Here is a 72089-nt window from a genome sequence, read left to right on the forward strand (position 1 = left end):
GGCATAAAACAAATCAAGAGAGAGAAGAGAAAAGAAATATAATAAGGAAAAAGGCTAATAAATGAGAACTGTGGAACAATTATTATTACATCATACTTTAGCTGATTCTACTCCCCTCGTGATCTTTTTCAAGTCTACAGTTTAAAGGTCTTTAAGGGCTCCTTTTACAAAGCTGCGATAGCGGTTTTAACGCATGCTTAGCGTGCGCTGAATTGCCACACGCGCTAGACGCTAACTCCAGCATTGAACTGGCATTAGTCCTAGCTGCGTAGCGTGGGTTTAGCACGCGCTAAAATGCTGCATGTGTTAAAAACACTATTGCAGCTTAATAAAAGGAGCCCTAAATGTTGAAATTTTAAAAAGTATATATTTTAACCCAAGGTATTTCACCACATATTTGCAAGGATACAGTAGAAGAAATGAGGCCCCCGCACAGCTTGAAACATTTTTCATTTATCCTGAGTTGTCTTTGTAACATCTGGATATATCCAGATCTTTTATCTCATAAATAATGACTGTGATTTTCAAAAAAAGTGTTTCATGACCAAATTTAAATCATTTTCAAAAACAAATGAAACTAGAAGTGTAGATCTCTCTGTAACCTCCATCAATGATTCTTCCAATATGGCTGACAAGTCCTGAATCAAATCTCATTTTTCCTTAATTTGACCATGGTTCTCCTTTTCCTGAGAGAGAGAAGTCGGTACTTCTTTTTTTGAGAAATATGGTAAATAATACTCCTTGTTTAAAGAGGGTATATTCATAGAGGAAAAATCCAAAATTTCCACAAAGTATTTTCTAAGCAAATCAACCGGTGTCATCTCAGTCATTCTAGGAAAATTAAGAAGTCTCAAGTTTAGCCTTCGATTAAAGTTTTCAATTCTTTCGAGTTTTTGATGAATAATATTATTATCATTCATTATAGCTGAGGTTAAATCCTTCAGACCTGCAACGTCTTTATCTACTTGTACAAAATGAGCTGAAGTTTCCTGTTTATTCACTTCCAAAGACTTAGATAAGTTACCTTACTTACTCATGAGTAATGCTGTGTCTTGGGTCGATTTAAAGACCAAATCCATCAGGTTTTGAATTGCCTTCCAGACAGTATTGAGGATTACCATAGTGCTTCCTATGGTTGGAGGTTCAATAGAGCCCTGACAGTGATCTACGAGTGAGATTCCGCCTTCAAGGCTCTCAAACTTGGCGTTTTCAGCTAGGCTCAGGAGCGTCATCTCTCCCCGTTCACCAGCTGGGCATGGTGGAGGAAGATTCACCAGTTGGGACAACGATGCATCCAGTTCCAATGCGGTGGAAGCTCCCTCCTCCAATCTGCCAGCAGGAAGACCAAATGGTGTTTGGGTCAACAGTTTAACTGTGTAGTGATCAAGGGACTGCTGGATTGGGTATGATGTCTGTGAAGGCGTTGACAGATTCACTTTCACTGTCCCTTTACGCTTGGTGTGAAGCATAACGCTGTTGAAAGAAAAACGAAGAAACAGGACAACTCAGCAACTTCTCAACCTCGAATCGCACTCAGCCTCAATCCACTGTCTTGCCAAGCCCCCTGCAGTCTGTATTTCTAAATATACCAAATGCCTTTATTCAGATCATATGTATACCCTAGTGGAAACAGGGGAGATATGATTCAGATGTTCAAATACTTAAAAGGTATTAACGTACAACAAAATATTTTCCAGAGAAAGGAAAATGGCAAAACCAGAGGTGTCTGGAAAACCTACTTTACTTATGTCGCTTGCACTTGACCATATATTTCCTGACCTATCTAGGAATACTCAGACCAAGTGCAAGGAATTCTTGGCTTTAAAGTCAAGAGATCAGGCATGAGGGGGTACTTTTATTCTTAATTTCCTTGTTGTTTTGTAATTCATAATGTAATATCTCTTTGTTTTTTTGATCTTAGCAGTTCATTGATATTTAATTGCTAAGGAAAATGTTTCAGTATCTTTAGCATTTCTATAATGTTCTTTAATTAGTTGTTTCCTGCTCATTTTCTTCTTCTCATTATTGTAATTCCTTTATTTCATTTTGAATTCCCTTTTCTTGGTCCCTGATATTGTGGACAAAAGATTGTGTTAATTTCTTTGACTTAATTTGGCAGATGTACGAGTAATAATAATAATAATAACAACAACTTTATTTCTATATACCGCAATACCACAAGCAGTTCAGAGCGGTTTACAGAGGAAGAGACTGTATACAGACAGCGATGTTACAGAAAAGGACTTTCAAATTACATTAGCATGCCAAGAGTAGTCAAGATTTATCCGGAAGCATTTCAAAGATACAGCAAGGCAGGAAAGAAGAAGTCAGAGAAATTTATCAAAGAGATAGGTTTTAATTGATTTCCTGAAGGTTTGGTAGGAGGGTGCATTTGAAATGATTAGACATTTATTCCATTTGCCTGCTTGGAATGAGATTGATCCATCAAGGAATCTCTTGTAGATACAGCCCTTCAAGGATGGAAAAGCAAACAGATAGGCACTACGTGTGCAAGTGGTGCCTGGAAATTCAAAATGGTGCGACAGGTAGATTGGGGATGAACCTGTTATGGTTTTGAAGCAGAGGCAGGCAAACTTGAAAATGATCCTTGCTTCCATCGGCAGCCAGAGTAGATTTTAGTAATACAGGCTTACATGATCCGATTTTTTGAGACTATAAATGAGATGGACGGCAGCATCCCCCCGTAGAGGGGGAGGACTAGCAGTCATTCTCAAGGAAGAACTCGAACTTAAATTAGTAGACTCCAGGATAACCAACCAACTGGAAACACTAACATGCAAAATTAGCAACAAAGACCTAGAAGAGTACCTCTCCTGCATTCTATTTTATGTACCACCAAAATGCTGGCCAAAGGCCAAAGAAGACCTCTTTGAATTCATCCTACATAACTCAATCACTCCATCCTACAATATTATAGCAGGAGACGTAAACCTACACTTAGAGAATGAGGACAACCCTGACGCAAACGAGCTTAAACACTTCCTATCCTCACTCAACTACATTCTCCCTTCACCCACACAAACCCATGAAAAAGGTCACCAGCTAGATTTGGTAGCTATGTCCTCAAAAGAAATCCCAAACCCCGCTATTTCCATATCGAACGGCATCTGGAACCATGACATCTGGTCCGACCATTTCACCTATTACTTCAATTTAAACTGGAACCAACCAAAAGAAAAACCTCACCCAAAGATAAGAAAAGAACATCTTACAAGGGGCCACATCAACCCAGAAGAATACTGGGCCCACTATGAAGCGCTCGAGGAGACAAACGAAGAGGGTGAATTCTGGGAACAATGGTCAAAAACAAGCACAACCATCCTAGACAAAATAGCCCCTAAACGAAACAGAACAAACCGATCAAACAAATACAATAACTGGTTCGACTCGGAATTACTAATAATGAAACAATCAACACGAAGACTAGAACGGATCTGGAAAAAATCAAACGATAAGACTGACAGGAACAATTGGAGATCAAACGTAAAAGAATATAAACAACTGATAAAAGAAAAAAGGAAAACATTCTACTCATCCATAATACAAATATCCAACACAAGTCCAAAAGGAATTAACACTCACGAATTGTTCAATCTAGTTAAAAATCTATTCGACACCACACGCCACAGACGATCCACGCTCGACAACAAACTCCCAACAGCAGACGATCTAGCACAACACTTTGACTCAAAAATTGTGAACCTAAGGAACAACTGCCCAACAAACAACACAGATGAACAGCAAATAGCCAACCTACATGAAAATGAAACACCAGTTGACATGTTTTGGAACTCCTTTCAGGACCCAGAATGGAATAACTTCACAAAACTCTATCACAAATACACTAAATCAAACTGCATCCTAGACCCCTGTCCTCCCAACATAATGAAAGCAGCCCCATTAGACTTTAAAATAACACTATGGACTCACATATCTAACAATTTCAAAAACGGAAAATTCCCATCAAAAAATGGTCACATCATAATCACCCCAATTCCAAAAAATCATAAACTACCTCTAACATCAGCAACTAACTATAGACCAGTAGCATCCATCCCATTTTTCGTAAAAATAATGGAAGGTTTAGTACAAATCCAACTGATGAACTACTTAGATAAGTTCTCGCTGTTACATGAAACCCAATCAGGCTTCAGACCGCTGTTTAGCACGGAGACGGTGATTGCAGCGATCCTAGATTACATACGCAACCTATTCAGCAAAGGCCACAAAGCCTTAGTCATGCAATTCGACATGAGCTCGGCCTTCGACTTGGTAGACCACGAAAAATTACTACAATGCCTAGACGCAATCGGCATTTGAGGCGAGGTGCTGGACTGGTTTCGAGGATTCCTTACGACCCGCACCTATCAAGTGCGCTCCAATTGTAACCTCTCCAAAATATGGAGAAATCCATCAGGCGTTCCACAGGGGTCCCCACTATCCCCACTACTCTTCAACGTCTACATAGCTTCACTGGGTACGCAGCTGACACAGCGAGGTGTAAAAGTAATTAGTTATGCAGACGACTTCACAATCATTATCCCGTTTAATACATCGCCCTCCGAAATCACCCCAACAGCAACTGAAGCACTAAACATGATGGAACAATGGACCACAGACTTCAAACTGAAGCTCAATTCAGAGAAAACTAAATTCTTTATAGCCTCGCCACAGGCACATAACACGACAAAATCACTACACATTAACAATCTTAACTACCCTATTCAACCAACGATGAAGGTCCTGGGAGTAATGCTGGACCAAGGTCTAACCATGAAAGACCATATAGACTCCCTAATCAAAAAAGGGTTTTTCACCCTCTGGAAACTTAGGTCTATTAAGGCTTACTTCCACACTTCAGCCTTCAGAATTCTAGTACAATCCCTTATACTAAGCCACCTGGATTATTGCAACATCACCCATCTGACAATCCCCCAGAAGCAAATGCAAAGACTACAACTCATACAAAACGCAGCAGTCAGGATGATTTTTGGGTTGAAGAAGTACGACCACGTAACCCTTTCCTACAGACTCCTACACTGGCTGCCGATGAAGGCACGCACGAAGTTCAAGCTAGGATGTCTCTGTTTCAAGGTATTAAACGGTCTAGCCCCTAAATACATCACAGACCTCTTCTCATTCCCAACCAACAGACATGAAAGAAAAACACACCTGAAATTTGTCTCCCCACCGGCTAGAGGGTGTAAATATAAGAGATACCATCAACAACTGTTATCGTACCAAGCAGCCACATGGGGCAAAGACTTAGAAAAACTAATTGCATATACAACCAACTATGGTGAATTTAGGAAACATCTAAAAACATACCTGTTCTTGAAATACTTAGATAACGAACCAGAACATCAGCCCCCTTTATAATACCACAACATACCCAAATCATTAAATTATAAACCCCAACCCAATCACCAACCATGAACACTATATTCAATTTAAGGAACATTTCTAATCATGTGTAAGCAGCACGGCACACAAACTGCTGTTAATATTTATTAATGTTGGAACTACCAGATGTACAATGTTATACCCTTTAATCCGCTGTATGTACAGTCTCTCTTTATTGTAACTACAGTTTATCTATATTGTAACTACAGTTTCTCTATATTGTAAACCACTTCTCTTTATTGTAAACCGCCTAGAAGTCGCAAGATAGTTGGCGGTATATAAAAATAAAGTTATTATTATTATTATTATTATTATTATTATCATTCTGAATGACTCTCAATCGTTTGATGATTTTCTTAAAGGATCCCAAGTATATAATATTACAGTAATCTAAGATGCTTAAAATCAGAGATTGAACCAGCAGTCGAAAAGAGAGGAAGTCAAAATAGTGTTTGATGGTACGAAGTTTCCATAGGGTGAAAAAACATTTTTTAACCTGAGCATTAGTATGGTCTTCAAAAGTCAAGCATCAGTCCAGGATGACTCCAAGGATTTTGATATAGAATTAATTGGGTAATCTAACCCGTTTAATCTCAAAGAGGTATTCATTATCTTGTAATTAGGACTTGCCAAGAAAATCTTGGTTTTTTCTGAGTTCAGTTTTAATTTAAATTGTGTAGTCCATTGTTCTACCTTAGTGAGGCAGATGAGGTGAGTTGTTCTGTCTTTTGCATCAGTGAGGTTATGGGAATGATAATTGTAATGTCATCTGTGTATATATACGATTTCAATTTTAAGTCAGATAACATATGTCCCAATGATGCCATGTAGACATTGAATAGTGAAGGGGAGAGAGGGGAGCCCTGTGGAACTCCACAGGGATTACACCAAGATTGAGAGAAGGTCCCTTCACTGTGTACCTGGTAAGTGCAATTTTTTATGAAGCCTGTAAACCAGTTTAGCACCTGTCCAGAGATGCCAATTGAATCGAGGCATCTAAGCAGAATGCCATGGTCAACAAGGTCAAAGGCACTGCTCAAGTCGAACTGAAGTACCAGTGCGCTTTTTCTCAGGGAAAACAAGTGGAAGAGGTAATCAGTCAGCGAAGCTAAGGCTGTTTCCGTACTGTAATTTGTGCGAAAAGCAGACTGAGAGTTGTGTAGAATGCTGGTCTTCTCTAAATATTTCATAAGATCTATGTTAACCAGTCCTTCCATTAGTTTAAGAAAAAGTGGTATGTTGGCAAAAGGTCTGTAGTTGGCAGCTGAAGAGATTGACTACTTGGAGTTTTTAATAATAGGAGTCACAAAGATATGGCCAAGTTCCACCGGAAAATAGCCAGTACACATACATAAAGAAACCTGAAAAGTTCAGCTTTTAAGGGGAGGGGAGCTGATTTAATGATAGTCAGTGGACAATAGGCAATTGGATTTTGCATATTTAGAGTAAAGATTGAGAAACTGGTTCCAATCTGGGTTTTCGAAATGATTCCAGATCATATCAGCAGTTGAACCTTCATTTTCTAAGGCAAACTGATTGATTGATAGGTCTATGCTTGTATCTACAAGAGACATTCTCAAATTATGAATTTTTGTGGCAAAGTAGTCAGCTAAGTTTGCAGCAGAGGGTGGGAGATCTGTGTTAGAATGCACTGTTTATTGCTATTTCCTTTACATTCTGTATTGAATGTTATAATTTAAAAGTACATAAATAAAATGGCATAATGGCTTACATGGGTAAAAAGTAGAAGCACCAAACATCCTACATTAATACTATCTGTGTGATGGTATTCTTAGGAACAGAGTTTTATAAAGTACATATTGTGACCAACAAGGTATGTTCCCTGCCTTGAATCCTCTTAAACCAACCAGAAAAGTTAAAGAAAAATCCAGGAAAGAAAGTTTCAGGATTTCTCAGGATCATAGTTGGGAAAATAATGACACCGACCACTGGGGGAGCCCAAGAGGCCCTTGGAACACTGCCAGGGCTGACAAAGCAGGGTGTCGCCCTAAGGTATTTAAACCTCTTGCAGAGAACAGGCAAGGAAGCAAGCTAGGGAGGAATTTTAAGCCGTTTCTCCCTAAGGAGTCCCCTCAGCCAAGCAGGAGCAGCAAACCCATTCCGATGGAAGTGTTAGAGGCTGGTCAGGCTAAGGAGCCAAATTTTCCAAGAGAACAGCCCATGGAATATGAAGAAGGTTTGGCAGAGGTTGTGCCTGAGATTGCTGAAGCTATGCATGTGGACTTGGCTTCCACCCTCAAACAGTGAGTGGAGTTTTGTTGATGCTGGACTATGTGGGGAACATTTTTGTTTGTAAGCTAGGGAGTGATTTTTGGGGTGAGGTTTTGCTTATATCTTGGGAGGGAATTTTGAAAGTCAAGTTAAGGACTTTAATTTGCAAAACCTGTCACTTCCCCTTTTTCCTGGCAGTGAGTGAAACTGGCCAGAGGCTTGAAGGAACTTTGGCACACTTGTGCTGTTAAATAAGTGCCTTGAACTGCTTTGGTTTTTTTTTATTTTTGAAAACTGCCTGCTGGGGAAACAGTCAGCGTTTGTGCTGAAGAAGCTGTACTCTCTGACCCAGTTGAGAGTAAAAGACTTTGCTGAGGTCAAACCACGGGGCTTTGTTATAAACTGTTATTGGTGTGTGTATTTTTCTACTGTTGGTGTTGCTACCAGTGGGAACATTCTGACAAGTTTAACAACTATTCTAAGTAATTATCTCACCTGTTTCCAGAAGGAAATAAAGGATATTGTTTTTCCATTGAGAAATAATTGTTTGTTTTTCTTTTCCTTTTTGATTCCTGTGTGGGAATCCGGTCCTACAGGGTGACTCCATTTCGGGTCACACGTCAATGTGCTATTTTGGGGTTACCACTAGAAGAGCTATTGAGCCTTGACTTGAGCTACAGTGGGCCACAATATGCACATGCGTAAAGAACATGCATACTGTAGATTTACATCTGTTTCACAGCAGTTATGAATTAGTTGAGGCAGTGGTAGGTAAACAGTTATCCAACAATATTGATACATTTCAATTTGTCATCTCAAATTGTTTTCAGAGCACTACTTGTAGTACTGAAACTCTTTTATTGATTTTTACATCGAAGATCAGAGCCATGTATTGTTGCAATTTGACCTGTCAGCTGCATTTGACATGGTCAATCATAGTCTACTACCTGATAAACTTGTAGTACTAGATTGGCAAGGAAATATTTGCAATCAAAGCTATACAGTTACATAGAAACATGATAGCAAATAAAGGCCAAATGGCCCATCTAGTCTGCCCATCCGCAGTAGCCATTATCTCTTCCTCTCTCTAAGAGATCCCACGTGACTATCCCAGGCTTCCTTGAATTCAGACACAGTCTCTGTCTCCACCACCTTCTCTGGGAGACTGTTCCATGTATGCCTTTCTGTAAAAAAGTATTTCCTTAGATTACTCTGGAGCCTATCACTTCTTAACTTCATCCTATGCCTCTCATTGCAGTTTCCTTTCAAATGAAAGACACTCGACTCATGTGCATTTACAGTACATCTCTATCATATCTCCCCTCTCTCACCTTTTCTCCCTATGGTGTTCCTCAGAGCTCACCACTTTCTTCAATCTTGTTCAATCTGTTTATGAGTTCTTTAAGCTACAGTATATTAATTTGGAGCATAATGAATATTGCTCCTCATATGAAGATGATATTTTCAATTTGATGCTAATATCAAAATATATGGTTTATACTCAGGCTAGGATACTAACATTTATAAAAAACTTGAAACAGGGAGCTTTAACTTTTAAGCTAAATACAATCAAAACAAAAATCCTATAGTTTTCAAATGAATTGGAATTTATACCCAAGGTTATTCCACTCAATCAGAATGACAATGTAAAGGTAGAAAGATCCTCTAAGGCAGTGTTCTTCAACCTTTTTACACTTATGGACCAGCGGAAATAAAATAATTATTTTGTGGACCGGCAAACTACTAGGACTAAAATTTTAAAAATCCGTTTCCATCCCATCTCCGTGAGCTCGGTCCCCGCAAACCATATGATCCCATCCACACATGCCTCAGTTATGATTTTATATTGAATGCATTTTATTAAAGTAAAAAAGAAACAATATTCTGTACAATTGTTATTTTATAAATACAAATAATACAGAGCAAGGATCAACAAAATCCCTGTCTCCCCTCCCCTTCACATATATCCCCTCTATTACCAAGAAAACTGAATAAGCCAAATTATTACAGAATGCTACACAGAAATATCATGCTAACAGAATATCGCAGTCACACATGGCAGGAATAGTGTTAGAGGAGTGCAACTAGGGCAACTGCCCCCTGCTCAAAGAGAACCCTAAGCCAGCTGGAAGCTAAAGAAGCACTGCCTGGGCTTTGCAATCCCCAGTTATGTCTAACACCAGCTCTAGCAGGATATATATTTCAAATCTGATATATTCTAATCACAAAATAGAAATAAAATTATTTTTTTCTACCTTTTGTTGTATCTGGTTTCTGCTTTCATCTTCTTTTCATTCTCTTCCTTCCAGTGTCTGCCCTCTCTGTCTCTTCAATCCAACATCTGCCCCTTCCATCCATTGTCTGTCCTTTCCCCCTTCCATATTGTATCTATCTTCTTTCTATACCCCTCTCCCCTTTCCATCTAGCCTTCACCCCCTCTCTCCTTTTTAAATGATTCATTCCAGCTTCACTGCTCTCTTCATTTTTATCTCTCCTACACCAGATCTAGCATCTTTGTCCCTCTCTGCTTATTTCTCTGCTGACCCCTTCCCATCATCAATCTCTCTACTTTCTCATTCCTGTCTTTCCCCTTCCCCTCCTCTAATCTCCCTGCCAGCTGTTTCCTTCCTTTTTTCCTTCTCCCTTCCCTCCTCCTCCTGTCCAGCAGTAACTCTCTTCCCTTTCCCTCCTCCCCTCCCAGCAGCATCTATCCTTCTCCTTCCCTCCAGGTCCAGTAGCAGCTGTCCCTTTATTTTCTCTTGTCCATCAGCTTCCCAGACTCCTTTCCCTCATCCCCTCCCAGCAAATCTCTTCTTCTCCCTCCTTCCAGGTACAGTAGCAGCTGTCCCTTTTTTCCCTTGTCCAGCAGCTTCCCAGACTACTTTCCCTCCTCCCCTCCCAGAAGCATCTCTCCCTCTCCTTCCCTCCAGGTCCAGTAGCAGCTGTCCCTTTTTTTCCTTTGTCCAGCAGCTTCCCAGCCTCCAACAGTGGCTTTCTCCCCTCCCAGCAGCTCTCCGTACTTGCCAGCATAGCTATTCACTAAGGCACCCTTGGGTCCTTTGATGGGTCGCGCCGCCTCTCAGGAAAGAGGAAGTTGCATCATCAGAGGTGGCCGTGACTCAGCAAAAGCCCCAAGGCTGCCTTAGTGAATCACTGCACTGCCAAGTACTGAGAGCTGCTGGGAGGAGAGAAAGCCACTGTCAGAGGCTCCCCATGATCTCGCCGGCCCTGCATGGACTGGCAGGAAATTGTAGCTCATCAATATCATCGGCCCTGCGTGAACTGGCAGGAAATTGCAACTCGTCGATCTCGCTGGCTCTGAGCGGACCAGCAAGAATTTTCTGTGGATCGACACTGGTCCACGGACCGGCGGTTGAAGAACACTGCTCTTAGGTATTGGACATTATCTTACCTTTCCTTTTATAAAACAGAGCGAGCTAAATGATGAGATGTCCATAGGATTGTGATTGGCAAATCTCTCTGATTGGCAAAATGGCTTGATAAAAGGGTGTTAGACTCCTCGTTGTCTTTTGAGGCTCAGGTTGATTAACTTTTTTTTTCTTTAAACTGAGACAGTTGCAATCTATTAGAACTTATTTTCATGAAAAACATTTTAGGTTTCTTGTTTAGAATCTGATTTTGTTCCAATTTTGCGCTTTTTAACTTGTATATGAGCTCTTTGGGGGGATGGATGACTAGTTTAGGGATATTTGTCATATCTTACATGGATGATATTTTTATTTTGAGTCCAGCTTTAGAAAATTTTGAGGAGGCTTTTAGATTTATTCAGAATACAATAACATTAGTTAATTGGACCTCTATAATTTAATTTTTTTTTAAGATTGAATAAACTGAAAATGAAGATAATAATAATTTAATAATAATTTATTTTTATATACCGCCATACCAAAAAGTTCTAGGCGGTTCACAACAGTCAAGCCTAATATATACAATGCAGACAAATGATTTGATTTGGCAATCCAGAAGGGTTTATGAGTAAAAAATAGTATTGTTGACTGGCAAGATACTTATAGTTGAGGAGAAATTTAGGGTTTTGGGTATTATACTGGATTGTGGTTTGACTTTTGGAAAACCAAGTTAATGAATTGAATAAGAGGGGTTTATTTCGATTATATCAACTACGTGAAATACGTTCTGTCTTTACTACTAATAGTTTTCAAACAATAGTTAGGGCAATTATTTTACTCCAGTTAGATTATTATAATTTGTTGTTTTGTGGTATTACACTGAAGTTTAAATATAGGTTACAATTACTTCAGAACACAGGGGCACATCTAATATTCTAAGGTAAGAAATATGTCTAATCTAATCTACAATATGAGTCAGTCTATGCCTAATTAAGTTCAAGGTGATGTACAACATAGTAACATAGTAGATGACGGCAGATAACGACTCGAATAGTCCATCCAGTCTGCTCAACCTGATTCAATTTAAATTTTTTCTTTTTAGCTATTTCTGGGCAAGAATCCAAAGCTGTACCTGGTACTGTGCTTGGGTTCCAACTGCCAAAATCTCCGTCAAAACCTACTCCAGCCCATCTATACCCTCCCAGCCATTGAAGCCCTCTTCAGCCCATCCTCCCCCAAACAGCCATATACGGACTGTGCAAGTCTGTCCAGTACTGGCCTTAGTTCAATATTTAATATTATTTTCTGATTCGAGATCCTCTGTGTTCATCCGACGCTTCTTTGAACTCAGTCACCGTTTTCCTCTCCACCACCTCTCTCGGGAGTGCATTCCAGGCATCCACCACCCTCTCTCCGTAAATTGAAGTGATAGGCATAAAATAAGAATTAAGGAGTAAGGAGACGGTAAGCAGGAGGAGGAGGAGAGGGAGTCTTCTACAGGGAAGAATATGATCGGGTGCATTGGTTGATGGTTGAGAAAAGAATAAATGTTAAAGTGTTTACATTATATATAAAATGTTATATGGTATGGGACCTGAAGGTTTAGTAAGATATTTGTCCTTTCCAGTAATTAAGATTGTTTCTCATTTCTAGCATTTTTGAAACTCAGTTATTTGACATGAAAATATATACATTTGAATATGTATGAACTAAACTTCTTACTGAATTAAGAAAGTTTCTTCATATTATATCTTTTGAAAGTTTTTTTTAGAATTCATTGTTTTAATTGATTTATTGTAAATTTGCTGATAACTTTTATGCATTATTTCTAAAGTATTATCCGTCTAGATGTATCTTCTTAAAAATATTGTTATCTGTCTACAATCAGATTGGAGATTAGATCAGGCTCCAAATGTAATATTTTGTATTCAGGTATTATTATCAGACTGACAAATAGCATACAACTATTACATAATATAGCTGCTTGAATTATATTTAGACACAGTAAGTTCACTCAAGTGTCACCTTTGTACAGATAGCTTCATTGTTTATTATTCCAAGCATGAATAAAACTTGTTTTATTTTAAAGATTTTTTATGGACTGACCTCACCACAAGGTTTTTCAACTAATATCTTTTCCAAATAGATCTAATTCCAGTTGAACTGCTCATAGATTAGATATAGTTGCACCTTTGTTTAAAGGAATTAGCCTAAAAAATTCTAGTAAACTCTCTTATCAGTCTGTGCAAATTTGGAATGCTCTACCTCAGTCGATGAAAATTAATGAAAAGCTTGTTGGTGAAATAATTAAGATTGATGCATTTTGCAATATGAAAATTCATTTTTTGTTTTTAGTTTATCCCCTGATGAAGCCATATGCAGTGAAACTGGGATCCCAGTTGGGCTGGTAGCATGGAGTGTTGAAGAGTCACATTGAAGATAAAGTTGGTGCCTGACGATATCACAGCTGTTTCTTACAATGGAGCAGGAGGATCAGTACAGAAAAGTGTACCTTCTGGTTTTAAACATAATTAAAGTGGAAAGTCAACATCAGGTAAGAATATTCAGGAGCTTTGATTACTTTTTGGTTTATAAAAGAACGACCATATTAGTCCATATTATTGTTTACTTCATTGGCTGCCTTTGGAGGCAAGAGTATTCAAATTTTCCTGTATCTGCTTTAAACTGATATCGAGATTGTCTCCAGCTTACCTTTTTCCTCGTTTTGTGTTGCATAGACCATCAAGAGAAACTAGAAACTTCTACATATTTGCTTATCCAAAAATTAATGGGTGTAGATATAAGACCTTATTAGATAGGACCCTAGCATTTCAAGCTGGTAGGGAACAATCTTGGTTAGGTAAACGTATTCAGCAAGCTATGTTATCCTATTGCTGTTTTCAGAAATTAATTAAGAACACTTTGTTCGATAAGTTTATTATTTAAAGAGAGTTTTATTATTGAAATTCTAATTACAAATATTTGTATCTTTTATTGTATTATTGTATTTCGCTGATTGTCCAGTTCTTTTTAGTGTAAACTGCCTAGAACGTTTGGTTATGGCGGTATAAAAGAATAAAGTTATTATTATTATTATTATTGCACTTATTGAATTTGCCCGCTATTGGAACTAAACGTAAGAATGGACAAATGAATATAAAATCAGTGTGATGATTGAAAATGGGTGCTGTTTCACTATTGGTTGAAGATTTAGCATGGAGAGCTACAATGTAGCCATTTTATGAGCACTATTATTATATTCAATGCATGTGTTTCAGTATTGTGAAATATATTTAAAAGAATAAAAAACAATTGTTTCGAGAAAGAGTTACTGGAATAGAATAATGGTGCCATCGTGTGCTTCACTTCCGTGTTTATCTGGCATGCACACAAGAGCTGTGCTTACAGCAAAACTCTTCTGAGCTTGCACCAGGTACATTCCTCCGTGTTAACTCTCCAGTGCTCAGTGTGGAATAACTTGTAAGTTTCATAACTCCACATGATTCTTTTCTTGGCTGGGCTGAAAACTTTTCAACAGCCCCTCATAAGTAGATTGTTGTGTGTGTGGGGGGGGAGGGGGGTGGTATTTAGATAAGGATTGAGAAACAAGATGAGTTAATATGAATGCTAACGCATGGGTGGGGGAGGGAATGTGCCCACTGGTTTCATCTTCTGCACCTAACTATTCCTCTGAGAATGCCTCCAACTCAAGTATGCATGGTATGGAAGTACAAGCATATTTTAAGACAAACTAAGGGAAGACTAATGTTGGATAGGCAAGCTCTAAACTGACAGCTTACCTTAGTAAACTGTTTTTCCATGCAAAAGCTTTGGAAATGTAAGGACCTTTTTACAAAAGCTTAGCTCACACTAATGGGCATTAGTGTGTACTGACTCCTTTTACTAAGGGCTCCTTTTACTAAGGTTTGCTAGCGTTTCTAGCGCACGCACAAGATTAGCGCGCTATAGCGCGTACTAGCTGAAAAATTGCCGCCTGCTTAAAAGGAGGCGGTAGTGGCTAGCGCGTGCGGCATTTCAGCGCGTGCTAAGTGCTAAGCGCGTGCTAAGCGCTAAAACCGCTAGCATGCCTTTGTAAAAGGAGCCCTAGGACATACAGCATTAATAAAATGATCTTTTACTTATTTGAATATATTCTGTATGCTACTGATAGATCATGAGGGCATCAAGGTTGCATATAACAGCAATAAAACTCTTGACAAAATTTCCAACGCTCACAAAAGAAGAAAACCAAAAGAGAAGATGTGATAGAAGAATATAAGTTTCCAGAACTCTGAACACAAAACCAGGAAATTATAGAGAAGAATAGGGATAAAAAACAGCTGGCTGGATCAGCACTGAAAAAGATGACAAAAGATGTACCGTAACTACAGCAACCTAGCAAATGCTTGACTAAAAAGCCAAGTCTTTACAGTGTTCTTAATTTTTTTTATAAGACCTCTCAAGTTGCACATTCAAGGGAAATTTCAGTTAGCCTGGGAAGATAATAAAGAGCACTGAAGAGAGTAAAGAATGAGAAAAGGAGTTAAATGAACTGAAATTCCAGTGTAATAGGCATGATCAACTAACAAAAAAAAATGTTGAACTCAGTTTTAGCGGAGATGAGACACATGATCAGATGTCTTGGTATTGTATAAAATTTCACAGCTATGTTCTGTACAAGCTTCAGTCTTTCCAGCTGACAGAGAGCATCCCAAAATAGTTGGTTTCGGTTTTATGCTTAACCAGGCAATATCAACAGCATTATCCTGTTAAATGCCTCTAAATATATTCAGGCCCAAACCTCTCCTGGTCATTTAAATCATTTTCTAAGTGGGCATACTGTTTTTATTTATAAACATAAATGTGTGTGTATTATTTGCCTAACTGCATCTCTAGAGAGCTATAAAGTAGAACAGACCTGCAAAAGTCACACGGTGGTCATCATAATCAAAGCACAATAGGTCTATGGCATGGTTGCTTCCGTTACTTTCTTTTCTCTTACATAGTGAAAATCCAAAATTATTCTTTCATCTTTAGTAATTTAAATGGAAAACCAATTTCTTATGAATATGCTTCAGAAATGACACTGGTGATGAATGATGAGATGCTATTTTCAACAGATTTTACATTAGCTCATACGAAAGGTTTCCTGAAGCAGATCTTATGATGGTGCAATTTATATTGCAAATAGTATTATAATTCCCCATCAGGCAACACAATAGACAAATTGATTATTGCCATTCCTGAGAGCATCAAAATAGATACATAGTAAGAAATCTAAAAATAATTTGTTTGCAATAAAGAAGTCTATATTATTTGTTGCCTCTTTTAGTAGCAATATTGATTTTTTATTTTTTTATTTTTACTAGATCCATGGAAATCATTTTGAAAACATATGGGGAAAAACGCATTGTTCAAATGTTTATAGAGACTGATAAATTGAGAGATATGCAAAATCATGCACAGGGTTATTTAGGGTAATCTGTAAAGGAACTTAAAGTCTAAATTCAAAGAAAGGTTCAAGGAAATAACGTACAGCTTAATCACTTTGAGCATGTGTGACTTGTCAGCTTCTTTTCCTGGTCTATACCCTTCATTTTCTTTTCAAATATTAGTCCCTTGATGGCATCTTGCACATTTAAAATAGATATGAGGTACCCAAGGTCTGATGTTACTATAGGGCAAAAATCTACAGCTTTAATCCACAAGGGGCAAAGGCTTAGATTCACTAAACTCATCGATCTGGATGATGAGTTTAGTGTTTAGTGTTTAGTGTTTAGAGTTTAGCTGTTGGGCGATTCTTGGTTGAGTTTTGCCAAGCGACCGATTCACAACAGGTTCTGCATGCAAATGATCTGATCGGACGCACGCCCTACAGCGATCCCACGGATCACTGTAGAGCGATCGAGACGTATGCGCAGATTATCCTCATTGGTTGGAGATGCAATTTGTGCATGTGCATGCTCCTAGTACAAGCGAGCTCAAAATAAAGGGGGAGGGGTGGCTGCAGTTAACTTGCTGGCCCTACAAGTGGACATTTTAAAAGGAATGATTTCAATTTTTGTGCAGCCAGATTATGGAACAGAACACACTTTTTGTGCAGCCAGATTATGGAACAGAACACGTTTTAAACCTGGGGACTAAAACCACAGGCTTGCAATGCACTTTTTACAGAATAAAAAAAAAAATGAATTCTTATGCATATGTAAAGTTAATTTACAGTTTTATTTTTTATTTTAATGGTTGTTTTATATGGGCTTGTAACCTCAATATAATATCAGGGTGGAACAGGGCAGGATTGTTGACAAGGATAGTAAGCGACTGGTCCTCAGCAGTAGCTTCTTTTCAAATCATCAAACCCAATCGGTGTGTCTTCTTCTGCTTAATGAATCGATGGCTTCCTACTTTTGCATGCCATTCACCCTCATTTGCATGGGCAGATAGGATCAGGTAGGAGACTGATCGGGCAGAAGTTTAGTAAATCGGGTCAGGGTCGGGGAACAATCGTAAACTGGTCGGGACACGATCAGGACACGATTGGAAGGTTTAGTGAATCTAGCCCTCAGGCAGCCAGACTTTCAGAGAAACCAAAGAAGCAAATTAATCAAGTTGGGTTGCAGGCCACATAGTGTTGCTGACCTCTCTAACAGGGAATACATATTTCAAATATCCTTAGGAAAAGCAGTTGACCCTTCCTTTCTAATCACACTACCAAAACTCTTAGTTACACTCTTTTCACCTCACATATAGATTATTGCAATTTGCTTCTCATGGGTCTCCCACTAAACCATCTCTCTCCCCTTCAATCCATTCAAATTCTGCTGTATGACTTATATTTCACAGCGTCGCTATGCTCACATTATCCCTCTCCTCAAGTCACTTCATGGGCTCCCTATCCATTTCCATGTGTACAGGTACGCACCACATAACATCATTCCAACCAATGTCCACTTGCGTTAAAGTCCATGGCATCATTTTGAAGGACAGTATACTTTTGTGTTAACGTCCAGGTTGTTATCTCGTTAAATCTCATGAATCTAGCATCATCTCACTGTATCTCGCGGATCTAGCATCTTCTGCACTGTGAGCTTAATCATGGCTTCCAAACGCACCCAATCTACTGCTAGTATCAGCAAGAAGCAAAGGAAAAACATTGATTTAAGAAATGAAACTAAAAATTGTTATTTATTTATTTATTTGGTTTTCTATCCCATCCTCCCAGAAGAGCTCAGAAATGGTTACAAAAGTACATAAGTAAAATAAGTACATAAACAGGTACAAATAAGTAGAGTCATAGTTAGATCATAGACTTTGGACTACATTAATTTGCCTATACATTCTGACTGGGTTCAGATATATGACAGACAGCAGTATACATGGTTGAGTCATAGTATTATGACCACCGCCTATTTCTGACCTCAGAGATGCACAGCCAATGAATCAATACATGTGTCAGACATTATGGGTATATAAGGTGGGATGTCAGCAAGCTGCTAATATAGCAACTGTGGCTGTCATAGGCAAAATACTCAATTTATCAGCCTTTGAAAAAGGCATGGTCATCGGCTACAAGGCCAAGGATGGCAGCATTTTGGAAACAGCAGAATTTGTGAACTGTTCACAGGTTGCTGTGGTCAAAGTGTACCATGAGTGGATGAATGGAACCTTTTTGATGACCCAATGTGGTATCTGTGGGGCAGCATGAGCCATCGATGAGCGATGTGAACATCAGCTGTGTAGGTTCTTATGGGCTGATCGGCACGCTACCAAGGAGCAACTCACCATACAAATGAATCAAGGGGGCTTCCAGATGTGTGTTCAAAATGACTGTGCAGCAAATCTTGTTGCGAATGGGGCTTTAGTGCAAATGGCTGGTGACTGCAACCTTGCTTATGAGGGTTCATCACAAAAAAATGACTGCAATTTGCACAGGAGTACAGATATTGGACTTGCACTGACTGGCAGAGGGTTGCCTTCTCTGATGAGTCATGCTTTGAATTCCATCAGACAGATGGATATTGGATTGTCAGGCATGAAACCGCTGAGAATAAAAAGCCAGCAACCACTCTTGGTATGGTCTGGTTCCCTTGATACCTCTGGAAGGCACTTTCAACTGATATGGGTATCTCTCCACCCTTTCCGATCAAGTACACCCATACATGTTGATAGTCTTCCCTATGGCCGATGGGATCTTTCAACAGGACAATGTGACATGTCATATCACCAGAATTGTTCGCGAGTAGTTTACAAAGACCAAGAATTCCAGCTACTTCCCTGACCTCCAAATTCCCCAGACCTCAATCTAATCAAGCACATTTGGGACCACCTCAATCAACATGTTTGACGACTGGATCCTCCACTATGCACCCATCAGCAACTATCAGATGCACTGCAGTCTGCATGGCTCCAGATACTTCTAGCAACCACCCAGCATCATACTGATTCACTCTTATGGTATCTGGCTGCCATCCGTGCTACCAGAGGCAGTTATTCTGGAAAGTAGCAGGTGGTCTTAATTATGTGACTCAACCGTGTAATTCAATCGGTTGAACAAGATAAACAGAGATAAGTCCGGCAATCCGGGCTTAAGTCTCAAAAAGTAAGCTGGTTGTTATACAGGATTGTTTTTACTGCTTTACAGAAGGACAACAGGTTGTATTTAGATCTGATGTGAGGAGGCAGTTAGTTCCACAGTTTAGGCACCGTGTGGGAGTAGACTTGTTTATGAGCACTGTTCAAATGGAGAAGTTTTGCTGAGGGGATAAAGAAGCGTTTTTCTTATTGAGATCTAAGTGGCTAGACTGTATGATATATGGGAAGCTTTATTAGACTATGAGAAAATGGTAAAGCGTGTAAAATCGTGTAAAATCAGCAAGTTTCATTCAACAATCACAATATTTAAAAATAAGGATAAAATCTTGCAAGCTGTGCAAAGATTGGCTCCACTGAAATCTACTAGACTAAGAAGTGAGAAGGACCTATATCTAACATGATAAAATAACTGATGACACGGATAGAGGACCAAACTCTTTTAGCATAATGACCAAACTTAGTCGACCTTCAGCGATAATTGAAATTTTGATGAGGCTGCCTAGACAGAACTTATACCTTGTGACTTAGGCAATCTAAAAACAGGTCTAAGTCCCCAGAAGGTATCCAAAGTGACCAGATAACCACTGCAGGGACAAAGTCCAGACCCCCCACACTCCCCTAGTGATCACTGACCTCCCCCCCCCCGCACACTGCCTTAAAAATCAGAATAGAAATGTACAGAACTGCCTCCAGACCATCAGCACCTGGCATAGGAAAGGCACCTGGCATAGGAAAGCCTAGTATAACTGCACAGAGGTGGTTTAAGTAGTCTGCGGAGTGGGCTAGTGAACTATAAAGAGGAGGACCCAGGCCCATAAGCCACTCTAACCACTGCATTCATGGTGGAAAATATGAGCCCACCAAAACCACAACAAACTTTACTGTACTGCCATATATGTGGCACCTGCAGCCATAAGGGCTATTGGGGTTATAGACACATGAGTATAGTGGGTTTTGGGGGTGTTTTAGGGGGATCACCAAGACCTGCAAGGGAGTTGTGGTGAGATGTTTATGTGGCACCCTTTTTGTGAAGTTCACAGCAGTGACCTGTAAGGTACCCCACTACTCTGTTGCCATGTCTGGGTATCCAGTCCATCATGTTGCTGACCCCTCCCACATCCAAACGGTCTTGTTCTAGGCATTTTAGACTTGGACAAATTTTTGGATGAGAATTGCGTATAAAGATAGATATTGGAGGTCTGGCCAATCAACGGCTGGATGTATAATTAGACGATTCTTAAAAAAAAAAATGTGGATGTATTTTTCAAGAATGGACTTTAGATGCTACCAAATTTGGGTGACTAGCGCCTTAGGCCCAAAACGGACTTAGACATTTTTATTTATTATACCTCTCCGTGTATTTTCATGAAACTTTAAAGACTGAAATGTAACCCAGAAAAAAATATGTTTAGAGCTATTTAAGGGGAAATTAACCTGACTGTAGCTTTAAGAATTCAGAGCTGCATGTGTCACCTTCAGAATTTTGGACAGCATGGTTTTCTCCAGGAGAGTTCCTAACTATCATGTTAGTCATTTGAGTTGGGTTGATTACCATTGAAAGGTTGGCTATTAGGCCTGGATTCTATAAACGGCATCCTGATTGTAGGCAGCCATCTCCTGCCTAACCAGCCAATCAGGATGCATGTTTTCTAAAAAATAAAAAAAAAACCCCTCCCAAGGCAGGCCGCCAACATTGGGGGTGCCTCTGGGAGCCTAGGGAGACATGCAAGCCCACCTAAGGCTAGGTGTGGGCATTGATTGGCCCCAAAGTAGCTTTAAGTGAACCTAAGTGGCCATATGCATCTCCCTAGGCCAGTAGTAGACACGTACAATGCTGGCCTACATTATAAGCGGTAGATGCAAAATGCTGACCTACATTGTAAGCAGACGCGGCCGCTGAGCTTATCGCTGTGATAAGTTTAGTGATCGCAGTGGCGGCTGCCTGTTCCACAATGTATATCGACAGCAGGAGGGATGCCTAATCCCTCCTGCTAGAACATACCCACCCCTCGCAAACGATCGTGGCAGGAGGGATGCCTAGTCCCTCCTGATGAACCCCCCCAAAATGGTCATTGCAGGAGGGATGCCCAGTCCCTCCTGCCCGGCATCCCCGAACCTACTCCAATGTTCCCTGGCAGGAGAGATGCCCAACCTCTCCTGCTGGAACCCCTCCAATGATCGCAGCAGGAGATATGCCTAATTTGGGACCACCTCAATCAACATGTTTGATGACTGGATCCCCCACTATGCACCCATCAGCAACTATCGGATGCACTGCAGTCTGCATGGCTCTAGATACTTCTAGCAACCACCCAGCATCATACTGAGTCACTCTCATAGTATCTGGCTGCCATCCGTGCTACCAGAGGCAGTTATTCTGGAAAGTAGCAGGTGGTCTTAATTATGTGACTCGACCGTGTAATTCAATCGGTTGAACAAGATAAATAGAGATAAGTCCGGCAATTCCCTTCAGTATTCTGAATGTTTCGATCATGTCCCCTCGCAGTCTCCTCTTTTCAAGGGAGAAGAGGCCCAATTTCTCCAATCTAACTAGCTTTTGATTGGAACCCTCTCCACCTCCTCAAACAATCGTGGCAGGAGGGATGCCCAGTCCCTCCTGCTGACACCCCGCAAACCCCCCTAATGATTGGAGGCAGGAGCCATGGGTATGGCTAGGGGATCTGGTCAATCAGAATCTTAGGCCACTCCCAGTGCATCCCAGATTGCACTGGGAGATGGGCCAATAAAGCCCTTAGGCCTCTCCCTGGAAGGGGCAGGCGTGTCATTGCAGTGGAGGCAGGCATACTCGCTGGACGCAGGCAGAAGCTATCTGGCTGGCTATCGATTAAAGATTAGGGGATTCTGGGTGAATCCTGGGGGAGTGGGGGGTCTGGGTGGGGTTAGGGGGTCCTGTTGGCAGGAGGGATTGGGCATTCCTCCTGCTGGTGATGTATGGGGAGTTAGGGGTGTCAACAGCAGGGACTGGGCATCCCACCTGCCTCTGATCATTAGAGGCGGTTTGCGGGGTGTCGGAAGGAAGGACTGGGCATCCCTCCTGCTGCGATCATTCGGGGGGAGGGGTGTTCCAGCAGAAGAGATTGGGCATCTCTCCTGCTGCGATCATAGTGGGGAGGGGGATTCTGAGAGGAGAGATTGGGCATCTCTCCTGCAGGGGAACATTGGGGTAGGTTCGTGGGGGGCCAGGCAAGATGGACTGGGCATCCCTTCTGCCGCGTGATGTTCAGGGGGATGGGGAGTTCAGAAGAAAGGATTGGGCATCCCTCCTGCCTGTAGTCTTCGAGGGGAGTGGGGACGGATTGCCGTTAAACTTATCGTGGCAGGCAGATCCTTTGCTTTGATATGCTCAGTGGCAACCTGATTCTCTAACTGGTGTCTGTAGCATGAACGTAGGTTAGAGAATTGGGTTCTTTTAGGCAGACTTAGGCACAATTCTGTATAGGATGCCCATGTGTGATTCTCAAAAGCCAGTTAGATTGGAGAAACTGGGCCTCTTCTCTCTTGAAAAGAGGAGACTGCGACGGGACATGATCGAAACATTCAAAATACTGAAGGGAATAGACTTAGTAGAGAAAGACAAACTGTTCACCCTCTCCAAGGTAGGGAGAACGAGAGGACACTCTCTAAAGTTGAAAGGAGATAGATTCCGTACACCCAAAGTGGTAGAAAAATGGAACGCTCTTCTGGAGTCTGTTATAGGGGAAAACACCCTCCAGGGATTCAAGACAAAGTTGGACAAGTTCCTGATAAACTGGAACATACGCAGGTGAGGCTGGACTCATTTAGAGAACTGATCTTTTACCTGGGGGCTGCCGCATGAGCGGACTTTTGGGGGCAGTTCTTATGGAGTAGGTATACTGGGGGTTTTATTTGAAGCTTCTACATTTTCTAAGAAGAGTGTTGGTACCCAATGGTTCCCATCAACAAGAAGAAAGAAAAAGAGGAGAACTTCATACTTAACTGTCCATACTTGAAGGAATCCAGTTTTGGAAAACCACATTAGAATGCCTGTAAGAGACAAAACTACACAAAGACTCAAATTCTTATAAAACTATTTAGTAAAAGACATTGAAATAGATTTAGACTGATTATTTAAATATCCTTGTACTTATCAGATTTTGTTGGAGGTATTATATAATGAGAAAGTACTATAAAGAATTTCTTAGATATCTAAAAAGAAAAGACAGAGTAAGGAAAAATGTAAATGTTAATTCTGAAATTTTATAAATACTGATGCTTAATTTAAGTCTGTATAAATAAATTTCCAAATACCATTTAATCAGTATTTGTCTTAAAAGTGTTATTTATTTTTCATCCGATAAATTCTCTTTAAGGGTGAAGTATTTTATTTTATGTTACTCTCTTCTCCCTTCTTGAAGAAGCTCCTACTCTGACTACAAAAAGTAGAAACAGTAGGAATTCTCTCTCAGGAGGAGAATTAGGGTTACAGAAAGAAGTGAAAGGAGTTTTCTCTAAGTGGGTTGGGGTAGGGGAAAATGGTATTAAGATTGCAGCAAATGTTTTATTTTTAATATGGATAATGTATACTCTTTTATTGTATACCGAGGTTGAAATCAATAAAGATATTTTCAAATAAATAAAAGTTTAAAGAGTGAAAAAAAAAATGTTCATATCACATAAAGTTCATTTTCACAGAACGTAACAAGGACGTTATGCAGCACATGCTTGTACAGTTCAAACTCTTCTTATTGACTTACAAGTGTATTCACTTTGCAGCTCATCAGTACTTCTCCACTTTAATCTATCCTTACACTCTTCCCTGGGAATTCTGTTTACTGAGTAAATCTCTTTTACCTATACCCTTCTCCTCCATTGCCAACTTTAGACTCCGTTCCTTTTATCTTGCTGCACCATAAGTCTAGAATAGACTTCCTGAGTCAATACATCAAGCTCTGTCTCTGGCTGTACACTTCCCCCTCAATATCCGCGGGGGTTAGGGGCAGAGCCAGCCCCAAAATATTAAGAAAATGCAAATAACTTTTAGGGCCGGTTCTGATCCACCCCCGCCTCCCTCCTGCCTCCTGGACCTCTCCCCTGCCTCCCTCCTGCCTCTATACAGCTTACCTGGTGGTCTAGCGGGTAAAGCGAGGCAGCATCGAAAAAACAGCGGTCTTCCCCTCCCCTCAGAAGAATGATGCCTATTGGTTGGCTCGGCAGCGTGTTGGCGTGACAGCAACTGAGACCCTTCTCACCAATGGCTGTGCCCATCTAGTGCCGCGGAGCATCTGAGACCAAGGCAGCTGCTGATTGGTTGGGGCGCCAGCGCTCAGAAGCCCAGCTAGTAGCGCGAGACTGGCAGGAGGGTGGGTACTGTGGCTGTCTTAGGGGCTTTGTGGGAGGTGAGGCATGAGACCGTTAGAGTGATGCAGGCCAGGGGGGAACTGTGGGGAGGAGCTGACCGAGTCACTTGTTGCCTGCGTTTTGGATAATGGTAACGCAGTGGGACCCGGTTTGGGCATTTTATGAGGCATTCAGGAGGCAGAGTGGGTCCGGGTTTAGAAACTCACGAATAATCAGATTTGTGAGTCCTAAACCCGTGAATCGGGAGGAAGAAGTGTATTCAAATACAGGCTAAAACTCCACTTTTTTGAGGCTGCTTTTAACTCGGAACGCCTATTCACTTGTTTGGTACCCCTTCTGTTATATCATTTCCACTATAAGTAATTTCCTAATCCCTTATTTGTCCTGTTTGTCTGTCTTGATTCAATTGTAAGCTCTGTCAAGAAGGGACTTCTTACATGTTTAATGTATAGTGTTGCTTTTTTTTTAATGATTTTTATTGATAATGCAACCCAAGGCACAACAAGAAACAAAAGTCGTAATACAAGGTTATACAAGAATAGTGCAAACATCTAGTAGCGCTAAGCAGTAGTAGTAATAGTGGTCGCTTTTCGATTCAATGACTCCTTAATGTGGGCTAAGAAAGCATTAAACAAAACATGTGACAAATCTTCTGAAGAAGCTCATGAAACAAGTTGTGCTGCAATACATACCAAACCCAGTAGGGATATCATTGTTTTGGGCTTCTGATCCCTGACCACTGTCCCACTTCAGTAAGGGCAAATTAGTTTCTGGCTAGCCCATCCAGTGCATCCAGGGGAGAAATAAGGAAACAATAACAGATCCTATCTAATTGCTCTACTAGTTCCTGGTGGAACGTAGAAAAGGGACCAGGGCACCAGGGACCAGAGAGAAGAAAGAAAAGTGGAGAGAGCAAATCCTGAGGAACAGGAAGTGATCATAACAAGGTCCCAGAACATCTGCAAGGCAAAGAACACCAGTAGCTGAGTTCTGTTTGGGGAAGGGACCACCTCCTAAAGTTTGTTCCCCTGATAATCAGCTGGGGGTACTCAGCCTTTTTTTTTTTTTTTTAAAGGCTGATCATCACTGGCTAAATTATGCCCTGATATTCAGTGCCGCCGGGCCATGTCAGGCACTGGCATTGAAAATCAGAGCTTAAGTGGGCCCAGCTGATATTCAGCTGGAGCCACATAAGAGTTATGCGACCCCGACTGAATATCAGGCTACCACATAGCCTTATTATTTTACAATAACCCCACTCCAGCCCCTCGGAGCCCACAATCCCCCTCCCAAACCCCCTACCATGCCCCCTCTTTCGCTCCTCCCTCTCCCTAGCCCAGGGCACAACCTCCCCACCCCACCAAGCCCCCATCTCACAATATCTAGATAGGCCTCTATCAGCGTACCTCTCTCCCTAGTGGTCCAGTGGGGGATACCACGAACTGCCACAACAGGTTAAAACAGCCATTTTCTGGGGCACTGGGAAGGAGCAGGCATGAGGAGACTGTGCTCCTGTCCCTAATGACTCTCCCCCACTGGACCAGCAAGGGAAGAAGAGACAAGGGGGTTGATCAGACCACAGTAGATTTTCACACTTGGCAATGGGGGATTTAGAGGCAGCCTTTGATTTAGTTAAGGTTTAGCATTACCAGCAGCCTTGCAACAATTGAATTTACCAATTTGTCCTAATTCCATATAAATATTGATGGCTGCATGCATGTGTACATAAGAAGAGGTAGGGTTAAAAGAGTAGTACCATTTTGGAGGTCAAATGGAATGAGAAGGGTTAAGAATGAGGAAAAATTAGAAATCAAGCAGTGGTGAGGGATGGGGAGAAATGGAATGGCAAAGTGGCCCAAAGAGGAGCAAAAAATGCATCTTTGTTTCATACTATCAGCATACACTGTGCCAACTTGTTTAAACTTGTAGAAACCTGCCTTCATTTCATTGGATGCCACTTGATCAATGAGGGAAAAGAGAATAGAGGTTCAGAATTACTACTTTTAAACAAATTTTAAAAAGTAGTGAGTGTCATCTGCTAAATCATAGCAGAAACATATACAATGAAGCGGACGCATTGATTTGTCGTGGAACACTATGACTGTCTTCTCCAGATAAGCTGATTTATATAGCTGTGACTCCAGGCTTCTCTAACTGATTTGTGGTCAACTTCATTTTCCCTCCATGTTTCTAACAGGAATGCACATTTGTTTGAAATTACACTGGAAATGTCAACAAAATACAGAAACCCCTTTACCCCTTCCTCCCCCTCAAAAAATTAAGGTTTTTTTTCTCGCTATCTTCAATAATGTATACACAATGTTGTTATGTTCTTTTATTGTGGTTTCTGGTCCCGTCAAACAACAGAGGCTGCACCTGAACTGGAAGGAGTGTGCCTGTTCTGCTCTCTTTGTTTCTTAATTTGTTAACTAAGAATTTACTCAGCACTGGTTATTCAATCCTGTAACCATATGAACCTTTTAGCTTTCATATTCTTTATTATGTAAGATTGTATTGCTGACTTTGATTGTAACCTCTTCGCTGATTGTCCAGCGCCTCTTGCTGTAAACCGCCTCGAACTTATATGGCTTTGGCGGTATATAAGAATAAAATTATTATTATTATTATTATTATTAAGTGCCATCGACTCATGTTCGAGTCCTAGCAACTTGATGTACTGCGGATCTAAAAAGAAATAGGTTTTATGCTAGTCCGGAAAGGTCAATAGGGTGCACTATTTGAGCAACCGGATACCTCATTGATCAATAGGGATCACTATTGTGTAATAGTTTGTGCATTAGTGATGATATTCTACCCCCTAAAATGAAAATAAAAAATAAAAACAACGCAGAATAAAATGAAAAATCCCATACGCACCACAGGAAACAACAGAAATGGTTTTAGCGTGCATAACCCTAGATTTTAACAAACTGTAAATCTGAAGAGGAATATCAATCTCAGCCGAATGGCAACTTCTGATATAATGTTGATTCTAACTCATTCTGGAAGCATCTTCCTGATTTTACAGTATATTCATGTCCTGATGCATTGGTACAGATGGAGGCATTTTCAAACTAATTGCACTGTCATAGTTGCCAACACTTTTTTTTAAAATCTGTAACAGAAATAGCCTCTGCAAACTTTGCTGCCTGTGTAAACTACATACATAACTATAGAAATACTGGTGACAGTTTTATGTGGATTTGTGCTGCCATTCATCCAGTGACCAGCTGTAAGCTATTTTTCTCCTGATCCACTAAGTGCTTATGAAACAGCCGATCGGCTTTTCTGCCCCATGCAATATTCTTTGTGCCAGTTGATTCTCTGTGTGGAAATGAACAAATATTTTGTTAATATGCTTTCTAGCTTGATTTTTTTTTTTTTTTAATTCTCTTGACCTTAATATATAGTTATTCTTGTGGAATCTATGCTAATGTTGTATTTAAAAGTTTATATGGGATCTTTAGAGTGTCCTCTCGTTTTCCCTACCTTGGAGAGGGTGAACAGTCTGTCTTTCTTTTAATTCTCAACAACCTCTTTCTACTGGAGCAATACATAAATTTAAATTAGTATTCCCTTCTATTAGAGGTATTCAAACTTTAGGTAGGCTTTCACACTCCATGGTATTTGTCTTGGTAAAAATCTGGAATGACCTCCCTTCAGAAATTAAACTCCTCTCTTCTCTGATATGTTTTAGAAAAACTTTGAAGATGTATCTGTTTAAGAATTTTTAGCTGACAAATAAGGATTTGTAATAGATAAAATTCCTGTCCAGTTACTGTTTTCCTATGTTCTTCTGAGTTAGGGCTCTTCAGCTTGGAAAAGAGACGGCTGAGGGGAGATATGACTGAAGTCTACAAAATCCTGAGTGGAGTAGAAAGGGTACAAGTGGATCGATTTTTCACTCTGTCAAAAATTACAAAGACTCGGGGGCACTCGATGAAGTTACAGGGAAATAGTAACATAGTAGATGACAGCAGATAAAGACCCGAATGGTCCATTCAGTCTGCCCAACCTGATTCAATTTGAATTTTTTTAATTTTTTCTTCTTAGCTATTTCTGGGCAAGAATCCAAAGCTAGACCCAGTACTGTGCTTGGGATCCAACTGCCAAAATCTCCGTCAAAACCTACTCCAGCCCATCTATACCCTCCCAGCCCATCCGCCCTCAAATGGCCATATACAGACACAGACCATACAAGTCTGCCCAGTACTGGCCTTAGTTCAATCTATATATATAAAATCGGAGGTATGTATGTGTGATGTATGTGTGTGTGTGTGTGTATGTGCCGCGATCACGCAAAAACGGCTTGACCGATTTGAACGAAACTTGGTATGCTGATCCCTCACTACCTGGGATGATATGTTCTGGGGGTCTCGCGGCCCACCTGCACACGTGGGCGGAGCTACAAACAGAAATTCACATTTCACCCATTCATGTCAATGGAAAAAATGTAAAAAGCTGCCATTCTCACAGTAATTCAAAAACGGCTTGACCGATTTGAACGAAACTTGGTATGCTGATCCCTCACTACCTGGGGTGATATGTTCTGGGGGTCTCGCGGCCCACCTGCACACGTGGGCGGATCTACAAACATAATATCGGATTTCACCCATTCATGTCAATGGAAAAAATGTAAAAAGCTGCCATTCTCACAATAATTCAAAAACGATTTGCCCGATTTGAACGAAACTTGGTATGCAGATCCCTCACTACCTGGGGTGATATGTTCTGGGGGTCTCGCTGCCCACCTGCACATGTGGGCGGAGCTACAAACAGAAAATCAGATTTCACCCATTCATGTCAATGGAAAAAATTTAAAAAACTGCCATTCACACTGTAATTCCAACTATAAAACACTTTCTATGACACTATAACCACTAGGGACATCGTTTCTATTCTACCACGGACACCATACATATAGAGTTTGTATGTTCTAACTGTGTTTGTAACTGTTTCCTTCATGCACCCCAGTTCATAATGTTATTACATTACATGAGTACTCACATATCCTGAACTAGGAACACAGGTTCCATTCTGAACCGGGAACAAACTACATGGAGTTTCTTTTCAACCTGAGTTTCCATATATTGAGTTGTTTAAATCAATACTGAAACTTTTGGATGCCACTTATTCCAACAGATCTTCCTTTTCAGTTTAAGAGATTGCAAATTCCAGTGAGACTTGCATTCTCTATCACAATCAACAAATCACAGGGACAGACTATTACATACTGTGGAGTGGATTTAAGATCCCCCTGTTTTTCCCATGGACAACTCTATGTTGCTTGCTCAAGGGTGGGTTCACCCAAGAATTTATATGTTCTTGCTCCTGGAGGTGAAACTAAAATTGTTGTTTATAATCAAGTTTTGTGTTAGTTGTATTGTATTCATTTTGTCAAATATTTCACATTATAATTTGATTATTGTACTTTTTATAAAGCTGTAAAAAAATAATTTCATTCACCACTATAAAGTATCTTTATTTCAATCCATTTACTGTGTTATTGCTATAATTAAATACCCGTGCAACGCCAGGTCATCAGCTAGTATTTAATATTATTTTCTGATTCTAGATCCTCTGTGTTCATCCCATGTTTCTTTGAACTCTGTCACCATTTTCCTCTCCACCACCTCTCTCGGGAGCGCATTCCAGGCATCCACCACCCTCTCCATAAAGTAAAATTTCCTAACATTGCTCTTGAATCTACCACCCCTCAACTTCAAATTATGTCCTCTGGTTTTACCATTTTCCTTTCTCTGGAAAAGATTTTGTTCTACGTTAATACCCTTCAAGAATTTGAACATCTGAATCATATCTCCCCTGTCCCTCCTTTCCTCTAAGATATACATATTCAGGGCTTCCAGTCTCTTCTCATACATCTTCTGGCGCAAGCCTCCTATCATTTTCGTTGCCCTCCTCTGGACCGCTTGTAAGTTTCATAGCTCTACATCATTTTCTTCTTGGCTGGACTGAGAACTTTTCAGCGGTCCCTTATAAAATCTGTTTTACTACTTGGGATCTAGCTAGGTATTTGGGACCTGGTCTGGCCATTGTTGGAAACAGGATACTGGGCTTGATGGACCTTCAGTCTGTCCCAGTATGAAAATTTTATGTTTTTATGTTCTTAGTTCACCACTGACTAGATAACTGAAAAGTGACTGAGGAAAAGGGGTTGTTGAGGGGAAGAAGGGGTGTAATTGTTAATAATTTAGTGTATTTGAATAAAGCTATGTTAAATCTTCTGTCACACTTATTATTTTTTTATTTATAATTTTCAAAGAATAACAAAACAAAAGTAATCAACCAACAACACTTATACAGAAAAATGGCATGAATTAAATATAATTAACATAAAGAAATAAAAGAAAAACTATCTTTCAGTGGAAATGATTAAACTCAGTTTGTCCACAAAAGTCTTCAACATGAACAGAGAGGAACCTAAAGATTATTACTGATTAATATTTTAACAATACAAGAAATTGACAGAAGATATGTAACAACGCTGTATGTAACCTATAGCAAATGTAACAACTCTTCAAATGTAACCTAGCTGTAAAAATAACTTCACCGTAAATGTATCGTCAAAAATGTAAATGTAGCATCGCCGAAAATGTAACTTCTCTGTAAATGTACAGTCTCTTCATCTGTTAACGCATAGAACTTCCATGGTAATGCGGTATACAAGAATAAAGTTATTATTATTATTATCTACAAATCTCCTGTTTCTGCCACAATTAGAAGATTATTCCCCTTTTTACAAAGGGCTGTCATGTGACAAACGCTCTGATGCCCTTTAAATCCCTTTGGACATTGGAGCGATTACTGAAGCAGCAACCACTAACGTGGCTTTGTGAAAAGAGCCCTATATTCAAGTTTTAAGTAATTTATTATTTCGCTGTATGGATGTACGAGTGGGAAGTGATGTCAGTGCACATGTCAAGACTTCTGTGCTTTTTACACAAAGCCAGTTTGTATAATTCTGCACATACAACAATTTGTCCAGTCTTCATAATAACCTTACTACATACAATATTTTGTAACTTCATTAATAGTTAGCTTCTACATTGGAAAAATTCATAAAGCTGTTCATTATTTATGAATGTTTTGAAAGCAATTAGGGAAAGGCATTTTTGCATGCCAGTTTTTTTTTTATAGCACAGGATAGTAAACTATGTTATATTATCTGTAGGAAACTTCTGCCATTGCACAAAAAATCTGGCAAAGTTGCTTGCAGAAAATATTGACTTTTGCATGAAATTCTGTGCTTTTTAGTTCATTGGTCATATAGGTCACTTTAACCAGAGCTCTAGGGGCTCCTTTTACAAAGCTACCATAGTAAATTCCACATGGAAAATGCAATGATGCCCATAGCAACAGGATTTCATCACATTTCATGCACAGGAATCACTAGTATGGATTTGTAAAAAGAGCCCCTACGGAGTGAACAGTAAAGGGCTCATAATCGAAAGAGAAAAATGACCAAAAACCGGCTTAAGTCAGCACTTGGACGATCATCAGTCAAAAACGTCCAAGTTGATGATGATGATAAAACTGGGTTTTGGACGTATTTAAAAACGACCTAGGCCTTCACAGTGCTGCTGAACGACCATAGCTAAATGGGGCATTTCAGGAGGAGAGTAGAGGGAGGGATTTGAGTAGGCTTAGACTTAGTTGTACTGCATGTATAACTGAAAGTTATACAGCGCAGCATAGACGGAACTTGGACGTTGTGACTTAGACCATTGGTCTAAGTCACAAAAACCCACCTAAAGTCACCAGATAAGCACTGTAGACACAAACTACAGACCCCCACACACTACCCAAGTGATCACCGACCTCACCTCCCACCCCCATAAAAATATTAATCACAACTTGAAAATTTTGCATCCAGAACATCATCACCTGGCAGCCTGGCATAGGAAAGCCTAGTCGTGCTGCACAAAGGCGTGTTAAGCCGTCTTGAGGGTGGAGAGGAGGACCCATGCCCATAAGCCCCTGTAACCACTGCATTAATATTGAAACATGTGCACTCCCCTATATACTCCCCAAACCCTTTTGTACTGGCATATAAGTGGCTCCTGCAGCCATAAGGGCTATTGGGGTGGTAGATAAGTGGGTCTAGGGGATTCTGGAGGTGGTTTGGTTGGCTCACCCTGACCTATAGTAACATAGTAGATGACAGCAGATAAAGACCCGAATGGTCCATTCAGTCTGCCCAACCTGATTCAATTTGAATTTTTTTAATTTTTTCTTCTTAGCTATTTCTGGAAGTCCCTGATTGGCCAAAACAAATGGGCTTCCTTCCTGTCTTTTTCTTGGTTCCGGGGGGGGGGGGGGGGGGGGAGCGTCTAGTGGCAGGAAGGAGTGAGCATTCCTTCTACCATATTTTTTTTTTTTTAGTTGGGGGAATGGCGGTGGCTTGGGAGTGCCGGCACAAGGGAAGGGATGGGGGGGGGGGGCATGGCATGGCACAGAAGCCCTAACAGCAGTGGCAGGAGGCTGCTTTCCCTGTCACTGCTGTTAACGCTGTGCGCATATCTCACTCACTCACTGAGCAATTGAATCAGTTGGATTTGCATGCAAACCCAACCAAACCCGACCGCTGTTGGAGAATCGGCCAGAGAATCAGCCAAAAGCGATTGAGTCACTATCTTTATGAATCTAGCTCATAATACATCAGATCAAGTCAACCTGGAAATTTTTTATAAAAATTTATTTTAACAACTTTAATATTCAAGATCAGAATAGTGTATGCTTTAGAACAGTGGTTCCCAACCCTGTCCTGGAGGAACACCAGGCCAATTGGGTTTTCAGGCTAGCCCTAATAAATATGCATGAAGCAAATTTGCATGCCTATCACTTCCATCATATGTAAATCTCTCTCATGCATATTCATTAAGGCTAGCCTGAAAACCCGATTGGCCTGGTGTTACTCCAGGACAGGGTTGGGAATCACTGCTTTAGAAGAAAGAAGAGGCAAAACATACACTACAAATATTAAAGTCCATATTCCTTAGACCACCATTTAAAAGGGGATGGAGAATGAAAATAAAGTAAGGAGACCATTTAAAGAAACATATGGGGAAAAAAAGTCAAGGCTTAACATGAATTATCCCTCACCATTCCATAATTATGTCCAACATTAATTACACTTAAACTTAAATCTTAAACTATCTTTTTCAGATCTAGAAAGTTTCTTAATTGCTCAGGAGCAAAAAAAAGTCCCTCCTAACCTAATCAAGCATTTGCACAGATATGCTAACTGAAAAGTTTCTTCAATATTTCTTGTCTCATTGTCAGAAAAACCTTCTTTCTCCCCTGAGTGCGAGGGGCCATTGAAAAGGTCTCAGCCCAACCAAGTTGAGATAGTCTCCATCGAGAGCTATACACTTAGTCTAGCGATTTTCCACTCTTTCTGTTCCGTATTTTTCCAACAGAATAAACAAAATGGAAAGTCACTGGACTAAGTGTATAGCCCTCGATGGAGACTGCCCCAACTTTGATGGTTAGGCTGAGAACTTTTCAGCGGTCCCTCATATTCTTTGCCACATCTGGGTAGATCCATAATTTTTCCCACAAAATAGCTCTTATGAGTGATGATAATAGGGTCTCAAAATAGCATTTGGATCTTTCTCAAACATAAATGAGATTAGCAATGTAGCCCTCTCTGAAGTTTCTGTTATAGATTATTCCAGAATTGGTGATATGTTATTCATATCAATTTACATTTCCTGACTATGATTTCTTTCCATGAAGGAAACAGGTAAATAATAAATGTTATTCCAAGGTTGAATGACTTCAAAGGAACATTTCAGAATTTCAATTAAATAGATCAGATGGAGGTATACTAGGGGACTTAGGAAAGTTCAGTATCCTGAGATTCAATCGTATGTTGAAATTTTCAGTCTGTTCAATATTTCTGTGAATTATCAACATCTTTTGCTACAGTCACTTAAAATTATTGCAGATACTTAACCTCATCTTGGACTTGCTTGACTTGGTTAGTAAAGTCCTGTTTTACAAATTCTAATGTCTTATCCAAACCTTCAAACTTTTTAAACAAGTATCATTACCAGGGGAGGACCTATAAGGTGACCTGTCATTCCCGCGCTGGACAAAAACGCACCGATAATCACGCACAGACAATGCCATGCAGGACTTATGCGCACTGGATTAAAACAGTTACTGTTAGTGCTATGAGGGGTGTGTGTGTGGGGGGGGAACCCCCCCACTAAACTTACAAATGTTCGCACTCCCGTTGGGGGGGGTGTGAGGATATGCATGAACGCAAGTGTGTTTAGATGAGCACAAAAGAAGAAAGAAAAGAAGCATAAAATATATTAAATTTCATAAATATTTATCAAAAATAAGCAAAAAGGGGGATTTAGACCAGTGATAGCCTGCATTCAGCTAACTTTTCAAGACAAGTTCTAATAACAAGTAGCTGCGGGCACTTGAGGTTTTTTTTGTCCCTCATAAAAATACCTAACAGTGCATTATAATAAAAGTGCAAAGCAAATTTTGATCAGCTTGATCCTGCACTAATCCATACACAGTAGGGTTGTTGGTCTATGACTTAATATTTGAAGGAGAGCATGATGTTAAGGTGGCAAACAGGTTGAAAAGATGTTGGCGAAAGCTAGAAGGATGCTAGATAGGGAGAGGGATGGCTAGTAGAAAAAAGGAGGTATTGATGCCCCTATTATACTATTCCCCTATATAAGTCTTTAGTGAGACCTCATTAAAAATATTGTGTAGAATTCTGGAGGTCGCACCTTCAAAAAGATATAAAAAGGATGGAGTTGGTCCAGAGGAAGGCTACTAAAATGGTATGTGGTCTTCATCATAAGGCGTATGGGGGACAGACTTAAAGATCTCAATCTGTATGCTTTGGAGGAAAGGCGGGAGAGGGGAGATACGATAGAGATGTAATGTAAATGTGCATAAGTTGAGTCACTTTCATTTGAAAGGAAACTCTGCAATGAGAGGACATAGGATGAAGTTAAGAGGTGATAGGCTCCGGAGTAATCTAAGGAAAGAGTGGTAGATTCGTGGATCAGTCTCCCAGAAGAGGTGGTGGAGACAGAGACTGTGTCTGAATTCAAAAGGGCCTGGGATAGGAATGTGAGATCTCTCGGAGAGAGAAAGAGATAATGGTTACTGCGGATAGGCAGACTAGATGGGCCATTTGGCCTTTATCTGCCATCATATTTCTATGTTTCTATGAATACTTTAGTTTGCTATGAGGTCAGTGTCAATTATTTTAACTCAATATATAATTGTCCATCAAATATTGGTCTATTGAGACCTGGAGGCTTCTTCAGGGGTCCCATGGAAAAGTAGTTTCAAAGGACATGCAACAAATTTGCCTGATCTATGTGCTGTGTTCTGTGATGATGAACTTAGGCTGCTGAAAATACCTAAACGGTAGCCCATTTACTGATGCCAAACTCATAATTCCATCTCCTTATCTGTTTCAGAGGTCCTTAGATTTTGGTCAAGATATTTATAAGTGAACTCTCATTCCAGGTTCTTCATTATTCAACTAGAGCGATTTTTCTTCTTACTCTTTGCTTCTGCCAATTTTCAGTTCAGACATTAGGAACTTTTCCTTCACTTGATCTAATTCTCATCCTGTTTCTCCACTGTAGGATATAACTGGAAATCTGTGCATCTCTGTTTCTGATGGAAAGAGGTGCACTGTTTTAGACAAAAGGAAAATTCATTTTACAATGTTGTGCATACATTCTAGCTTGTGTATGCACAATGGTTTGCATAGGTGTGATGATTCTACTACCAGAAAATAGTGCACATTGTTTCTGAAATAATGCTATTTCTAAAATGCACACTTTTAAAACCAATAGGAGGAAATATTTTTTTCACACAGAGAATAGTTAAACTCTAACATGCGTTGCCAGAAGATATGGTAAGAGCAGTTAATATAGATGGTTTTAAAAAAGGTTTGAACAAGTTCCTGGAGGAAAAGACTATAATCCACTGTTGAGACAGACATGGAAGAAGCCACTGCTTGCCCTAGATTGGTGGCATGGAATGCTGCTTCCATTTGGGTTTTTGACAGGTACTTGTGACTTACATTCTCTAACCTGGCTGGCTCCGTGAAGATGGGATACTGGGCTAGATTGACAATTGGTCTGATTCAGTAAAGCTATTCTTATGTTCTTATAGGCAAATGACAAAACATAAAGGTCCTGATTCTATAAACAACTGGGGATGCCTAGTCAAGTTCCATAAAAATTCAAAATTGAATAATGAGCTTAATTGGTGTAGCAATTGACCACACCATTAAAAGCTCATTAAAAAAACAAAAAACAATTAAGAATTCTATATGGAACTCAGAGTTGTGCCTACTGGTACCTAACAACACCTACCTCAAAAATGGGCATGGTTAAGGGCAGAGAATAGGCATGGTATGACTTAGGCATCGTTAGATGTCTGTGATAGGTGCTGGTAAATTAGACGAGGAAAACTCTGGCCTAGTATACTGGTGCCTAATATTAGGATGCCTAAGCCATGTCAGGTGCCAGTAGGCACTATTCTGTCAACAGTGCCTAGTGGTTGACAACTGTGCCAAGCAGCCCTAGGAGTAAGGCGCCATTAGGCACCATTTATATAATCAGGCCCAAAATGTCATATTTTTCGTACTCATACTTTTGTTTGGTAACAACATGCAGCAACAAAGGATTTGTTATTGACATTTTCTTTGTTGTGGAATGACAACTCAACCCTAGTTAGACAATTCAGCCCTGGGACAGATGCAAAAAACTAGATCAATGTCCCATAATTAATTCTCCAGGAATGAGTATGTGCTTTCCAAAATCTATCTGTCTAATAAACTTATATGGATTTTTCCTCTAGGATCTTGCCCAGTTCTATTTTAAAACCTGCTATGTTGATCTTCATGACCAAAACTTCTGGTAATATATTTGACAGCTTATACAAAGAGGGCCTGATTCTGTATAGGTCGCTGGTCTCAGTGGCCGCCTAAGAAGCGGCTAAGAATCGGGTACTGCCATTCTATGTAGAATCACGTCTACCTGAAAGGACAAACACCTTACCAGCCCCCCCTTACTCAGCCACCTATCTTTATCAAGGCATCCCTTGCCATCAGCTAATCATAGCACAGGAATCTCAGATCATCTGAGCTGGGAGTCCTGCCGGCTAAGCTGATGGTGGAAAATACCTCTGCTGCTCTTAGCTTAGCTAGCTACAACAGAGAATCCACCAACATCCCACCCCCAAAATTGGCAGGAGGGATGCCCACCCCCTCCTGCCTAGCACCCTCAATCCCCCGACACCCCACCCTTGAAAATGGCAGGGAGATGCCCACTCTGTCCTGCTGCCTGGCCCTTTCAATCTCCCAACACCACACCCTGAGCCCCTGATACCCCAACACCCCAACACCCCACCTGACACCCCCAAACCCCCCCAAATACCCCATACTTTTTGAAGACCGACAGAGGGATGTCTAATTCCTCCTGCTGGCAGGCCTGCCTCTTCCTGGTGTATCCTGGGATTCACAGGGGAGGGAGCCTAAGGCTCTTATTGGCTCAGATACCTAAGGCCCCTCCCATAGGAAGGGCTTTAGGCAAATGGCCCAATCAGTGCCTTTGGCCTCTTTCACAGTGTATCCCCGTGGCTTCTGGGAGTCTTGCCGGGTCAGATGATTGAGGATTCCTGTGCCACGATCAGCTCAGCCAGCTGTGTCTACTTTTCCTATAAAATGTAAGCCAGCATTTTGCAGGCCTACATTTCGTGGTGTCTGTCGCAGCTCTAAGGAGACACATAGAGACGCATAAACTCGTCCAAGGCAACTTCCGGGTGAAACCACGCCCACACTCAACCTTGGGCGAGCTTAAATGTTCCTATGCATTTCCCTAGACCCATGACAAATGCTTACAGTGTAGGCGTTCTTCCTCAGACTTTTTTCTAAAAATGTGCGTCCCGATTGGCTGCCAGACGGTAGTAGGACGCCTACCTAATCTACAATCAGGATGTTTGTTTGTAGAATCAGCTATTCATTAGTTTAATGGAGTGCCCTATTGAGATTGTGTTATTTTACAGATTAAAAAATTACGAGGGGGTGCTGAGAAGTTCTCAGTCCAACCAAGAAGAGAATGGCATAGATATTGCTCAATCAATGATCTGAAACAATGTCAAAACATATAATTTTGGTTCTGCATATTGTCACTTAATGAAATAAGATGACATTCTTTTCAGCTACAGTGACAAAATACCACTCAGAATTTAGGAAATCGGTTGGTTGGGCTGAGAACTTTTCAGCACCCCTTCATATTCATTATTAATTGTTCCACCTCACTCATAATTTTATAAAATGTTGTTGTATGCCAGCTCAGACATGTTTTCTCCAGTTGATAATCCCTAACCTGCTTAGCCTTTCATAAAGAGGTTTTTCTATCTACATTATCATTTTTCTTGTCCTTCTCTGAACCTTTTCTAGTTGCACTCTACCCTTTTTGAGATGGAGTGATCAGAAATGAGCACAATATTCAAGGTACAGATGCACCAAGCTCCTTTATTGGTTCCCATCTCTTTTCAGATAATCCCAAGCAGTGGCGTACCTAGGGTATGTGGCACCCGGGGCCCATCATTTTTTGACACCCCCCCCCCCCCCATGTAAAATTTTTTTTTTTTTTTTTTTTTTTTGCAATAACCATGAAATGGAATAAATGGTCAGAATAGAAACAGGCAGTGAAAATTTTGTTTTATTGAACCTCATATATGTAACCATTATTCCAAACATAACAAAACATAAATTATGTCTAAATTGTCATGACATTAGAAGTACATATGGAGTAGTTGCAGGCAGTGGCGTACTTAGGGTATGTGGCACCCAGGGCCCATCATTTTTTGACACCCCCCCCATCTATATGAAAAATATGATTTTTAGTACCAATCTACATATCGCACCACAAGAGTGTACCTAGGAAAAGGCTGCATCTTAAACACTGCAGTGAGCACTAGAACACCAACACATACATTGTAAAACTAAACAAGCCAGATCCCGCACAGTCAATTGGTCCTGTAGTCAATGCCAACTGAAAACTATGTCTTTTTCATACACACAGAACAGAGATACACCCTCGCCCAAAATGGAATAATCACAAACTAAAAATAGAAATATGTAGACAAAAGTTAAACTGATCCGCCAAGAAACCAGACCCTGGATACAATGCAACACCACAAAAAAACAGTAACACATGTCCTCTAATACAGTGCAAAATATAAAGACAGTAGATGTAAATTTGAAAAAACTGATACATAACAATCACCACTTTATAAATTAACAAATAAAAATAAAACAAATAATGAGATATAAAAAAATACAATTTTATTGGACTAATCCCCGTAAGCTCGGTCCCCATCCCCGCAAACCACCTGATTCCATCCACACAAGCCTTGAATTGTTTATATTAAAGTATAAAAAGAAACAATATTCTGTACAATTGTCAATTTATAAATCAGCGTCTTCTCCCCACTCTCTTCCCCATTTCCCTTCAGCATCCTCAGCCCACTCTCTCTCCACTTTCCTTCAGCGCACGCACATAAAAACAAGCAAGTAATTTTATATCATTTTCATTCTATTCATTCATAGAAATTAAAGTCTACATAATGCCAGTCACATAACAAAACATGATTTTACAAAAATAATTCCCTGCAGTCAAGCCTGCAAGGATTATTAGATGTCTTTCAGCAGTTCCCCTCCCTCCCTCCCCCTTACCTTTGTGGCCAAGTCAAAATGATCTACCAACAATAAAATTTTAAAAACACAAAGCACGCTGTACGCAGAGAAAATGTTAATTATCATTTATATTCCGCGGGTTTTCAAAGAGGTCAAGGCAGATGACTTTATGCAATGTCACCTCAGTAACAACTATACAAAAATAGACAAATATTCCCCCTCCCTTTTTACTAAACTGCGATAGCGGTTTTTAGCGTAGGGAGCTGCGCTGAATGCCCCACGCTGCTCTCGACGCTCATAGGCTCCCTGCGCTAAAAAACTCTATTGCGGTTTAGTAAAAGGGGGCCATAGTGCAAAATATAGACAGCAGATATAAATTTTCAAAACGGACACATTTTGATCACTAAGTTGAAAATAAAATCATTTTTCCTACTTTTTTGTCTGGTGATTTCATGAGTCTCTGGTCCTTCTTCTGATCCTTCTTCTTTCTCTCTCCCCCTGGCTCCCCTCTTTATTTCTGCCTTTCTTTCTCTCTCCTCCTGGCCCCCCTCTTTCTTTCTGCCTTTCTTTCTCTCCCCCTTGACCCCCCTCTTTATTTCTGCCTTTCTTTCTCTCCCCTTGGTCCCCCTCTTTCTTTCTGCCTTTCTTTCTCTCATCCCCTGGCCCTCCTCTTTCTTTCTGCCTTTCTTTCTCTCCCCCTTGACCCCCTCTTTATTTCTGCCTTTCTTTCTCTCCCCTTGGTCCCCCTCTTTATTTCTGCCTTTCTTTCTCTCCCCTTGGTCCCCCTCTTTCTTTCTGCCTTTCTTTCTCTCTCCCCCTGGCCCCCCCTCTTTATTTTTTCCTTTCTTTCTCTCTCCCCCTAGCCTGCACAAAGCCATCGTGCCGATTTCTCCACTTCCACGATTCTTTCCCTACCCTCACCCCCAAGCCAGCAGCCGATTTCTCCCTGCTCCTTCCCCGATGTCCTGAACTTCATCGGGCAGCAGCAGCATTCACAATTCACTGATGTTGCCCGCTTCAGGCCTTCCTCTCTGTCGGGTCCTGTCTTCATGAAAACTGGAAGTAGGCAGGACCCGGCAGAGAACAAGGCCTGAAGCCGGCAACAGCAGCGAATTGTAAACGCTGCTGCTGCCCGAAGAAGGTAATGGAGCACCGAGGCAGTCCGCTTCTCCCCCCTCCCAGCCGAACCCCCGCTGACCCTCCTATCTCCCCCCCCCCCGTGAACCTTTCCGACCTTCCCAGCGAGAGCAGCAAACCTCCTTCGCGGCTTTCTCCTTCCTCTGCCGCGTTACTGATGACGTCATCAGTGATGCGGCAGAGGGAGGATAAAGCCGACGCTACTGGAGGGAGGTTTGCTGCTTTCGCTGGGAGGGTCAGAAAGGTTCACTTGGGGGGGAGAGAGAGATAGGATGGTCAGCGGGGTTTCGGCTGGGAGGGGGGAGAAGCGGTCTGCCTTGGTGCTCCAAGGCCTGGCGCCATTACCTTTTTCGATAATGGCGCCGATGCTGCTTTCGCTGGGAGGGTAGGAGCGCGATAGGGACCGGGCCAGCTGTGCACCCCCCCCTAAGGCGGCACCAGGGATGGACCTCCCCCTCGCCCTCCTTGGTACGCTACTGCCCTGGGGAAACAGCCTGCAACAAGATCGCGCGATGCCAGAGATTTTTGCCTGCTTCGGCTGTTTCCTCCGCCGCGGTCCCGCCCCTCCTCTGACATCAGAGGAGGGGCAGGACCGTGGCGGAGGAAACAGTCGAAGCAGGCAAAGATCTCTGGCATCGCGATCTTGCTGCAGGCTGTTTCCAGACGCGACACCCGGCGCAGGGGGGGGGGTAACTGGACCGGACCGGGAGCACCCCCTCAGGGCTTGGTACCCGGGGCGGACCGCCCCCCCCTTGGTACGCCACTGATCCCAAGCATTCTGTTTGCTTTTTCGCAGCTATGACACACTGCACTGAAAATTGTAAAGTTATCCTCAATATCTCCAAGATGCTGGATTTGAGATTTTATGAATTGCCATTTATGTAACATCTAGGCAAATCATGCGGTGTGTACTATACAGCATGCTGAGGGGACTAGAAGAACATGCCTATGTGTTTGATGTCAGATTGTTTTATATTATGTGCTGCCCTTGGAACGGCTTAGATTTAGGTGGTATATAAATTTTTAAATAAATAAATTAAGATCTTTTTCTTGGATGATGAATCCTAACTTAGAAGCAAGTAATTTGAACTTGTACTTTGGATTACTTTTCCCTATGTGCTCATGTCCACATAAAAATTAAGATGCTCTTTAGAAATTCAGTCTCCTGCTCTCACGGTATCCTTTTGTAAATCTTCTTAATCCTCAGCAGTTTAATGACACTAAATCTGACCACTTTACTCAGCATGGCTCCACATCTTTCTCTTCGTGCTTGAGCTGAGAACTTTTCAGCGGCCCCTCATATAATCCCAATGAATAAAAGGAATAAATGACCTGAAAATAGGAATGCTAAGTAAAGTGGTCATTGAAACGAAAAGTGTTAAGATAAGTGTGGAATAAATTGTAAGTTTTATGGCTCCACATCATTTTCTTCTTACGTGGGCTAAGAACTTTTCAGCGACCCCTCGTATTAACTATTTTTTTTTTTTTAATGAAAAACATTCACTCAAGAAAGTATACAGAAGGTACAGCTTGATTTAAAATTTACAATTGTGTTAATGGCATAACATTAGCAAAATAACCAAATATATTCCTTCCTCACCTATATACCTCTTCTTCCCCGGATCTTACTATCCTCATCCTGCACTCCCTTGTAACTGTATATATTCCTTTCTCTCCTCTCTTCATCCTTCCAAAGTATTTTAGATCAATGTAGTCTTGTTAGAATGTTTATTTCTTATTTTTCCTCTATCTCTATTTTTCACTTCTTTGTTATTCTCCAGGTACTTTAGTTAGATTGTGAGCCTTCGGGACAGTAAGGGAATTTCTAAGTACCTATCTTACTTTTTAATTTTAATTGTTACTGTTACTGGATATTTTATCCTGGTTAATCTGACTCTGCATCTTCGCTGTAAATGTACAGTCTCTTCTCCTGTAAACCGCTCTGAACTGTTTTATGGTATTGCGGTATACAAAAGTAAAGTTATTATTATTATTATTATTATTAATAAATACAATCAAACAGGTAAATGTGGATGTGGTAAATTGAAAGCTAGGTATTGGACTAACATAATTTAACAGCACTATACAATAATCATATAACAGAAATATAAAATATGTCAGCAGAATAATATCATTATAGGCAGCATGGAGGAGCGTAATGCTTACAATGGCAACCAACTACAAATGAAACACCTTGATAGGAATGCATTAGAACATTCAAATAATACAGATGTGATGCTAATACTGTTCATACAGCACAGCAAAACATCTTAGTATGTAGCCAAGGAGGCACATGCAATGGAACAAGATGGGTAATACAAGATCACTGGGATAAATAGGTGGTCAAATTGCAGGCAAATTCAATGTACATTTGAATAAATTACAGATTGTGTAGCCTGCTAGACCAGATGCAGAGTATATAATCATTAATAACATGTATTAAAAGCATAAAATCAGAGCCAAGGATTAAAGGAGTCATTGCCTCAGTTAGTGCCAAGGTGTTCAGATTGAAGGAATATTCAGCGGCACTAGCGAGAGTGATATCGATAAATTATCTCTTGGATAATGGTTATTTTTCTGTAAGTATGGGGCATATAGCTCTTACTATCACAAAATACCCCTCTCACAAACTTCAAGAGTAAATAATGCTTTTTTCAGGGTCAATCGGGAGTGTTTTTCTGTAGCAAAAAAATCAAAAAAACCCTTGTCTTGTTTAATTATCTTAATTAAAGGGGAAGAGCCTCAGATTCCCGTGCGTTGTAAAGCTTAACAACCGCACTAGAAAGGGAATTAACCTCACTGGCTCATTCTCTCCCTCCTGCCATGGTGAGCATGAATATTAAGCGCCGCAAAAATCGGTCCACAGCCCTGATGCAGCTTGAAGGCGAAACGACAGCTTACTCAACGTCGGTGAAGGGACTGGCAGAGCCGGCAGGAGCGATGATCACCTGCACTTGAACATCTAACATTCAACTCTCAACAATTCACCCTGCCCTGAAGCTAAAGTTAAGTCCTTTGATTATTTAAGCATTGTAAAGTGTTTAAAATTTGATTCTATGCGGGCTGGAAGGGGGAGTATGAGCCAGTGAGGTTAATTCCCTTTCTAGTGCGGTTAAGCTTTACAATGCACGAGGATCTGAGGCTCTTCCCCTTTAATTAAGATAATTAAACAAGACAAGGGTTTTTTTGCTGCAGAAAAACACTCCCGATTGACCCTGAAAAAGGCATTATTTACTCTTGAAGTTTGTGAGAGGGATATTTTTGTGAGATTATTTTGTTCTCTCTCATTCCTGTATATTTTTTTGGTACATATAGTTCTTACCCCTTTATTGAAAGGCACTGACTTGAATCCAACAGTACCATCAAATTACCGTCCGATTGATAATATTCCATTATTAACAAAGATGATCGAGACTATTATTCCAAACAACACTATAAATTAAGTTCCTTCGAGACGATGTTCACTTATGAAGATGACATCTTCATCCAGCTAGAAGTTCATCCTAATGTGAGCAACTTTACAGCTAATATAAACTCCTGTATAATCTAAATTGCAATAGTGGTCACTTCAGGCTCATATGAAACTTAATGCAATAAGGACAAAATTATTATGATTTGGCCCAGAAATTGGCAATTTGCCATCTTCAGTTATCCTTAATTTTGGTGATATTTTGCGTATAGAATCATCTTCTAGAGAATTGGGTGTTGTTATGGATTCTTCTCTCTCTTTTCAATGTCAGGTAAATAATCTTACCCAAAAATGTTTCTTTAGTCTTCGCATGCTAACAAAAGTTTGTCATCTGTTCTATCAAGATCATTTTGCAGAACTAGTTCAAACCATTATCTTGGCACAGCTGGATTACTGTAATTCCATTTATGTGGGATTAAGCAAACGAGAAACGGCTGCAATTGATTCAAAATGCTGCAGCCAGACTGATTTTTGGAAAGAAAAATCTCTATCACGTGTTACCTCTGTTGAGGAAATTACATTTGAGAGTTCAATTAAAATGTGCCAGTATAGTCTTTAAAATTTTACATGGACTGTTTATTCCTTTGATATCGTTAACTCTAAATACGATGAGATCTTCAGGCATGAGAACAACTCAGGTTTCAGGTTTATTTAAAATTTGATATACCGCCTTATCAAAGTTCATAGCAGTTTTACATAATTTATAAAAACAGGGTATAATAAAAACGTACATTAAAAACAAATAGCAAAACAATGCTTCAAGCGATCAGACACACTGACAAACATTGACTTACTGATACAGGATGGAAATGAACAGAAATACAATATATATAAAGAGAAGGGGAGGGTGGGGAGAGAAACACCCCCCAAAAGGAAGGGGAACAAAATATAAATAGTTTAGAATAATGTAAAATAAGCTAAAATGATTGTAATATGGCAAGGAACAGATTTCCAATGCCATCCTTAAAAGGACTATTATACATCATATGCGTCTTTAAAAAGAAAAGCCTTCAAGTTACTTTTAAATTTATCAAGGGATGAAATTTCTCTTATATAATTTGGTGCTGAATTCCAGATGGTAGGGACTGTAATGGAAAAGATGCTAGTGCGCATAGTGTTAATGTATCTTAAAGAGGGGATGGATAGCAAGTTTTGATTAGATGAACGCAATGTATGATGGGGGATATGGGGGATTAATAGCCTGTTAATAAGCTCTCTTTTCCATCATTAAGAGGAATTACTGTAAGTCCATTAGTAAAATTTATCACTCCTTTCCATACTTACTAACTGCAATATGGAATGGACTACCTTCTCAAATTAGATCGTGTTTATCTCTTCAGATCTTTCACAAAACCTTAAAAAAACACTATGTTTCATCGCTTTTTACGCTATAGATCAAATGAACGTTAATGGATCTTTCTTTCTTTGTGATCTATTTATGTAAACCGAATTGAGCTCCTATTTTTAGGAGATGATTTGGTATACTGTATAAGACTAAGAATTAGATTAGATTATTCATTGACACTAAGGGGAGGGGGATTCATGAAAGGCATTAAGCACGTTAGCATATGCTAATGCATCAGCCCACACATTTGTGTTAGCATGTGCTAACTGCTAAAGATGGCCATAGAATATAATAGGTATCTTTAGCGGTTAGCGCATGCTAATGCACTTAGGGGCTGATTCTACAAATGGGCATCCTGATTGTAGGCGGTGGTAGGCCTTCTAACACAGATTTTTTAGTAAAAAGTTGGACTAGGAAGGACATCTATACTAAAGGCATTTGTCACAGGTCTAGCTACGTTTGTCTAGTAATGCTACAGAAATGATAAGTAGTAGTAATAGTAGTAGGGAGATGTGTAGGGGCACTTAAGCTCACCCAAGGCAGAGTATGGGCATGGTTTTGACCGGAAATGGCCTTGGGCAAGTTTAAGTATCCCTATGCATCTCCCTAGAGCTATGACAGATGCCTGAAATGTAGGCCTGCAAAATGCTGGCCTTCGTTTCAATCTGAAGGATAGATGCGGCCGGCTGTGCTGATTGCAGCATAGGAATCCCCCAATCAGCTGAGCCAGCAGGACTCCCTGAAACTGTGGCTATGGGGAGTCCTGCTGGCTGATCAGCTGAGCTGGCTGCAGCAGAGGACCTCCCACAACACTCCCCCCCCCCTACATCTCTTCTGCCTAACACCCCTTGATCCCCTGACACCCCACATCCACGATCGGCAGGAAGAATGTCCACTTCCTCCTGCCAATGGGCCCCCTTGATCCCCTAACACCCCCACCACCTCATCCGACATCCCCCGAGCCCCCATACCTTTAGAAGGAGACCGGCAAGAGGGATGCCCAGTCCCTCCTGCCAGCAGGCCCAACTCTTCCAAAATAGCAGCATTCCCCTTCCTGGTGCATCCTAAGATGCACTGGGGAGGGGCCTAAGCCCCTGATTTAACCAGATACCTACGGGATCCCTCAGCAAAAATAGGCAGTTGAGCCACTTATCATTGCAATCAAACAGACACGATTCTCTAATCGGCACTGGTTAGAGAATCGGGTGGGGGGGGGAGGTTAAGGCATTTTTTTTAAAAAGATAGACGCAATTCTGCATAGGATTCTGGTGCACGATTCTCAGCCAGTTCTTAGGCAACCACCAAGACTGGCGTCCTGTACAGAAATGTGGTATAGTAAATTCCAGAATAAACATAAACATTATGCTGTATCTTCGTTTAGTAAGTGCCTATAAACAGTATGCACTGATTACGAACATAAGAACATAAGAACTGCCATCACCGGATCAGACCCTGGGTCCATCAAGTCCGGTGATCTGCTCACGCGGAGGCACAGCCAGGTGCGACCTGGCGAAATCTTAGTCACCGGTATCCCTCTATTTGCCTTCTGAGGAGATGTGCATCTAACTTGCTCTTAAATCCTAGAATGGTCGGTTCCGCAGCAAGCTCCACCGGGCGAGCGTTCCAAGTATCCACCGCCCGCTGTGTGAAGCAGAACTTCCTGGCATTTGTCCTGGGCTTGTACCCCCTCAGCTTCAGTTCATGACCTCTTGTCCTAGTCACATTTGACATCGTAAATAACTTTTTGTCCTGCTCTATCTTGTCGATTCCTTTTATTATTTTAAAAGTCTCAAACATATCCCCTCACAGTCTCCTCTTCTCAAGGGAGAACAGTCCCAGTTTTCCAAGCCGTTCTTTGTAGCTCAAGTTCTCCATATCTTTTGTTGCTCGTCTCTGCACATATGCCATTAGAATGTACGTGTACGTGTATATATGTCAAAATTCAGCCTAAAAACTATTTTACCTAGGAGTAGAAAGCATGCCCTCCACTCTATGAAACAGCATGTTGGGCATGGACAGGAAAGGGAAAGACAATTATAAATAGGTATTTCAATAATCTCTGCATGCGCTTTTATTCACTATACGAGAGGCCACTGAAAAGTTCTCAGCCCAACCAACAAAGTTGGGGCAGTCTCCATCAAGGGCTCTATACGTTTTTGTTCTGAATTTTTCCGATGGAATGAAAAAATGTGGAAAAAACACTGGACTAAGACCTGTATTCTCAATAGGGCGCTGATATTGGTGGCTGCCTATAAAGCGGCCATTGGTCATGTGTCAATCACATAACAGTATCGTATAGAGAATTGCACCTCCCTGAAAGATAGGCACCAGAAATGTAGGTCATGGTTTTCTAGGCCTACATTTCTGGCAGCTCTCTTTGTGTGAATTGTGCCTACGTAGCTGAGTTATGGTGGCTAATGCCACTGCCGGCATTAGCCACAACATAGTGGCATTAGCGCTGGTAGGCGCCTCTAGAGGCACGATTCTGGTGTCTTTTCTTTAGGCACTGGTAGGCACTTTAAATTTAAAGTTATTTGCCATTTCAAATGGTGTTTCCCTATTAACCTAGGTACCGGTAGGGCGCCTACCAGTGCCTAAGTTAAGGTACTGTTTGTAGATTTTCCTCCTAAGTGAATACTGTAGCCCCCAATGGAGATTGCCCCAACTTTCTTGGTTGGACTGAGAACTTTTCAGTAGCCCCTTGTACACCTGCAGAAGAGCAGGTGCACATTCCATGGTTGCTTTGGTACCCCTTGTGTTTGCTGGCCCATAATTAGCATTGAACACCTTCACATTGAGTTCTCTTTCACATTTAGCTTTGTAAATCTATGGGTACAAAATAAAAAATGCTTGTTCCCTTATTAGAATTACTAATTCTTGTAAGAAATATTTTTATTTCATGTGAAACACTCTAAAAATGAACCACTTTCCTCTTATAATCCATTTGTCTGTACATGTACTAAAGTGCTGTCTTCCCACCGAAAACTACCCATAATTCTAAATATGCATTTACTGTACTAATTAACTGTTACTGCATAAAGAAACAGTCATAAGCGATTAATATTGCCAGACCTATCTGGATAAACTTGTACAATGTAGCAGCAATTTACACTTTTTAATAAGTATATTGTTCTGCTGAGAGAGATTATTGTGTTCACTGACAACCAATTTTCTAGAGATGAATTGTCTAAAAAGCCTTCTCCCTGATATATTTAGCAGTCAGCTAGCATGTAACTGGAAAGCTCCGCTTTATGTTTTCCTTTACAGACCAAAGCCCTCTTTTAATTATACTTTTTTTCACTATATTTTCTGATAACTACCTCAATGAAACGTGTATTGTTTATATACCAATAAGTTGTCAGGATCAGCTGCTTACTCAGTGCCATATGGGTATTTAGAATGCTTGTCTTTGTCTCTCTATCTTAATTTTTCTCATAGTCTATTCATATTGTCTGTCTTCGTTTTTCTTCCTCTTCTGTCCTTAAGTAGTCATTAGTTCTCTTTGCTGTTAGAATTGGTTCTACTAGTGTTTTTCTCTCTTTTGGCTCTTCAAATTCTATTATTTTATGGCAAAGGTATTTTTAGTTTTTCCATAGAGCTTTTTTTGTGCAGATCCTATGAGTAACATTGATTTCAATGAAGTGAGTCAAAAGTCGAAACCTTTGTCTGCATCTTTTGTATCAATTGATTTCTAGTCATCCATGATTTATTTGGGTCTAGAGAAATGCACTTTTCATTCACTTTCTACCTATGAAACAACAACATTTTGGAATAAGTGCAATCTAATTTGTAAACAGCTCGAAGGAAACTGATCTGTTCTTATATACCAGGGGTGCCCAACATGTCGATCGCGATCGACCAGTAGCTCAGGAAGGCAACACGAGTCGATCGCGGAGCCCGTCCCGGGCTCCGTGATAGACTCGTGTTGCCGTCCTGATCTACCGGGCCAATCAGCTTTCCTCTCCAGTGTTCTCTCTAGGGCCTTTTAGCTGGGCGGTCCGCCCAGCTGTCATCTGCTGCCGCCGCCACTGCTGAACATTAAAAAAAAATGGCTTGGAGATTTCAGCCCGTAGCGAACTCCGGGCTCTAACGTGTGCGTGCCGGCTTCCCTTCTCTTCCCTCCGAAACCGGAAGTTATGTCCGGGTTGGGGGGGGGGGAGAGAATGGAAGCCGGCACACACATGTTGAGAGCCCTGAAGCAAGCGTTCGCTATGGGCTAAGGCGGGAGACAGGTTAGTGAAGCATTTGCTCTTCTTGCTGCCGGGTCCTGCCTACTTTCTGTTTCCGCGAAGGCAGGACCCGGCAGCATTTCCCCCAATAGGTCGATCGCGATCTTGGGCCAATCAGCCTTCCCCTCCCCGACGGCAGAATTGACGTCGGGGAGAGAAATGCTGGTCGGCCGAAGCAGGGAGAGCTTGGAGCTGCGTCGGCTTTCGGGCCTGTTATTGGTGGCGGTTTGGGTCATGGTCTCCGATGGCAGTGGCTTGGGGGAGGGCAGGGAGAAAGAAAGAAAAAGGGCAGGCAGGGAGTCAGAAGGAAAGAAGAGAAACAGAAAAAAAAGAAAGGGAGGCATAGAGAAAGAAAGGGCAGGGAGAGAGGAAGGAAAAGTTGGGGGAGGGAACGAGGTCTGGAGGAGAGGAAGCATACAGGCTAAAAGAAGGGAAGAAAGATTGGATGCACAGTCAGAAGAAGAAAGTGCAACCAGAGACTCATGAAATCACCAGACAAGGTAGGAAAAATGATTTTATTTTAAATTTAGTGATCAAAATGTGTCTGAATTTATATCTGCTGTCTATATTTTACACTAAGGTCCCCTTTTACTAAACCGCAATAGAGTTTTTTAGCGCAGGGAGCCTATGAGCGTCGAGAGCAGCGCTGGGCATTCAGCGCAGCTCCCTGCGCTCTAAAAACTGCTATCGTGGTTTAGTAAAAAGGGAGGGGGGTATATTTGTCTATTTTTGTATGGTTGTTACCGAGGTGATAGTGCATAGAGTCATCTGCTTTGACCTCTTTGAAAAACCCTGGAATAGGAATGATAATTAACATTTTCTATGCGTACAGTGTGCGTTGTGTTTTTTTAAAATTTTATTGTTGGTAGATCATTTTGACTTGATCATTTTAAAAGTAGCTCGCAAGCCCAAAAAGTGTGGGCACCCCTGTTATCAAATCGAGCACTCAGCACTGTTGCTCATACCCTTCATGGTCTAGCGTGGCACAATGATGACACTCAGGCGCTTGTCAACTCAAGTGGAATTTATTTGGCCGCAGCCATAACAGCACAATTACATCAAACTGTTATCAACTGAACATCATAATCAAGCATGAACGGTGATGAACTGTACACTGTAACCGCACTTCAGCAAATGGCATAACACACAATGTACATCACCAGGCAACATATAAGGAACTGATGGTCAGGCGCACAGCATCTGGCTCTCTATCCCGCACAATGTGGGTCGCCGTACAAGCTTCCCCATGCTCACCGGACCCTTCCCGTTCAAGGAGGTGTCCCCTCGTCAGCTGTACGTTGTTGTGAAGATCATGGCCTGGCCCCCTGCCGTCCAAGCAAGGCGACGTGCCCCATGTCTTAACCACTGTAAAGATGTCAGCCTTCTACCCATATGCTGTGCTTACCTGCCACCTGCCAGACTGGCTGCGACAGTAGTGAAGGGTGGGCGGGAGGGAAGTCGCGTCGATCTCCTTTGACCGCCGTCGGGAAAAGGGGCGACCTCCCTTCCGCTTCCCCCTCATCTCCTAACCCTCCCCTCCCCCCTCCCTCGCTGATTGGCGTTTCCTATCCTCCTCCCTCCCCCCCCCCCCCTCCTATCTATTCGCTCCGGCTTCAGGCCGATTTGGCCTCGCTCCTCCCTATACGGGATCGGAGCTTGTTCTCAAATCGTGCACTCAGCACTGTTGCTCATACCCTTCATGGTCTAGCGTGGCACAATGATGACACTCAGGCGCTTGTCAACTCAAGTGGAATTTATTTGGCCGCAGCCATAACAGCACAATTACATCAAACTGTTATCAACTGAACATCATAATCAAGCATGAACGGTGATGAACTGTACACTGTAACCGCACTTCAGCAAATGGCATAACACACAATGTACATCACCAGGCAACATATAAGGAACTGATGGTCAGGCGCACAGCATCTGGCTCTCTATCCCGCACAATGTGGGGCGCCGTACAAGCTTCCCCATGCTCACCGGACCCTTCCCGTTCAAGGAGGTGTCCCCTCGTCAGCTGTACGTTGTTGTGAAGATCATGGCCTGGCCCCCTGCCGTCCAAGCAAGGCGACGTGCCCCATGTCTTAACCACTGTAAAGATGTCAGCCTTCTACCCATATGCTGTGCTTACCTGCCACTACCCGTGATAGCGAAACCTCGCTTATCGCGGGTTCCCCCCAAGTGTCATGGCTGCGGCCCCGCACACGTTAACATATGCCATATATCCAGACCGATGTCGGAGCAGTGTACCCCGCCAGGCGGTACAGCCGCGGACCGCTGTCCACTAGCAATTAGACTTGTGTTTTATTATTATATATACATCCACCTATTGAGTTTCTTGCGAGTTAGTTATCTCCACGGCTGTGCGAGATCTCACACCTTTCATACTTACCGGGGTATAATAGTTATCTCCACGGCTGTGCGAGATCTCACACCTTTCATACTTACCGGGGTATAATAGTTATCTCCACGGCTGTGCGAGATCTCACACCTTTCATACTTACCGGGGTATAATATGGGACCACAATAAGGTAGTGTGGGGAAGCCTGCTGTCTGAGGATATTATTGGTCTGTGGGGAAGCCTGCAGGCTGAGGATAACAATCGTCTACATTTAACTTGTTGAGTATATTCCGAGTTCTATATCAATAAGGTAGTGAGGGGAAGCCTGCTGGCTGAGGATAAACCATCGGTCCGCATTGCTGGCTGAGGATAAACCATCGGTTCACATTTTCTGGACTAACTGTACACTGGTCGTGGTCTCTAGCGCCCACGGAACCAATGTACTGAGGAACTTCCGCTGTTGTGACCCTAAGTATCCCGTCACCACCCTAATCCCAGAATGTGAGACCAGTAATTGCTTTCGCAAACAATCAGGATCATTCAGCCTCTCTTGAGGTGCTGTAAGCCGTAAGTTAAACCCCGTACTGTAAAACATAAGTATGAAGGTCCTTGAGGTACTGTGAACCAAAATGCGAGGCAACATCCATCCCTCAACCTGATGTAACCGAATAGTAACATCCATAAACCGAATGTATATCCAACATCCATCCCTCAACCTGATGTAAAACGAATAGTAACATCCATGAACCGAATGTATATCCATGATATTCCGAATTGTAATTATTTTTTTTTTTTGCTACCAATCTAGGGAAAACACTGTTGAGGTAATGTCACCTAATAAGGAAGGGGCTTCGGCAAAACTATAAGGTAAAAAATGTAAACCCCACAATAAATGTAAGGTAGTGCCACTCTTGAGGTTATGTAACCCAATTATGAAGGTACTTCACACTATAAACCATCCACGATGTAAACCCCGCATTGTAACATCCATAACCGAATGTAGACCCCTGGTAAAGGCCAATTCTAGTCACCATCCATCCGAACTCTAATGTCCACCCTGTGACATCCATAACCCGAATGTAGACCCTGATATACAACAGCAATCAACTCTATGTGAGCCCTATGTAGCGCCCGATAATCCGCACCATAACACCCTTCATAACTTTCGTAAAACTGAGCTTTCGTTCTTACCTCGCAGATGTTGACTCTCCTCTGAGTAGGGGACTCCTTACGTTACTCTCCTTCTGAGTAGGGGACTCCTTACGTTCTTCTCTCCCAGATGCCTGTGAGTGATGTAAGCTGGTCCTAATGCTAAGGTTTCTGGTAATCAGCGAGGTGATAAGTGATGATAGCAAGGCCGTGTAGTTGATGACGAGAGTTGAGTGAGGCCAGAAAAAACAGTTAATAGAGGAGGTACACACACTGTTGTCAGTAGCATCACCCCGTATAAGGGCGCGGTATGGTCAAGGAGACCTCAAGGAAGGCACATGAGGGCTCAATGCCTACGTCTTACTTCCCGTTCTGCAGGTAATAAGGTCGTAAGCACGGTGGTATTGAGTGAGGCACAAAACAGTTACTACATGAGGTACGCATGAAGTGAGGGCAACACAACCCTTGCCTGTAGCACCCCGTATAAGGGGCCGCCATGGTCATGGAGAAAATCAAGGAAGCCAAATATGAGGGCTCAAAGCTGTAAGGTCTATGTCGTAGTTCCCCTCTGGCTAAGTAGGAATTCGTAGATGAATGGAGGAAGAAAATGATACCATGGAGACCAAGAGTCTTAGTGAAGAGGGATTGCTACTACCTGGATATGGTCCGCTCGATTGTAGGATTCAGGGAGGATGAAAGTCTTGAGTGGTGAACTGACCATGTTAAGGATGGTACCTAGATGCGTAATCCTGGCGTACTTAAGATGAGGAGCTGCTCCTGGCGCCCAACTCATGGGCGCCCCTATTCGGGAACGATCCGTTGTTAGGCCCATCCTAAGGCCACTGGAAGGGGACATAGTAATTCGTTGGGTAACATATTACTGATGAAGCAATTATGAGCTAACATTTATGATGTGGAAAAGGCTGGGATATAAACGCAGGTATCATTGTGTGTCTCCCATAACCTCACATAGAAGAAGTTGGTGGCTAAGGCAAGGGGTCTGTCTTTGTGACTCAACCAATCGGGACTCTCCAGCATGAGTTGAATCTCTCGGTCTCAGGATAAATAGATAATGGTTACAGCAGATGGGCAGCCTAGATGGTCCTGCTGGGTCTCCCTCGCCATCCGGTTTATTGAGATACAGGGGACACATCATGGCGTGCCGTATATAATAGTTCCTATGTAAAAAGGGGGGGGGGGGCACCGTACAGAGGAGCAGACTCGCCGAGGGACTTGGGGCTGGTAGGCCGAAGGGAAGTAGATGAAGCTGTCCGTGCCATGTATAGCGGCGACGAGAAAAAGGGGACATACCTGTAGTATTGCGTCCAGCCCGGGTCCAGAAATGCGACAAAGATGGTTACGTGGTAGGAGGAGGTGCCATACTGTGAAAGATTAGAGAAAATAATCCTCTTCTTTCTCAAGCAGAGGAGAATGAGAGGGGACATGATCGAAACATTCAAGGTACTGAAGGGGATAGACTTAGTAGATGAAGATAGGATGTTCACCCTCTGCAAAGTAGAGAGAACGAGCGGGCACACCACAATCGAAAGGGGACAGGAGGGCAGGAAGTTCTCCTTGACCCCGAGAGCGGTAGAAAAACCGGAACAATATTCCGGGATCAATCATAAGGGAAAACACCCTCCATGTCTTCAGGAGAAATTTAGACAAGTTCCGCTGAACCAGAGCATATAGAGGCAGAGCCGACCAGACGGCCGCCACACAAGTGGACTGCTGGGCACGCTGGACCGCCGGTCTGACTCCGCAGCCACAAACCTTATGTTCTTAACTTCGGTGCTAAATTAATAAAAGAAAACATACCTATGTGAGAGAACAGTAAAGGCAGTTGTGTGAGTAAATAGGGTAACATGAGTCCATAACATTTTTAATTTTTATTTTATTTTATTTTTTTTGATTTGATTGTTTTTGGACACTTAATACAAACTGTCCAGATTGCTATGTTATTAGATTTAAAGGTCCTCCGCAGTCAAATCCCCAGGATAAGAATTATAGTATCATTCTAACATGATGATTGGACAGATGGCTAGGCTAGAGATAACCCCGAAAAGCCGTGAATTAAAGACTATAGACTTTTAACAGGCTGTGGCTTTCCCCATGTCTTTCTCAATATCAGACATGCGCTCTTGCCACCACCTCTGGCACTGCGCTCCAGAGCCTAACTCTTATTCTCTGATTTGAAAATATTTCCTCCTATAAGTCCTAAAAGTATTTACCTGTAACTTCATCCCTCAGTCTGTGATTTTGACAATTCAATCCGCTTGTACCCGTTCTACTCCATTTAGGGTTTTGTAGAATTCAATCATATCTCCCTTCAGCCGTCTCTTTTCAAAGCTGAAGAGCCCCAATCTCTACAGTCTTTTCCCACAGGAGAGGAGCCTCCTGGTGCCATCTCCGATCTGGCGAGAAAGGAATCAAAGCTCCACCCCGCGGGCAGATCCTGCTGACCAACAACAGGGCCCAACACTGGAAACATGGAAAGAGTGCAATAGAAGAGAAAGGAAGAAGGAAAACCCACCAAAGAGGAAAAGGAAAACCCACCAAAAGCTCAGCGCCCACCCTGCACAACGCCCAAAGCACAGAGCCGGGCACTGTGTTCTCCCAGCTATCCCTAAAATGGGACTCAATGGCCGTGGGCGCGCCCCCAGCGGCTGCATGGCCATGCGGTCGCACAACCCACAGCCTCCCGGCCGTACCAACTCCTTTAAATTAATCTTCCTATATAGATTACTAAGAATTTTTTTTTTTTTTTTTTTTTTAATTCCCACTGTTCATTATTTCAAATTGAATAACTCTTAATTGTTCTACTGACTAGCATAACACTTTGTCCTGGACCGTTATAACTTTTACTTAACGATTTTCTTGTCTCAGGAGGCAGCTCCCAAGAAGCATGGCCTCTCGTAGGGTTTTTTTTGTTTTTAAACTGGCCCCGTGGGCTCTCTATGCATTATATAGCTTTTCCCATTAAGAAATTAAGAATAGATGGAGCTTTAGGCTCTGACGCTACTTCCCAGTTCAATAGAGGGAATGAATCCCAAAGAAAACCAAAATCCCTAATGCACAAAGGATTTCTTATCTATATTTCAATGCATATATTTAAAAACTATGTAAATAGCAGGAAAACAATTGAGCTGATAACTTAGCAAGTGTGCAGTTCCGGGAGAGAATTTCTCAGGCCACAAGAAGATGCTTTTATTCCAATCATCCCATGCCAGAAACTAAAAATCTACTGCAACAACTGGTCAGGTCATTCCAGCCTGGAACAGGACTCAGGACCTAATTAATATTTGGTAGCATGCAATTATGTCTGCCTGCCGTGGTGCCAACTTATTAATGCCAGGATGCTCCAGAAATTATCTGGGCACTGCCAACATTCAGTACAGTACCTGGATAACCAATTGAGCAAGTAGGTTTGGCATAAAAAACTGTCCTAACTATGCGTGGTTAGTTATCCAAGTACTGGCCAGACCTGGATAACTTCTGTGAGCCACTGAAGACCCAGATTTAGCCTATTACCAACTAACAGATAAAGGCCAAATGGCCCATCCAGGAGGCCGGGGCGCGCGCACCCGCCCCCCCCCCCACCCAGCGGACGGGAATGCCGCGTGGTCCAATGCGGCCGCAGGCCGCCATCGCGCCTGGTTCGGGGCAGGAGCAGGGCGGCTGGGAGACAGCGATGTGGCCGCCAGAGGTCAGAAACCCAAATCTCCCCTCCCACACAGCCGGATTGCTCCCAGCGTCCGACCCCCCCCCCCCCTTTCCCTTCCGGCGTGAGGGTAGAAATTATCGGCGGCGGCGCACTGCCTAGGCCGTCGGCACAGCCCGCACCCGTCCACGGATGGAGACTCACGCTGACCGCCTACCTCAAATCTCGGCGGGATCTGGCAGGCCGCGGCACTAAGGGGGGGGGGGGGGTGCGACGCGATTCACTTCGTGCGAGACTGCACGCTGGAGCAGAGTGAACCGCTGCTGATGGGTGGGGAAATGCTCCTGGCCGCGTGTGCAGCGGCCCAACGTCCCAGCCCACACATGGCTCACAGATACTGGCGCCGGAGGCGCCCTGATGATGCCCTGCCGACTTCTGGCTCCGCGGGAGCGCTCCAGCAAGGTGAGAAAAAACCCACATTTCTGTAGTGGGTGAGCGGGAGGGAAGTCGCGTCGATCTCCTTTGACCGCCGTCGGGAAAAGGGGCGACCTCCCTTCCGCTTCCCCCTCATCTCCTAACCCTCCCCTCCCCCCCTCCCTCGCTGATTGGCGTTTCCTATCCTCCCCCCCCCCCCCCCCCCCCTCCTATCTATTCGCTCCGGCTTCAGGCCGATTTGGCCTCGCTCCTCCCTATACGGGATCGGAGCTTGTTCTATACTAATGGTGGGTGACTATTCCTTCATTGCATATTCTCCCTGGTCCTACGAGGGGCCACTGAAAAGTTCTCAGCCCAACCAGAAAAGCTGGGGCAGTCTCCTTTGAGAGCTATACACGTGTTAGCCTGTGGTTTTCCACTTTTTTCATTCCACATTTTTCTGACAGGATGAAAAAAGTGGAAAAACACTGCACTAAGGCCCAGATTCGCTATAGAGCACAAATATCATTGTCCACCTAAAAAAATGGCCACTGATCACATGTCAATCAAGAGATGGCACCCTAAAGAGAACTGCACCTCCATGAAAGACAGGTACCAAAAATGTAGGGCCCCAGCATAGGGAAAAGTAATCCAAAGTACAAGTTCAAATTACCTGCTTCTGAGTCAGGATTCATCACCAAGAAAAAGATCTTTATTTATTTATTTATATCACCTGTCTCTGAACACCAGCCCTGTCTGTTGTGCAACCAAAGCAGTTTACATATTCTATACAAATACTTTATTTGTGGGGGCATGCTATATGAAGAGTATAGACACCATTAAACAATATTGACATTACATGTGTATATGTACTTACACTATCATTACTGTAAATATTTATGTGTGTACCAGGTGCATAAAGGTGAGCACCTAATTTATAGAATTGCACTTTTAGTGCCTAAATTAGCATGCAGTTAATGTTACCACATGGCTATGGTAAGTGTTATTACACTGAAGTGACAGTGTGAGCTAATTTGCATGCTAACTGCATATCCTATTATGGAAATGGAATGCTTATGCATAATGAATAGACTGAGCAATGCGGTGAGTACACAGTACAGTTCCACACACTGTCATTAGTGTAGATCAGAGGTCTCAAAGTCCCTCCTTGAGGGCCGCAATCCAGTCGGGTTTTCAGGATTTCCCCAATGAATATGCATGAGATCGATGTGCATGCACTGCTTTCAATGCATATTCATTGGGGAAATCCTGAAAACCCGACTGGATTGCGGTCCTCAGGGAGGGACTTTGAGATCCCTGATATAGATAGTATGGTTAGTTAAATAGGGGGGGGCAGTACGTGCACCCACACTGCCTGTTTTGTTGACCGTCATGGGCGTTATACCTGGAAATTCATGTCTGAACTCTGGCATTGAAGGGCAAATTCTATAAGAAGCGCCCAAAAGTTAGGCGCCTAATTAAACACTGTTCAGCGCGATTCAAGTAAAATTGGGTGCTGTTTAATGAATCACGCTGAGCGGAACCTATTTTGGAGGGGCCCAAGAAATAGGCCAGCTCCAGGCACAACTACAAATTAGGTGCCTAGCTGAGCCTTAAGCACGCTTAAGAGCAGTGATTCTGCACCAAGGCGCCTAACATGTAGCCACGCCCACGCCTAACATGCATAGTGCCTATTTTTTTGAAGGCCGCCTAAATTTTTGGAGGCGCCTTGTTACAGAATCACACTTTCTTGATAGGCATCTATGTTTTAATCGGTGCTGATTAAAAAGCTTAATTGAGGTTGTTATTCAATTTAGATAGGTGCCTAACTTAGATGGGTGCCTCCAAAATAGGTGCCTAACTTTAGGCGCTGGTTACAGAATTTGGGCCTGAGTTTCCAGGTATATGGAGCTGGCAAAAAAGCCAGTTAAGGGTGATCTTCTGCATTTAACTGGTCATGAGGAACTGCATAAAGTCAGTACAGTATCTTAGCTGGTTAAGTGGTGAATGTGCCCCTGGAATGTCTCCAAAGTAGCTGGTTTTGTCTTGGGTACTAACTGGGCATTTTCAGCAGTGCTATGCAGCTAAATGCCACTGAAAATGCCTGGTTAGCCCTGGACAGGTGATTTAAACAGCCAGGAGCATCTCCTGACCATCAAAATCATTTATTTTTATTTTTATTTGGTAACATAACTTAACATAACTTTATTCTTCCATACCGCCATAATCAAACAATTTCTAGGGGGTTTACACAGAAGAAGGCTGGACAATCAGCGAAATACAAATAATTAAAATACATCAAATTTCCTAATATATTCAATGTAAAATTTTGATAAACAGTAATATCCTCATTTAGGAAATAAATTTATCAAACAACTCTGACTTAATTACTTTTTGAAATGCACCATAAGACAACATAACTCCACCAATATAATTACTCCATCAGGACTGCTGCATACTTGCTTGAAATGCAAGGGTCCTATCCAAAAAAGTCCTGTATCTGCAGCCAGTAATTTTTGGATAAGCAAATAAACTGGAATTCCTGGTTATCCTCGTTAGACTGTATAACACAAATTGAGATAAAAGGTCATTTGGGGTAAATCCCCCAAATCAGCTTAAAACAGATGCAAGAAAATTTGAATAGTACTCGTGCCTCCACCGGGAGCCAATGAAGCAGTCGGTAGTAAGGACTAATATGGTCATTTTTCTTCAATCCAAATATCAATCGGACAGCCATATTCTGTACTATTCTCAATTTTTTCAAGATTTTCTTTGGGGCTCCCAAATAAACAATATTACAGTAATCCAGTATGGATAAAACTAGTGCCTGCACTAATAGTCTAAAAGATAGAGGATCAAAGTATTTTTTGATGGTCTTTAATTTCCATAGTGCAAAAAAACACTTCTTTATCACTAAATTTGTATGTTCTACCATAGATAGTTGTGAATCTAGTATGACTCACATTATTTTTATAGATTTTCAGATTGGGTAGTCATATCCATTTAAACAAAGCGATGGTCTGATTATTTTGTCTTTTGGGCTAGCCAGAAAAATTTTTGTCTTTTCTGTATTGAGTTTCAATTTAAAACTGATTGTCCATTGCTCTATCTCAGTCATGATATGGGAAATTTGTTTTAAAATATCATTAGTTAGATCATTTAAAGGAATTGAAATAGAGATATCATCAGCATATATATAAAAGTTTAGATTTAAATTTTTTTAATAGATGACCTACCAACAAACACAAGCGAAGCTCACACCTGAACTTCATTTTCCACCGGTTAGAGGTTGTAAATTTAAAAGTCATCATCAACATCTTCTCGCACATCAAGCAGCATTATGGGGTAAAGACCTTGAACAATTGCTTGTGCCTACTACCTATGGAGAATTCAGGAAATGCCTGAAAACACATCTATTCCTGAAATACTTAGGAAACCAACCTATTCAATCTTAGTCCTTAACAAATGACCACAAGAACCACCAATCGCTAAGTCTGTACTTTGTTTATTCATTCAATCTGTAACTTTGTTTATTCACTCAATCTGTAACATTTCTAATCATTGTAAACCGCATAGAACTTCACGGTCCTGCGGTATATAAACTGTTATTATTATTAATAATAAAGATGAAACATAAATATTAAATAGCATAGGAGATAACGGGGAGCCCTGGGGTATCTCGGATGGATTACTCCAAGAGTGAGAGTATTTACCATCACAAACCACTCGATATGATCTTTTCATCAAGAACCCCTGAAACCAATTCCACACTTTTCCTGAAATTCCTATTGCATCTAAGCAGTTCAACATTATTTTATGGTCCACTAGATCAAAAGCACTGCTAAAATCCAATTGCAAGATTAAAGCACTAGTACCTTTACTAAAAAGACCATGAAGATACTATAACTGTATGAAACATCCCCATTGCTGCATAGGGATTTCACTGACTGTGTGATAATTTATGCACTGAAACTCCTTGGTATGTTCTGATGAGACATTAGCAAATTATAATTATGTTTATGGAACTATTGAGCTAGACAGAGTAATAGCACAGTACTCGCTTGGTTTAGATCATACCTATCAGGGAAGCAATAGTCCATACTGTTCGGCAGCACCTCATCACCACCATAGGCATTGACCTGCAGCCACTTGCCAAGCTGATTCAGTCAATGGATACTCAGTTCTATATCTACTCAGATGACTTGCAGATACTTATGCCCATTAAACCAGACTTATTGACAACCCTGAATAAACTGACAACATATTTAACAGCAATTCAAGAATGCACTATAAACAAGCTTTTACCTGAACCCAAGAAAAACTGAGTTCCTGGGTTTCCCTTAAAGAAGTGGACAAACACCTGATAGCAAATCTTTGTTAGAAGATATGAACATTCCCTTAAATCATAGTCAGGAACCCTGGGGTACAGCTGGACTCAACTCTTAATTCTGATCTCCCAAATTCAAAGCAATTATCAGGAGTTGTTTCTATCATCTGCAACAACAATGCTTCCTGTATACATTGGAGAAGGCAAAACTTGTCAGAGTGGTTCATGCCATGATATCATCAAGACTGGATTACTGTAATGCACACTACATTGGTCTGATTAAAAAAGAAAAAGGTTGCACCAGTTCCCATCGATTCAAAATACTGCAGTAAGACTGATACATTTTTTTAAGAGATTTGATGTGGCTTGTATTTATATATTTGAAAAAATTAATAAAAATGATTTTTAAAAAATTTGCCAGAGAATGTGGTGAAAAAGAGTTAGCTTAGCAGGGCTTAAAAAAAGATTTGGATAATTTCCTAACAGAAAAGTTCATAAGTCATTATTAAGCTGGACTTGGGAAAATCCACTGGCACATACATAAATAAATAAATATTCCTAGGAAAAGCAGCACACAATCTGTTTTACGCTTTGGGATCTTGCTAGGTACTTCTGACCTGGGTTGGCCACTAGCTAAGTAACCATTCTCTAATTGTTCTACCTCACTCATAGTTTCTTATGTTCAGTTAGAACCCTTGAAAGCATATATTTTCTACATTCAGAAAAGTAAAAGGGACATTTAAATTCACTTTCTGAAATACTAAAAGCAAATTTTGAATTCAATAAGCCTACAGGTTTTAGTATAAGAAACCTTTGGGACACCATTTTAGTACTGTTGTGTGTTAATGGAATTGAATCTGAATCATTTCTGTCAGTTGCCAAGTATGTTTCTCTGGGGGGAAAATCCAAACCAACAGTTAATGGAAGCAAAGTTTTACTCAATAGCAATGGGTAAATTAGAACAGATATTATTCATTTTTTACTCAAATTAATTATCTTGCTTTGTCATTCAAGGAATACCCAGGCTAGTTATAAATGATAATACAGTATAACATTATACAAAATCCATCTGAACAATGGAATTTTTTAAACTCTAATATGTATACTAACTAGTACAGACAAAAGTACTGCAAAACAAGGCCAGAGCAAATCCACCCTCAGGAAAATGTAAACTAAAATTTTAAATGGAAAATTTAATGTAATATTATTTCTCTTCATCTTAAGAGAGTTTCTAGCAGATAATCTCCTGTAAAATTGATGATTAGTTATTTATGGTGAGTCTGAGTGGCAGTGACTATTTTACCTTTCAGCTTAAAGATTCAGGAGGGAAGTTATCAGCGTGGGCTACTTTTAAGTCAGGTTTAATTTGCCATGCCAATCAGCAAGAAACATTTATGGACTTTTGTCAATAGCAACTAATTTGGCAATTACTTCCGTTTATAATTTGTTTGATATTTTAAAGAAACACTCAATAACTAAATTAGGCAAAGTCTTCTTTACCAAAATCAAGCACAACAGTCAAAACTGAAGACTAACATCAAGAGGAGTTCTTGCTCTTGTCGCAATACCGCTCTCAGAGACCTGTAATGGTTAAACACAGCTGTGTCTTAAAACCACTTTGACAGGTGATTGGTATCATTCGCCATTTTTTCATGTGCAGACGAAATCCACGTCGCACTTTTTCAATGATATGACCCCTGAAGAAGCCAATACATATGGTGAAACGGGTCCCGTAGGGCGTTTAGCCATTTGTTAACTACGAACCAGCTTTTATAAGATAAGTGCAATTTTCAAGTAATTTTTTGATACACAATTTTGATATACGTTTTAAATATTTATTACACTTTGCACTTTATAAGAGCTTTATAGTTGTTTGCAGTAGTGTGCACAAAAAATGTACAATATATACATACCGGCTCAATGAATGATACCAATCACCTGTCAAAGTGGTTTTAAGACACAGCTGTGTTTAACCATTACAGGTCTCTGAGAGCGGTATTGCGACAAGAGCAAGAACTCCTCTTGATGTTAGTCTTCAGTTTTGACTGTTGTGCTTGATATTTTAAAGAGCCAGGGTAGCAACCTGTGCTACTGAACAGAGTCCAGTTTAGTACAATAGGGCTTTTATTTCTGGGTTAAATGCAAAGCAATGATGCCAGTAACTGTGGAAAAATAGTGCTAGCATTGCTGATGTAATGATACTTCTATTGATGAGGAAATAGCATCCTCCTTAATTATCAGTTCATGCCTCCCTGTTCTTTAATAGCTACCTTGCAATTCTGATAATGACTACCATTCCTTAATCATACGTCACTCCTGCTCTGTGACTATTTTTGGTCTTAATTTATCAACACACTAATGAAGCACATTGAAAGAGGAAAAAAAGCCTTAATAAATTAGTCTCATCACTTAAGGTGGTACATGAAGGAGGATGAAATTTTTGAGATATGTGAAAAAAAAAAAATCATTGTTTTTTTTAAAACCATGTGTATGGACATAAAATCTGTGCTAGCATTTTTGCACTGTTTGATCTCATTGTGTCCTGTTTTGGGATTTTATATCTCTATCTATCTATCTATTTGATATCTCTAGTAATATATGGATTATTGTATGTGTTACATATTTTTCTATTTGCTAGATCCCTGTTTGATTCGATTATACTGATCAGATATGGGATATACAGAATGAGGGTTTTGATATCCCTGAAGGCATGGGAGAGGTTACCCCCCATTTGTGAGGCACACTTCATCTAATACACCTGAGACTTTAAAAAGAAATAGAAATGAATGTTGAGGAAGGTGAAGCAGAAAGATAGAGGGCATATGATGACAAAAGGATAGACAACATGTTATAGCAAAATGCTTTTGGTATTACCAGTAGAAGAATATTGTTTCAGCTTAACTGAAAATATGCATTCAGCATTTATCAGGATATTGCTTAAAGGTGCAATTAATTGTCTGTTACAGCATCTGTGTTCTAAAACGAAGTTGCAACAAGAAAGGCAAAAGTGTTTGCTACTGGTCAAAGGACTGAAGTCTGGAAAACAGGACACTGGGGATGTGGCATTTGCAACCTCAGCAACAGGCTGCAGTTAGAAGTCATAAATAACTCATAATATAGCAGAAGTATGGTCAAACTAGAGGTCAGACTGCACCTGATAAGATCAGGCTGCCCTGATAAGAGGTACAATGCTTAAGAAGTGAAACTTAACTGTTTATAAGAATGAAGCAACTAACATATTTTTAACCTGCGGATGTAAGGAAAAATATTAATAGTTGATATATAGTTGATAAGAAACCATGTGATTGAAACTAACAAAAGTGCATTGCTGATGTATGCAATTTGTGACTGGAGACTATTTTGTAGCTTGAGACTTGATTGATAATTGTACTAACTACATATGTTTAATAATAAATGAGATGTCATGGTTGGAATAGTGCTAGTTGGTAGATCCCTAAGATTTAAATTGCTTTAATCTTACCTTTGTGTGTGTTGGCTATTATTCCTTGGTGTTTCTTAGAACTTGGGAGTAAAGGGCCAAGAGCTCCTCTAAAGAACCCCGTGAACCAAACAAGAGAATGGAATATGGATTTTTGATTGCTTCAGCTGTGCTCAAGAAAATAGGATACAACTTTAAAATAACATTAAAATTTTAAATTTTACTCATACTAGTCCACAGTAATATTCTTATTTAATATCTACTTTATTACCTGATAGTTTTCTTTAAAAAGTGTAATAAGCCTTATCATTTCCTATATTTCTGATGAAATTAAGGGCTCCTTTTACTAAGCTGCGATAGCGTTTTTAGCACACTCAGGATTTTAGCGTGAGCTAAATCCACGCTACGTGGATAGAACTAATACCAGCTCAATGCTTGCATTAAGGTCTAGCACGCTTGGCAATTCAGCGCACACTTTGCGTGCGCTAAAACCGCTATCACAGCTTAGTAAAAGGAGCCCTAAGTGTTCTACTTTTGTACCCTTGTAACAGTATTCTAAATGAACCAAAGTCTGTTAAATCTTAGATGCTTATTCTTATTACTCATGTGTGACACACCACAGTCAATGATGACTGGTTTTAAATCTATTAACCCAGATCTTCACCAAAGACCTGGGAATTATAAAGCTATTCTGTCTGATATCCAAACCATGGAAGGTAGGTTGGCTAACTCCTGAAGTCAGTGATAACCGTGGATATTCAATGCAGGACTATTTCCAGTGACCAGTATTGAATATTTGGTTCATTTTTGGCCAGCATAACTTAACTGGCTAACAGCCCCTTTTACAAAGCTGCGGTAGTGATGTTGCCATGGTAAATGCATAGAAAGCCCATTCAATTCATATGGGCTTTGGTGCCTTTACCATGGCAGCATCGCTACCATGGTTTTGTAAAAGGGACCCTAAGTCAATATTCAGAGCAGGGTAGTTAAGTTTATAGTGGCCAAAGATAGGATTCCAATTTACTTGGCCCGATTTGGCCACTATACTTGGTTGAACAGTACTGAAATTTGCCTATCATCGTGTGATACGAAGGGATGCTGAAAAATTCTCAACCTATTACATAATAAAAGTTCCCAACCTACTATATAATAACGAGCTGCTTGTAAATCAGCTCATTATTATGTAAAACCCATAACACATCTGGCATAAATTTATAGTAAAATAACAGCAGCCAAAAGCTGGGGTTATTTTACTGTGCTGGGAGTTTAAGTGGCTATGGTACTGTTCATACCCACCACCACTCAATCATACTCTCACCCCCTGATTCAGAACCTTCTTTACGATCCAGACCCTGCAACCCCAATCTACCCCACTGATCCAGGATCCCCACCACCCATAAAACACCCACCCACTGATCAAAGATTTCCACCCGTCAAACTTTTACCCCTGATCCAGGACCCCCAATAAGACTTCCATCCAACTTATCTAGATATTCAGATCCCCCCCCAATCAAACTCCAACCCCCAGATCTAGGCCCCCCCCCCACCTTCCAAAAAATCCCCTTCTCCATCATTGAGGGCCTGAGGGTCCTGTACCTAGTGGCCCAATTGTCCAAGAGCAGGATCAGTCTCCAGTTGCCTCTGTCCCATCAGTTTCACATCCAAAATGGCATTCCTAGTGGTAGTCTCATGCTACTATAAAGAAACATGACCCCCTATAAATAGCAGTGAAAGACTACTACTAGGATTGCCATTTTGGAGAGGACATCAGCAGGACCAGAGTGACTAGGGAATCACTCCTGCCAGAGTGACTAGGGATCACTCCTGCCCTTGGAGTACTGAGATACTGTAGGTTGCTAACTCCCATTGTAAATCAATAAAAGGATGTACCTTGATACCACTCCCTTCCCTTTCCAGGTCTCATTGCATAAAATGGAACCTGTGCTAAAGAGCACAAGTTGTAGTAATATACCTCTTCTTAGAACAATAGCCTACAATAATTTATTCCTCTTAAGAGATTTTTTTCATTCTGTTTTGACAATTCATAACCCAATTTTGTTTTGTTCAGAATATATTAGGGAGATCAGTGCAATGTTAAATATCAAGGTTTATTGTGAATCCCCTTGGAATATTCCCCTTCTGATGTTCACATTTCCCAGTTATTGATTTTTTCAGTATTGTTTTGTTGATGAGAAGCTGGTCCTTCATCCTGCATGAATCTTTGCAGCTGTCCTTTTGTTCAGGAGGGTACAAAGAATTTCCAAACATACAATTTAACAATGCATTAGCTAAAATTTCAGTTAGCTTGATCTCTAGTTGCTTGCTTTAGGATCCATGTCTTTATCTTTCATGATATAAAATGTTCTGTCAGTTGTCATCCATTCCTCTGGTTTCCCACTACATAGTATTTCATTACATTTAAAGCCATTCTCTCATGGAAACTGATCAAATATTTAAGATAGAATCCATTCACTTTGTCTTTTACTTGTGTGCTTCAGTTCTTAACTTTCCTTGCTTGTTGCCCAATCATCTTAGTTGTATTCTCAAATTGTTGGATTCTTTCTGCCGCTTTGGTGTGCTCTAGTGAGTTATCCCAGGTGTCTCTCCAGAATCTCAGCTTTGTATTTGTTGGGACATGCATTGATATTTCCAAAATTCCCCTGCAGTTTCTTGTAGAACAAATATTGGTTTGTTCGAAATTGCTGATTTTGTCAAAATTGGTTGATTTGACTATCATACCATTCAGTTTTCCTTGCAGTGAATGTTATTCACCATTTCCATTTTTCATTTTTAGGTGCAAACTTTATCATTTCCTTAGCCTCTTCTTGATCTTTTGTTCTTAAGGTTTCTTTCCTTCATGTTCATCAAGTTGCCAAGGTCATACATCCAAGGGTAATCAAGGAACTGAAAGCGGCAATAGCTGAACTGCTTCAACTAATGGCCAATCTGTCGATCAATTCGGGAAGGATTCTGGAAGACTGGAAGGTGGCGAATGTTACGCCAATCTACAAGAAAGGTTAGAGGGCAAATCCAGGAAACTACAGACCGGTGAGTCTGAACTCGGTACCGGGAAAAATGGTAGAGGAGCTGATAAAGGACCACATAATTGATCACCTTGATGGACACAATCTTATGAGGACCAGCCAGCACGGCTTCAACAAAGGAAGACCTTGCTTGAAGAACTTGCTGCACTTCTTCGAGGGAGTAAACAGGTAGATAGACAAGGGTGACACAGTCGACATTGGATTTTCATAAGGCATTCGACAAGGTTCCGCATGAACAACTACTTCAAAAAATTGAGAGCCATGGAATCGAGGGTGAAATACTCACATGGATTAAAAACTGGCTGGCGGATAGGAAACAGAGAATGGGGGTAAATGGACAATACTCGGACTGGAAAAGCGGTACGAGTGGAGTGCTGCAGGGTTCGATGCTTGGACCCGTGCTCTTCAATATATTTATAAACGATCTGGAAATTGGTACGACGAATGAGGTGATTAAATTTGCAGACAACACAAAGTTATTCAGAGTACTGAAGATGCAGGAGGATTGCGACGACCTGCAATGCGACATAAACATGCTTGAGAAATGGGTTGCGACATGGCAAATGAGGTTCAACGTAGATAAGTGTAACAAAATTCTTATACACGAATACAGGATGTCCGGTGCGGTCCAGGAGTCTCCCAGGAAAGAGACTTGGAAGTACTGGTCGACTAGTCGATGAAGCCATCTGCGCAATGCATGGCGGCGGAGAAAAAGGCAAACAGAATACTAGGAATGATTAAGAAGGGGATCACAAACACCTGGATTATTGTGTCCAGCACTGGTTGCTGTACATGAAGAAGGACACAGTACTCGAAAGGGTCCAGAGAAGAGCGACTAAAATGGTTAAGGGGTTGGAGGAGTTGCCTTTCAGTGAGACATTAGAGAAACTGGGCCTCTTTTCCCTTGAAAAGAGGAGACTGAGAGGGGACATGATTAAAGCATTCAAGATAATGAAGGGAATAGACTTAGTAGATAAAAACAGTTTGTTCACCCTCTCCAAGGTAGAGAGAACGAGAGGGCACTCTCTAAAGTTAAAAGGGGATAGATTCTGTTCAAATGTAAGGAAGTTCTTCTTCACCCAGAGAGTGGTAGAAAACTGGAATGCTCTTCCGGAGACTGTTATAGGGGAAAACACCCTCCAGGGATTCGAGACAAAGACAAGTTCCTGCTGAACCGGAACATACGTAGGTAAGGCTAGTCTCAGGGCACTGGTCTTTGACCTAAGGGCCGCCGCGTGAGCAGACTGCTGGGCACGATGGACCACTGGTCTGACCCACCAGCAGCAATTCTTATGTTCTTATGTTCACATCTTTCATTTGAGGATTTTTTTTTACTGATTTGCTTTTACAACATCATACCCTAATTCTGATGTTATCACTGCTGACATGCTGCTGGTTTGTTTAAGTTGCTGTCATTGCAATTGATGTTAATGTCGTATTGGTATCCTTCAAGATCTTCCACAATTCTTTTCTCTGTATCTTTTTCAGGGGTGGCATTTTTCCATGAAACTTCAGATTTTTTTTTCTTTTAATTCTATTTGTATTTTAGTGAGACAGAATATATCACCATATCTCAGTAATTATTATCCAAATCATCTGGTAATAAAACATTATTTACTTCTGCATCCTTAGATAAATTCCATTAAGGTCTAACTATTGTGGTGGAGAGTTGAGGTCAGCAGTAAGCAAGCCTCAAACCTCATTACTGTACCCAGCTGAGCGGTTCTCTGAAGTACGGTAGTCAAAATGATAATTGCACAATTTGAAAATAAAAACCAAAACATTAGGTTCATAAATAAAGCTTTTTTATTCAGTCCCAATTCCAGGGACATGCATGCAAAACAAACATTGGATGGTATCACCTCACATCCAGCCAATTCAAGTTCATGAAATCAAAGTCACAAAATAGAATGCACTATATCAGTTTCAACTATTGTAAAACACAGTTCATAATACAGCTTCACAAATATCAGTTCTTTCCTGGGTTCTTTATAACTCCAATAATTCTCTTTTTTTAATGTAGTCTTTAAGCACACTTTAGCCAGTGGTTAGGCACAAACAGTTCTTAGCATGCTTTTAACTCCTGGCTTAGCAAGGATGAACTAGTACTTTAATTAAGGATAAAGGAGTTACCATCCCCCATAGTACGGTAGTCTCTATGGCTTCAAAGTGAAATGTTTGGCAAATGCCTTAGCTTTGCTTATCAGCAGTTTTAAAGCAGAGTTCTTCTTATTGACATTAGCAAACTTTAGATTACAGACTCCTCTTTCCATTGCATTTGTTCAGTATCTGACAAGTATGTTAAATCGGATTCTTCATTCCTCATACACCCATCCCCATCTGGCTCATTAACAATCTCCCCAGTTACAGAAACAAGGTCCTTCTTTAGGAATGGGCTCCTGGTCTGACCTCTCTGGCAACCTGGATGTGAAGAGTTTTGCAGCCAGCTGTCCAGATTCAGCTCTCCTCAAGCTGGTAGCTTGAATTGTTGAGGACAGAGGGCTTTTACTTCCGGGCTTCAGTGCTGAGATAGGAATCACTCTCTGCTTTCAAGTGGAGCCTGTTTTTCTGTTAGCTGTCTCTGCTCATGCTGTCCCTCCTCTCTCTGGGTTCAGGGTTCTCATTTAACCTACAGCTGCAGGTCTAGCTAGAGCTATGATTGGCTGAGCCTTGATCAGCCTGCTTGCCTTTGCTAATGTTTTCCCCTTGGTATTATCAGATGAAGCTACTTCCATCCCACCCCCAATCTGTGTTTTCTTTTTACCGGGGCTAATAGGATTTGGAATTCCTAATATTTCACAGGCTTCTCCCCTAAAGACAAATAAGTTTTGTGTTTAATCTGTGTAGGCTT

The sequence above is a fragment of the Geotrypetes seraphini genome, chromosome 9 (genome assembly GCF_902459505.1).
Source record: "Geotrypetes seraphini chromosome 9, aGeoSer1.1, whole genome shotgun sequence".
Lineage (NCBI taxonomy): Eukaryota > Metazoa > Chordata > Amphibia > Gymnophiona > Dermophiidae > Geotrypetes > Geotrypetes seraphini.